We start from the raw sequence: 71,651 nt of genomic DNA on the forward strand, positions 1-71,651 counted from the left end.
TGCGCGCGTCACCGTGTACGCCCAGCTCCGCGCGCACCCGAGCGGCCACCGCCGGTCCCGCCTGACCGGCGCTTATTGGCCAGGACGCCACCTCGGATGCTCGCGCCCCGCCCCGTGCCTCGCCCTCGGTGCGCTCTACAGCCGGGGGAAACGGTCTGGGTTTAAGCGCCTATTTGGCATACCCGCGCACCTGCATGGCGGTTGCGAGACCGACTTCGGTGCCCACTGGTGTCCAGTCGAGGGCATGCCCTTAGAAACCAATTTCCTTCAGACCAGCCCAGAAGGGTTCATTCCTCTAGGAGCAAGTGTGTGAAATATCTTCTATCTCTGGGCCAGGGGATTATAGGGCTGGGTGAGGCTGCAAATAAGCAGTGTCCTGTGCCAGAGAAAATGAAGTATCAAAGAGAATGTAGTTGCCAAATGTCACCCAGCCAAGGAGGTGTTGCAAACTGTAGAAGTGACGTGTACATCAGTTCTTCTCTTTGCCCAGGCACATGCATGAAAACACACATTATCTAGGCCACATACCCGCCCCTCAAGTAGTCCTTCACCTAAAGATGAAGGCTGCACTTAAGAAACAACTGAGTAGCTCAGGATCAAGAGAAGTAAACTTGACATAGTGGGTTCTACAGACAGACCGTTCAAAGGTCAGTGTGGAAGCGGTCTCCTAGAGATGCACTCCAAAGATTTTTCTACCTGCAACAATACCCAGCAGTATTCCACTCTTCTGGAAGTCCATGCACTCACTGTCCGATTATGAAATGACATAATTAAATGATCTACAATTTACATGTTTAAAAGTTTTGAGCCTACGGCTTTAAAAAGCTTTAAAACTTTCAAGGCTGACAACTATTAACTTAAAAATATCAACTGTTACTTATGAGCAAAGACCTTAAAAACAGTAATAGACTTAAATTTACTTTCATAAAGTACTGATCTATTAGAGAAGGCAGGCAGGTAGACTACAGTGAAGTGTGATAAAGGATATCTGTGTTCTGTGTATTAGATTGGAAGGATAAAGGTTTCTGGGAAATAGTACTTGAGCGAATTGATGAAGAAGTAGGAATAGAAGAAACATGGGTGATAGATGTTCCAAACGCAAAATAATACCCCCTATATGAAAATCTAGTGTTTGATTCCAGGACTAAGGAACTGTACTAGACAGTTTTGTGTGTCCACTTAACACAAGCTAGAGTCATCAGAGAGAAAGGAGCCTCAGTTGAGGAAATGCTTCCATGAGATCCAGCTTTAAGGCATTTTCTCAATTGGTGATCAATGGGGGAGGACCCAGCCCATTGCAGATGGTGTCATCCCTGGGCTGGTGGTCCTAGGTTCTATAAGAAGATAGAATAAGGGAGTCATGGGACACAAACCAGTAAGCAGCATTCTTCCATGGCCTCTGCATCAGCTCCTGCTTCCAGGATCCTACCCTCTCTGAGTTCCTATCCTGACTTCTTTCAGTGATGAACAACAATGTGGAAATATAAGCCAAGTAAACCCTTTCCTCCTCCGCAGTTTGCTTTCTGGTCATAGTGTTTTGTTACAGCAGAAACCCTAACTAAGACAGGACCCCACTACTCCAGTTATTAAGTCAAAGCTATTACTCATTCTCAGACTTTTTGTTAGTTTTATTTTTTGTTTTTGGAGTCTGTGTTCTAGTTTGTTTTTCCAATGCTGTGGTAAACACTTTGAAAAAGAACAAAAATTAAAAAAAAAAAAAAAACTTGGATAGGAATTTATTTCATCGTATAGGTTACAGTACATCATTGAAGGAAGTTGAGGTAGAAACTCAAGGCAGGAGACTGAAGCAGGAACCAGAGGACCACTTCTTATTACCATGCTCTCCCTGGCTTGATCAGCTTGCTTTCTTAAAAAACCCAGGCCCACTTGCCTAGGAATAGCACTGCCCATAGTAGGCTGGGGCCAAGACACTTCACCCACAGACATGCCCACAGACCAATCTGATACTACAATTCATCAACTGAGGTTTCCTCTTCCCAGGTGACTCTAGTTTTTGTGGCAATGACAATAAAAAACTAACCAGTATACAGGGCCTCACTATGTAGCCCAAGCTGGCCTTAAACTCACACTACTTCACCTTTTTTAGACTGACTGAGAACTGGGGTTACAAGCATGCACCACCACACCTAGCCTGGACTCATCTTTAAGATACATGATGGTAAGAAGTAAACTCAGAAATTAAACTGCATCTGGGATGTAAGTTTCTTCCTTGCTGACTAGTGTTCATTGTGCCCAAAGGTATAAGATGCTTAGGGAGAAAATTCATCAGTAGTCCCACCCAGTTGTAAAGACTGTGAACTACAAAACTAACCTACCAGGCATTTTCAGCACACGCTTACTGGTACAATAAAGGCATGAATGTTATGGGAGTAATCAACAACTTTCTAATAGGATTTTAGGCCTGCTCCACAAGAGAGAATTCCGCTACTGTAAATCTGGTTAAAAGCCCATGGTTGGGGAGGTCATAGGCCCAAGGAAGGAACCTGCTATGATGAGGTATGTCCTTCTGTATATATGTTTCTCTAATTGGTTGGTGAATAAAACACTGGTTGGCAAATAACCAGGAAGAAGATAGATGGGGCTACCAGACCAGGAGAAGTTGGGGAGAGGAAGGCTTGGAGAGGTGGCCAGGAAGAGACGGCCATGTAGAGACTGGGAAGATAGGCCTCGCCAGGCATTCTCTGATAAGGCCATGGAGAAATACATAGATTAGTAGTTATTGGTTAATAATTAAGAGAGAGCTAGCCAGTAAGAAGCCCTAGCAATCGGCCAACATTTATATAATTAATATAGCATCCATGTGTTTATTTGGGGCTAATCAGCTGTGGGACCAGGCTGGAAAGAAACTCCAGCTACACTGCTACTGCTGTTTGCTAACTGGGCTTCAAGTTAAGCTGGCTTTAAATAACTACATTCATACCCAGCCTTGGTCAAAGAAGCTTTGGTTTGCAGAGAGTGACATTTAAAACAAAGACTCACAACTGGTCAAAATGCAGAGAAGAAGTGACTGTTGAGTGTTCAACCCTAAACAAAATATCTGTATCACCCCCTCCAAGACTAAGGAAGGTTGCTGAAGAGGAGTAGGAAATAATGTAAGAGCCAGAGAATAAGAAGGGATCAAGGTGTGAAACACTGTTTGCTAGACATGGAAGGGGGGTGTTTCATTCAAAACACTGCAAGCAGGTAGGGCCTAATGAGACAGAGTCATCTGGGGCATGTCTTGGAGAAGGTAGGAGACCCTGGCACCTTCCTGTCCCTTTCTGCTTCTCATCCTCCCTCAGGCAAACAGCTTGCTACATTATTACAGATCCAAAGCATCAAGCAGATCAACCTGTTGTGGAATATTAAATTAAGATGTGTTACATTTGTTTAGTTTGTGGAACATTTGTTTAATGATGGAAAGCTGTGTTACATTTTTTCATGTTGCATTTGTTTAACTCTGTAAAGCTGTGTTACTTTGCCTGCCTAAAATGCCTGATTGGTCCAATAAAGAGCTGAATGACTAATAGCTAGGCCGGAGAAAGGATAGGCAGGCCTGTCAGACAGAGAGAAAATTTTGAGAAATCTGGGGAAGAGAGCAAGATGTGAGAAAAGGAGAGAGGACACCAGGGGCCAGCCACCCAGCTACAATGAAAGCCATGGATAAAAAGGAAAGAAAAGATATACAGAAATAGAGAAAGGTAAAAGCCCAAAGGAAAAAGGTAGATAGAATAATTTAAGAAAAGCTAGCTAAAAATGAACCAAGCTAAGGCTGGGCATACATAAGAAAAAATAAGCTGCATGTATTTATTTGAGAGTTGGGTGATGGGTCCCCAATGAGCCAAAAGAGCTAAAGAGTTTTTAAAAAAAAAAAAAAAAAAAAAATCAACCACAGGCTGAAAACTCCAAAATTGTGAATCAAAAAAAAAAAAAAAAAAAAAAACCTTTCCTCTCTTCATATTGACTGTCTCAGGTGTTTGTTTTATCACAGAATCAAAAAACTAATAGTTAATTAACTTCACCATAGATCTTTACAGTTGTGAGGAGCACTGTCAAATTTCTGAGCATTACTGATGTCACTCCGCTCCCAATAAGAATTAGAGGGGAGCTATTTACTGCTGTGCACTGGCCTCACACCGCATCTCCTTCCTTTGTCCCCTAGCCCAGGCCTTCCTCCTCAGTGCTGCAGTGATTCTTCTAAGGCATCCCACAACTTACATTGTCTCCACAGGGTAAGCACACTAATGGCTCCCATCTCTCCCCCAGGTACCTAGGATTGTTACTACTGACAGTAGCATGAGCTCTTTTCCCCTCCCCTGTACTTACATAAAAAACAAGAGAAACTATGCTGTCTTGTGAAGTACCAATGTCTCCCTATTCTTGTTCTTATTGGATTCCTGTTCATCTATGAAGGATCAACCCCACTGTCAAAGGACACAGACCCCAGAAGAGCCCTCCCCTGGCATTCTTGATGCCTACACTGGCACTGTCTACTGAGGGAGTTGTACTTGTTATTAAATGAGCTCCTGCAGAACAAGCTGTGGACTGGTCCATTTATGCCTCTGCCAGTGCCTGAAACAAAGTAGATTCTTGAGGAGGAGCACACCTCAGCAGCCAAAAGTACTTGTTACCAAGCCTGATGATACCATTAATTTGACCTCAGAGACCCACATGCTGGAAGGACAGAATTGACTATCCACTGTACACACACACACACACACACACACACACACTCATAACTATGACAAAAAAAAAAATCAATCAGGCAGTGGTGGCACGCACCTTTAATCCCAGCACTGGAGGCAGAGGCAGGCAGATCTCTGAGTCTGAGGCCAGCCTGCTCTACAGAGCAAGCTCCAGAACAGCCAGGGCTACACAGAGAAATCCTGTCTCAAAAAAAAAATTTTTTTTTTTCTTAAGGGCTGAGCTCTACTTTAATCACAGCACTTGTGCCAGCCTAGTCTACATATAAAGTTCCAGGACAGCCAGAGCTACATAATAGAGAGACCCTGTCTCCAACATAAAATAAATATAAAGGGGTAAAGTGCTCCAAGAGCTAGGTATGGGTCATGTTTGTTTCTTGGTTTTTGTTTTTATGTGGTACAGATGATCAAACTCGGCACTAGGCAAGATCTGTGCCACTGAACCACATTTCTCTAGTCATTCCCCCCCCCCCCAAGACAGGGTTTCTCTGTAACTTTGGAACCTATCCTGAAACTAGCTCTGTAAACCAGGCTGGCCTGGAACTCACAGAGATCCACCTGCCTCTGCCTCCTGAGTGCAGGGATTAAAGGCCTGTGTCACCAATGCCTGGCATCTCTAGTCTTTTTTTTTAACTTGGTTGTTGTGGGTTTCTTTTTGTTTTATGTTTTCATTATTGTCTGATTACATTAAGACTAGTCTCATTAACTTGCCAAATTGGCCTTGAACTTACACTGTTGTCCAGACTGACCCAGAGCTTGAGATATTCCTCCTTCAGTCCCCCAAATAGCTTCGATTACCAGCCTCTCCCAACAGACCCAGCTTCCAAGAATGTTTTAGCAAGAATAGCAATCAAAAAGCAGACACACATTGTTTTATTGCTGTGAAGAGACATCGTGACCATGGCAACTTTTATTTAAAAAAAAAAAAAAAAAAACATGCAATTGAGGGGGCAGCTCACAGTTTCAGAGGTTCAGTCCATTATCTTTATCATCATGATGGGGAGCATGGCAGTGTGCAGGCAGGTGCCAGAACAGCTGAGAGTCAGTCCCATATCTTGCAAGCAACAGGAAGTGGACTGACACACTGGGTAGTATCCTGAGCATAGGAAACCTCAAAGCTCGCCCCTGGAGGAAGTGTGACACACGGCATACCCAGGCCAATGAAGCCACATCTCCTAATGGTGCCACTCCCTACGAGATTACAGGGACCAATTACATTCAAAATAACCACACACATCAACCAGGAATGGTGGCACACACCTGTCACCCAGCACTCAGGAGGCTGACCCGGGAGGATCCCTTTAGCCCAGGGTTGGAGACACAAGCAAAGACTCCATCTCAGAAAAGAAAAGGAGCACAGTTTCACTAAGTCGTTGCTACTAAAAATAAAACTCATTATTCTGACAGTACCTACCACGTTTTGCCCACAGGAAACAATGAAATTCAAGGAAATGAAAATAAGTATGGAGTGTACATTTTTAGATTTTTTTTAATGTGTATGGGTTTTTTGCTTCTGTTTACGTCTGTGTACCACATGTATGACTGGTACCTGCAGAGGACAGAGTGACAACTGGACCTCCTGGAACCAGAGTTACAGCCACCATATAGGTTCTGGGAACCGAACTGAGTCAGTCCTCTGAAAGAACTCGTGCTCTCAACAGCTGAGCCAAGTTCCCATATTTCCCCCAAAACACATATTTTTAATGTATTGTATTATGCTTACACTGAATGTTACAAAGTTACATTTTATAAACAGAAAGGTAGAGACTAGAGAGAGAAGGCTCAGTGACTAAGAGCATTTGTTGCTCTTGCAGAGGACACAGATTTGGTTCCCAGTGCCCACACTCTGAATCACAACTCCAGTTCCAAAACATCAGATGCATTCTTCTGACCCCCTCGGGCACAAGGCACAGGTGTACGTGGTGCCAGGACATACGTGCAGACAAAACACTCGTACACATAAGTAAACAATTTTTTTAAAATACAAACTAAAACTAGAAAATTTTCAGCAAATTGATCCTCTGAACAAAAAAGTTATATCTTTGCAATAGCCATAACTAATTAAGCCAGAAACTATTTCTCATTCTCATGTTCAAGTTCTAGCCTGGAACAGGTTTAGAGATCAGAAGGTATGAAAATCACTTGAGTAGCAAGGAGTTGTTTTCTGAAAGTTCATAATTTTCTGATATCATTTCAGATACTTGATAGAATATTCACTCATCTATACACTAAGAGTTTTATCTTCCCTTCTTTGCCCCCCAGATGGGCTTCTCCTTTCTCACCTCTTGGGTCAGTACTGGACACTTGTGGAAGGGAAGACTTGTCTCTGACCTGAGAAGACTCGGCCCGGGAGATACTTCCCAGAATGCACTGTCCTGAAGAGGGGGTGTTTGGAGATCTTCAGGTCACAGATGGAAAGGCCCCAGGCAGCCCGGATCTCCACCAATCCCCCCACCCCATGATCGCTGTGTGACCTTAACTCACCAGCAAACTGCTCTTGACTTTCACACTCATTACTTCCACAAGACTTGCAAGCAACAGAATATTAAAAACCCCAAGTTCAACCTTTTTTTTTTTTTTTTTTAACTAAACACTTGATTTTATTTAATGGTGATCTCATTCTTAGATTCCTGTCCTCCTGGTTTCAAAGATGGAATCCATCTGAAGGGCGGAAAGGAACAAAGTGCCCAGATCATCTAGGATATTATCAACCCCTCGGTAATGTTAGCATAATCACCTCTTACTGTTACGTCTTCAAAAAAACCAAACAACAAAAAACTTGAGGCCGGGTATGGTGACATGCACCATTGATGGCAGCACTCAGGAGGCAGAGGCAGGTGGATCTCTATGAGTTTGAAACTAGCCTGGTCTACAGAGAGAATTCCAAGACAGCCAAAGTTACCTAATAAGACTATCTCAATTTTTTTTTTAATGCACTTGAATTTCTGATTCTTTTAGAAAGATCTTTCACTGAGCATTTACTGGGCCAGCATTAGACACATGAAGATTATGAGATGAGAAGGCCATTCTGCTTTTGATGTGATTAGACTCTGCCATGCTAAGTCAAAAAAAAAAAAAAAAAAAAAAAAAAAAAAAGGTGAACATGGTACTTCCAGATCACAAACAAAATGGGACAGCTCAGAGGGAGGCAGTCCTTCCAAGCTCTGTGGTAACTGAAGAAGGAAGCAGATCAGGGAAGGCTTCAGGCAAAATGAAGAGGTTACACATGAGCCAGTGTGGGGCCTTTCAGTTTATTCAATGAGCATGAAATAAAACCCGTGATTCGTTTGGCCACAGCCTGAAAGTACATGAGGAGAATGTAGGGAGAATGGGAAGGGAAGTCTGTCAAGTTCAAAACATGGAAGGGTTTGCAGATCAGGGAAGTTAAATGAGAGCTGTGTGAGTCAGAACTAATCGCAATGCAAATCGTGATCTTAGGAAATGGGAAACTGGAGACAGAAAGGCCCCATCGGGAAGTTATTTAAATCATGCGGTGGAGGAATGGCTATTCTAACCAGATAGCATCCATTGAAGTTTCCTCAGTTCGGTCACTCTGTCTATGTTCTCTACATGGATAAAGCCAAAGCTGGAAATTTGGAGCCATATGAGGAACTGGAAACATTAAAACTGAGCTAAGCACTGTGGTTCACACCTTGAATTACAGGCAGAGGTAGTTCAATGCCAGCCAGAGCTAGTGAATCAGTGAGGCACTGCCTGCCCAACTCCACAAAATAGTTACTTTCCTAGAGCAAGGTGAGAATGTTTTAAGAATTATAATCCAAAGGAAAAAAATCCATGTGTGATGTCTCACACCTGTAACCCCAGCACTGGGGAGGCCAGGGCAGGAGGAGAACCAAGAGGTCAGCCTGGGCAACACTACGAGTTCCAGGCCAGTCAGGGTATAGAATGAGACCCTGTCTCAAGAATAAAGGAGAAAAAGAAAAGGAGAAGAAGAGAAGGAAAAGGGAAAGAATTTCAAGTCATGAATAAACAAGATCTCCTAAGCAAAACTAATGTAAGTATCTAGAACATAAAATTGGGGACCACCCCCCAAAAAATAAATAACAAAGTACTAGACAGTGTCTTATCCTAGGTGGGATAAACAGACTGTTTTTGAAACAGGGTCTCACACAGTCAAGGTACCTTGAACTCCTAATCCTCCTGCCTCTACTCCCCAGTGCCGGGATTACAGGAAGCATCACTTCACTTGGAAACAGATTTTTTTTTTTAAAAAAAAAAACTATTCTTTTTTCCATCGTGTGTGTGTGTGTGTGTGTGTGTGTGTGTGTGTGTGTGTGTGTGTCTGGATATAGCCCAGGCTGGGCTTGAACTCTCAGTTCTCCTGTCTGATCTCCTGGTCACCAGCATTACAGACTTGTAGTACCACATTAGCCCTTTGATTTTGATTTTCTATGTCCCTCCTCCTCCTCATTTTTTTTTTTTTTTTTTTTTTTTTTTTTATGATTTCATTGTGTAGTCCAGGCCATCCTGGAACTCACTATGGAGTGTAGATTAGCCTAGAACTGTCAATCCTCCTGCCTTAACCTCTAGAGCTGTGGTTCTCAACCTGTGGATCTTCACCCCGTTGCGAGACAAATGGCCTTTTCACAGGGGTCACTTAAGATATTTATGTTAGGATTCATAATAATAGCAAAATTACACTTATGACGTAGCAACAAAATAACTTTATGGGGGGGTCACCACAACATGAGGAACTGTATTAAAGGGTCACAGCATCCGGAAAGTTGAGAACCACTGTGCTAGAGTATGAGAATACTGGCCTGTATTTCCATGTTCTACCAACCTTGAACTCTTCTAAAGGAAACCAGAGAGCACAAGGGTAGTCAGGAGGCTCTCTCCTTCACACAAATAGATCCTAAGAAAGAACAGAGCCTGATAGAGAAGGAGTTCTAGGAGAATAAAGCACATCTGCAAGAAAATCCAAACTGTATGGGGCACCTGAGGGGCTGGCCCATCCTATGGGTTTCAAAACAACCGAGGGGCTGGAGAAACAGCTAATGGTTAAGAATGCACCACGAGGACCCGAGTTTGAATCCCAGAACCCAGGCAACAATCCAGGTGTTGCCTATTATCCCAGCTTCAAGAAGGGAAGAGGCAGGAAGATAGGCAGAGCCCACTGATCTCCAGCTTGCCCAAGAAAACACAAGCCCTGGATGTGAGACAGCCTAAAAGGGGTAAACTGAGGGTGATGGGTTCTCCCGGTGGCCTCTGCACACTCACACAGACAAATAAATATGTTTAATATCCCTTCCCCCTCAAATTAAATACATATCACTGTAAATTTTCAGAACAACACCAGGCAGTGATGGCACACACCTTTAATCCCAGCACCCAAGAGGCAGAGGCAGGTGGATCTCTGTGAGCTTGAGGCCACCCTGGTCTACACAGCAAGTGCCAGGACAGCCAAGGCTACACTGAGAAACCCTATCTCAAAAAAAAAAAAAAAAAAAATCAAATCACAAAATAACAACAATAATAATTTAATGACAAGAAGAATAAACAAGCGGTTCTGTCTTAGGTGAGTGGCTTCCAGATGCATTTTCAGGGTCTAGGATTTCCCAGTTTCTTGGGGGAAGAATGTTAGTTTCTTTTACTGTTTATTCTTTTCTTCTGTGGTAAGATATCTTATAGACGAAACTTAAGAAAATAAGTGCTTATTTTCTCTCAGTGTAAGCATATCACTGCAAGGAAGGCTTGTGGTGGGAGCGCTCACCATAGTCAGAAAGGGGAGAGAAATGTTGGTGTGCAGCTCACTCCTCTATCCCTGGTCTGGAATTCCAGCATAAGAGAGCACAAACTAAATACAAAATGGGTCTTCCTTCCTCAGTTAAACCTTTCTAGAAATTCTTTCTCTCTTTTCAAGCCTATAGTACGTGGTATTCCCAAGGAGTCTCCCATCCAAATACTAACCAGGCCTGATCCTGCTTAGCTTCCTAGAACAGATGTGATCAGCTACATTTAGGGTGGTATGACATAGACTAGAAACACTTTCCTAGATATACCCAGAGATGTGTTTCCATGGTGATTCTAAGTCCAGTCATGATTACAATAAAGATGAACTGTCACAGTTCTACCTCCTGTCAACTTGACTCCAGTATATCACTTTTTATTGTTCCTCATTTAGGCTGAGGAGATGGCTCAGAGGGCAAGAGTGTTTGCTGTGAAAGCAAGAGGCCCTGCTTTCAAAACCCCATCAACCACATTTATTTATTTATTTATAGATTTATTCATTCTATGAGTGTATTGGCTACATGTATGTATGTATGTGCACCACAGGCATGTGTGCTACCCTGCAGAGTTCATAAGAGGTCACTGGATTCCCTGGAACTGGAGTTAGAGATGGTTATTATATTAGGGTTCTCTGGAGAAGCAAACAGAACTGATTATAAGTGTGTGTGTGTGTGTGTGTGTGTGTGTGTGTGTGTGTGTGCGCGCGCGCACGCATGTGTAAAACTTATTAGCATGGCTTGTAGGTATAGGTTATGGTCTGACTATTCCAACAATAGCTGCCTCCTGACAGAGAGTTCAAGAATCCAGTCGTTCTGTCCACGAGGCTGGGTGTCTCAGCTGGCCTTCTTTATATGCTAGAATCCTAAAGAAGCAGGTTCTTGTAAGAGTGAAGAAATGAACTTGCCAGTGAGAGGGAGGGCAAGCAGCAAAGAGCAAAAGCTTCCTTCTTCTATGTCCTTTACATAGGCTGCCACCAGAAGGTGTGGCCAGATTAAAGGTGAGTCTTCCCACCCCAGAAGATCTGGATTTAGGGTGGCTCTTCCCATGTCAAATAATTCAAGAAAGAAAATCCCCTCACAGGTGTACCCAGCTGCTTGGGTGTTGATTAATTCTAGTGTAGTCAAGTTGACAAGAATAGCCACCACAGTTATGAACCACCACATGGGTACTAGGAACTGAATCCAGGTACTCTTAACCAGAGCCATCTCTCCATCCTCCCAGTCCCCAAACCAGATTAAAACAAAGACTACACGCACATGCCTGTAACCTGGCACTGGGGAGTGGAGACAGTATGGAGACAGGCGCATCCCAAGGGCTTACTGGCTCACCAGCCTAGCTCAAACTGTCTGTTTCCAGTTCAGTTAAAGACCCGGTGGTAGATAGACCGTGGCTCACTCACTTAATCCCGGCAGAGACAAATGGGTGTCTGTGAGTTCAGGTAAGCTTGGTCTACATAGTGTGAACTAAACTCCTGATAAGAAGCTGTCTGCAAAAACCAAGTGATTCAAACATCAGTACTGTGGAGAGACTGGAACAGTTGCAGGTCCAGGGACTACTTACCTTACCTTATCTTGGGCTAGTTCTAGCCCTGTGCAACAGCCATTTCTTACCCATCTCTGTGCCAGAACTAACATCTTGTGACTAATAGAAAAACCTTTGGGATCTAGTAACTTAGCAGACCAATACCAACCCAAAAGCTTCCCCCATCTCCTGCACCTGCCTCTCTGATGCACACACCAATGTATTTTAAACTTGATTTATGATGACTTTCTTTGTTCTGTAAAACTATAAAAACTTCTTGAAACTGCTTCCATTGGAACGTAAAATCTGGGGTAACCAAAATGTGTGTTCCTGGGCCATGGTCACTCAAAATGGCTCCAAAATAAACTCTTATTCCAAGAGGAGAGCTAAATTTTTTGATTTGACAATAGTGAGTTAAAAGCCAGCTAAGGCTTCATAGTGAGACCCTGCCTCAAATAAAGAAATAAAATAATAAGCAATAGAGGAAGACTATCATACTCTTCCATCCTCCATGTGTGCACAGATACATACACACACACACACACACACACACACACACAATAAACTTTTAAAAATCAACTGCACTGAATCCAAGTTTTTAGGACACAGGCAGAACTGCAGCTCGTTTCTTCACAAGACTGTAATACAAACACCCTCTAACACAGCCCCTGATATAGTACATCTTCCTCCCTGAAACTCATGACCTGCGCCTCCACTGTTCTGGTTTTTGGTGTTGGTTTTGTTTTGTTTTTCTGGTTTCTATTTTGGTTTTTTGAGACAGCATTTATTTATGTATCGCTGGCTGTCCTAGAACTCTATAGATCAGGCTGCCTCTGCCTCCTGAGTGCTGGTAGTAAAGGCCCGTGCCACCGCCACCCAGCTCATTCTGTTTTTCTAAAGTCCCACCAGAATGGCCCTTTAAACTCTGCTTACAGCATTCTAGGGCTTCTCTAGCCTGCAGCTTCCAACTCTTCCCCATTTCTCCTGCAAACTAGTTCTAAAGGCCTAAGAACCACATAGGTCTATCACAGAAAAGCCCTACTCTCTGTATTAATTATTTTTCTTGTAACAAAGTATCTGATAAAAAACAACTTAAGGAAGGGAGGAAGGGAAGGAGGGAGGGAGGGAGGGAGGGAGGGAGGGAGGGAGGGAGGGAGGGAGGGAGGGAGGGAGGGAAAGAAGGCAGGCTTGTTTTGGCTCAGAGTCTGAGGACACAACCCGTAAGGGCAGGGAAGGTATGGTGGCAGATGTGTAAGATGGCTGACATGTTGTGTCTACAATCAGATATTGAGAGGTGAGCACCACTGTTTAACTTGCTGTCTCCTTTTTCAGTTTTTTGTTTGTTTGCTTTTCCCAAGGTTTTTTGGTTTTTCTAGGCAGGGTTTCCCTGGAGCCTGTCCTGTAACTCACTCTGTAGACCAGGCTGGCCTCAAACTCACAGAGATCCGCCTGCCTCTCTGCCTCCGCCTCCTGAGTGCTGGGACTAAAAGCATGCACCACCAATGCCCAGCTGTCTCCTTTTTCTTCATCCCCTATGGGATGGTGCCCCTACATTCAGGCTAGGTCCTCCCTCCTCATTTAAATCTTCCTGGAAGCACATTCACACACACACACACACACACACACACACACACACACACACACACACACACACAGGTGTTTCCATGGCAATTCTAAATTCAGCCATGTTGACAATGAAGAGCAACTATTACAGTAGCTGAACCCAAAGAAATAGTAATAGAGAAACAGCAAAACATGGAAGGAAATGCTGACCTGACATGAGACACTATGATCACAAAGGAAGTTTTCCCAAGGCAAGTCTCATCTGTTCCGTTATATCATGCTGAGTGTACTCTACCAACTGAGCTACACCCCAAATATCCCTCACCAATTTAAAATTCCTTAATTAAGGTCTGGGGACATGGCTCAAAGGGTAAGAGTATTTACTGCTCTTCCGCAAGACCAGTGTTTGGTTTACAGCACCTACGTGCAGCATTGTTCCTAACTCTGGCTCTAAAGAATCCAGGGCTTCTTCTGGACTCCTAAATTACCTGCACACACATGACATTATATAGACACAGACACACACACTAAATCTTGCTTATGTGTATGAACATTTGTCTGCATCTATGTATGTGTACCACCTTCATGCCTGGTGTCTGTGAAGAAAAAAAGAGGGCATGGGATCCCCTGGAACTGGAGTTACAGATAGTTGTAGTACAGCCCCAAAAGTTTTGGGTTTTTGTTTGTTTATTTTGTTTTTTGTTTTTCTTTCTCTGTGTAGCTTTGGAGGCTCTTGTAGACCAGGCTGGTCTTGAAATCACAGAGATCCACCTGCCTCTGCCTCCCAAGTTCTGGGACTAAAGTCATGCATCACTACTGCCCAGCCCCCAAAAGTAAATCTTAAAGAAAAGTTGGGGAGTAGGGAGCTGGAAAGATGGCTAAGCAGTTCACAGTATGTACTGCTTTTCCAGGGAACCAAAGTTCAGAAAGTTCACAACAGCCTGTAACTCCAGCTCCAGGACCATTCAATGCCTTTGGCTTCCTCAGGCACCTACATATACATGCACACACCCAGCCACAGATACATACACATGATTACAAACAATAAAATCAGGCTGGGTGTGGGGATTCACACCTTTGATCCCAACACTCTGGAAGCAAAGGCAAATAAATCTCTGTGAGTTCAAGGCCAGTCTGGACTATGAAGCAAGTTCCAGGACAACCAAGGCTGTCTCAAAAAAAAAAAAAAAAACACCCAAAGGAACAAATACAAATGAACACACAAAAAACAGAAAGATTCTGAATAAGCCAGGTTCCTAGACCTAAGTATACAGATGGACCTGTTAGACTGGTGCAGCTTCTCTTCCCCTTGAATCCCTACACCCAGCCTGATTTTATTGAGGACTTCAGTCCTGTAGCTATAAAGATGTACATTCTGCCAACAGCCTGAGACACTTGGAACAGATACTTGTTTGGCCAAGTCTCCAAGTTCCCAAGAGGAAACATTACCTAATCAGGTTCCTTATCATCTTGCTGAATGCACTGCTTAACCGTGGCCAGGCTCCTGACACAAAAAAAGTTATGACAATGAATATGTGTTATTCTGTATGTCTGTGGCCACACTGCACAGCAATAGGGCATGATACAATAAACGAAGCTGACCAAGGAACAGTTAGCTTCAACGGGATCTGTTTAAACCCCTTAAACAAATATTTTATGCTCCATTTAAAATGGGTTTAGAGTAGACATGCTAGTGAACACATAATCACAGCAACAGGGAGGTAGGAGCAGGAGTAAGGCCACATAGAGAGTTTCAGGGAAGCCTTGGCTACATGAGACCCTGTGGAGGGTAGGAGAGAGCTGAGGCAAAAGAAGCTGTAAGTGATCCTTCAAAGGATTATGCGCAGCTGCCTGACATAAAGAGAAAAATATGTACAATGATAAAATATGAGAAGACTATGCTGAAAAACACTGTCATCTAAGATGCAATCACTTATAGGTCAGTTATAGAAATCATCCTAATAAAAGAACAGAAAGATATTCAAAGCTATGCATGGAAATCAGAAGGGAACACTGTAGCACAGGTCTCTGAGTCCAACCCAAATAGCCTTAGGAAATGTCTGATATCTCAAGACTCTTCTAAGTGAAAGGACATGAACAATAGTTCTTAATAGTATTTTATTTCATGTTGCATTTAGTCAGCATACAAAACAGGTTTCATTATGGAAGTTTCATATGCACACCTCTGAACTTTGCCCCTACTTACTGCCCCAATTTTGTCACCCCACAAAATGGTCAACATGCCCCCACTTTTCAGGTCCTCTGTGTGAGTGTGTGTGCACCTGCATGCATGTTTAAGTCAGTCATAGGAAAACTTGAGTTATCCTGTCCTCCCACTGAGGGTTCCAGGGCTTAAACAATCCCAGGTTGTCAGGCTTGCATGTCAAGTGCAGAGCCATCTTGCCAACCCCCAAACTTATTTCTTTATAAAGCACCAACCTCTAGTACTTTGTTACAGCAATAGAAAATGGGCCAAACAATAAGAAACAAATACTAATTCCAAAACTATTTAATTCTAGGAAGCTAATTTAATAAATAAGAAGTCCCAAAGTCTCCAAAGATGCACCAAAAATGAAATGAATGAATGGGAAAATTAAAAATAAAAAAGGGAAGAGATAGAGGTTGATAGCCATTTTCATAAAGATGAAATACTGCTTTAATAACTCAGTGTCACTGAATGACAGAGAAAGTAAAAGTCCATATTTGCTTTATACAATGCTGGGAAGCAGATTACCTGTGAGTGACACTGTTCAAGAATGGCTTGCTAAAACATTGAAGAAATGAAAGACTTCATCCTTGTCATAGACTGCCACTTCGGTCGAACACTCTGTGCACATGACAGGGTGATAGATCTCTTCCGCTTCTGTCTCCACAGGACCTTCAGGGTTAGACCTCATCTTCTTAGCACCCCGCTTTTTCTTCCTGTTTTCTGGATTCTTATATCTTAGAACCTCCTCTCTGTTGACAGAACAATTCATCACAAACATTGCTCTGTACTGAGTCTTGTAGGATTCATGCCTAGAGGGAGAATGAAATGCAGAGTTAGGATTTAATAGTAGTCATTTTCAGTTCAACTCTGAGAACACCTACATGAACTCACCAAAATAATGAATGTAATGTAATGAAATGTAAATTTAAGGACATTTGAAAGAATTATTTATTTACCTTTTTTTTTTTTTTTTTTTTTTTTGGAGACAGAGATGCAAGAGCTAACCTGGAACTCAAAATCCTCCTGTCTCAACCTCTCAAGTAATGAGAATTCAGGCATGCACCATTCCTCCATGGAGAGATATATTTCTTAAATGGAATGTAAGGCACATATCTTAGATTCCAGCACTCAAGGAGACAGAAGAAGGGGAGTTCATGGCCAGCCAGATCAGAATTAAATAGTGAGTTCTAGGACAACCAGGGCTACATAGAGACACTGCCTCAAAAATAAATAGATACATAAATAGACAAATGGGAATGTGGCACTGGGTTGGGAATATAGTTCAATGGTACAGCATGTGAAAAGTGTTGAGGTTTAATCTCCAGCACTGACAAAAACTTGGATTTTTACACAGGGTCTCACTATGTAACCCTGACTGGCCTGGAACCATATGTAAACTAGGGTGGCCTCCTACTCACAGAGATCTGCCTGCTTCTGCCTCCTGATTATCAGGCTCAAAGGCATGTGTCACCATGAGGCTTTTTGATTTTTTTTTTTTTTTTTTTCTCCTTTTGAGACAGGTTCTCACTATGTGTCTGTCCCTGCCTGGCCTGGAACTCTCAGGTCATCTGACCTCCTCCTATACCTTAGCATGCATGAAAACACATGTACACTAAATAAATGAACAAACAAAGAGGGGCTACAGAGATGGCTCATGTGCTCTTTCAGAGGACCCTGGTTTGGTTCCTAGCACCAACATGGCAGCTCACGACTGTCTGTTAATTCTAGTTCTAGGTGAGCCAACCCATCTTCCATCCTCTAAGGGGCATACACGGTACACATACATGCACACAGGCAAATACTCATATAAATCTACAGCAATAAAATTAGCTGTTGCTAAGACCCATTAAGCTCCAGCTCACTGAAGGGAAAGCCTGTGATCCCAGTACTCACAGGTTGAGGCAGGAGGATCTGAGTTACACAGTGAGGCCATATCTCAAAAACAAAAACAAACACAAACATACAAACAGCACTTAGGAAGCAAGTGGATCTCTGTGTGTTTAAGGCCAGCCTGGGCTAAAAGGACAGTTCCAGACCAGTCAGGATAGTGAGAGTCCATCTCAAAAAAACAGACTGCTAGTCAGCACTACATTGAGCAAACAGTTCTATCAGCAAAGGCAACAAAAGGGTCTCTCCAGCAACAAAACAGTGACAGAAAAAGAAATTGGATCAGCTCATCTCCATTGTCCAGGGAATGGAAAATGAAACTTTACTCTGCCAGGATTTGAATTCCTTCTGGAATGACACTAATAAGGACCAAGAAACTCCTGCTTGAACTATATATGGAGTATTGTGCAATCAGCTTTGTTGTAGTTTTCCTTTCTCAGTTAACATCTCAGACTGAAACATCCCACGTACCCTGGTGATGTGGGCCAACTCAAGCTTTCCATCCCAGCCAAAAAAAATCACCTGCTTCTAACTTATCTAAACTCTGCCCTCACTTCTGTTTCTTTGTTTGATTGGCTAGTTTGTTTGGTTTTTTTGTTTGTTTGTTTTGTTTTGTTTTGTTTTTTGAGGGGGGGAATTGTTTTGTTTGTTTCTCAAAACAGGGTTTCTCTGTTTAACAGCTCTCCTGGAACTCACTCTGTAGACCATGATGGCCTTGAACTCACTGAAATCTGCCTGCCTCTGCCTCCCAAGTGCTGGGACTGAGGGGTGTGCACCACTGCCCAGTTCTCACTCCTGTTTTTAAGCATCACACTACCACAGAGGTGACCTTTTAGCAAACATACTCTGTTCTTTAGATTTTTGCAACTGTATCGTATGTTCTAGTTACTACTCTTCCAGATTTTGGTCAAATAAATGTTTACATAAACAACAAAAATAGTCTACTTCTGACTTAAGCAAAGGCCCACTGAACTGTTTGGTTCTGGGGAAGGTTTGTTCTGGGATGGGGCACACTCACTAGGGTGCATGTAATATGTTTACCTTTGTCTCTTACCTTTGGCAATCAAGGCACAGTGTAGTCATACAGGCAGGGCAATTCAAAACAGCATCACTGTTTGGAACAGGCTGTTGTTTTTGATGGGGTCTCTGCAATCCAAAAGCATGGTAACTGAAACAGAAAATAAATTTGAGAAGGAAAAATGTATTAATCAGTCCAGAAAAATGAATCAGTAATCAGAGAAATTACTAATTATTATTATTTATAATTTACATTTTTTATTTATTTTATGTATGAATGTCTTGTCTAAATCTAAGTGTACTGCATGCATGCCTGGTGCCCTGGGAGGTCAGAAGAAAGTGTGGAATGTCGAGGAACTGGAGTTATAGATTGTGGTAAGCCACCATGTAGGTGCTAGAAACCAAACTCAGGTCCTTTGCAAGAGCAGCAAGTGCTCTTAACTGATGAGCCATCTCTCCAGCACCAGAAATGAATAATTCTAAGGATACGGTTTATAAGATCCACCTAAAGCATCTTGGAGAGGCAGAAAGTTTAAAAAAAAAGTGCTCAGAAATAAAAAATAAAATCATATTTCAAGGTGGCAGAACCTAATTCACTTCTTAAGTCTGGACTGCACACAGTAATTTTCTTTGAAAATAGATAGTTTGGTGGTATGGTAGTACTCCCTGGCTGAAATCCCAGCACTCCAGAGACAGAAGCAGGAGGATCCAGAGTTCAAAGCCAGTACGAGCTAAAATGAGACATGTCTCATAAAAACCAAACCTAACAACACACAAAAAACGCATAATATCAGTGTGATTGTGAAGAAAATCTCAGGTGAATTCTAATAGAAAACTAACTTTTTCTTAGACCTCACCATGGTTCTTCAAGATATTTAAGATGCCACAAACAAGGAAAGTCTAAGAAACTATTTTATGTTTGTAGTCACAAACTTAAGCCAGGTGGCAGTGGCAGACACCTTTAATCCCAGTACTGGGGAGGTGGATCTCTGAGTTAGAGGCCAACCTGGTCTACAGAGTAAGTGACAGGACAGCCATGGCTACACAGAGAAGAATCAAAGAACTTAAGTTGGTCAGACAAGGAGCCCCACACCTGTAATCCTGGCACTAGGGAGACAACGGCAAGAAGACTACAAATTCGGCCTGGACTATCCAGTGAACTCCAGACCAGCCTGAGAAGTGGGGCAGGAGGCACAGAGGGAGCTCTTAGTCAGCAAAGTGCCTGCTGTGCAAGTGTGACCACCTGAGCTGAAAGCCCAATGCCCACATAAAGAGTAGACACAGAGGCATGAACCTGTGACCACAGTGCTCTCAGGGACAGCAGGATGGAGACAGACAGATCCCTGGGGCTCACTGGCAGCCAACTGAGCAGAGCTTTAGGTTCAGTAGACTCTGGTTCAAAAACTGACGGTAGAGGAGTTGGTAAGATGTGTTACCAGGTAAAGATCTGACAACCTGAGTTCCATCTGAAGAACTTACATGATTGAAGCAGAGACCTGATTCCTAGAAGTTGTCCTCTGACCTCCACAAGCACTCCTTACCACATATGCACATGGCAGTAATAAATTTTAAAATAAATAAATGTAAAGTAAAATAAATTCAGAAAGCTAAGGCAGGAAGAACAAAAGCTCCCAATGCCAGCCTGGACTACACAGCAAATTCCAGGCCAAACTATGCCTCTAAAAACAAAATAAAGGAAGCTTGAGTAAGTGGACACCAGAGGGCGCTGGAGGAAGCAGCACAGAAGTAAATCAGGACCAGGAAAAGGACAGTGAGAACTGGAGCTAAATGGTGTGTATAGAGATCCTGAAGCAACATCAACCCTCCAGACTTGAAAAACAGAGGTAACAGATGGATCTCTGTGTATTCAAGGCCAGCCTGGTCTGCATAGTGGATTCCAGAGTACCCAAAAATAAAATTAACAATTTAGATGCTAAAACTCTAATCTCAGAATAATTTGAAGTTATAAGATAAGCATGGTGGTACATACTCATCTCAGCATTTGGGAGGCCAAGACAGGAGTAGCCCTGGGACTTCAAGGCCAGTCTAGGAGAAACTTTATCTCAACAAATAAACAAACAAACAACAAAAAACTTTTTAAAAAACATTTTAACATGTCTATTGGAAAGGGTAGTTTGAAAAGACCAAAATACAAACCAACCAACCACTGAAAAGTTAGTTTTATAATCAGGCCTATTGGTACAGTCCCATGATCCCTGCTTCTGATGAGGCTGAGGCAGGAGCATTGCAAATTACAGGCCCACTGGGCTACAGAGTAACTTCAAGGCCAACCTGAACAACTTCTAAAAAGCAAAAAAAGGGGAGAGGGGGACTGGAGAGATGGCTCAGAACAGAATTAAGAGCACTGGCTGTTTTTTCAGAGGTAGTGAGTTCAATTCCCAACAATCACATGGTGGCTCACAACCATTGATGGTGGGATCTGATGCCCTCTTCTGGCATAAAGGCATATAAGCAGATAGAGCATTCATTTACATAAAATAAATTTTAAAATCTTTAAAAACAACAAAAACAGGGGGTTAAGGATACAGATCAGTGCTACAACACTTGCCCAACATGCTAGAGCCTAGATTCAAACGATTCCTAGTACCATGGAGGTAGGGGAAAGATGGAAGGTATGTGCACAGTGGCACACACCTATAATCGCAGCACTAGGAGACTGAGGCAGAATTGATGTAAATCAGCCAGGGCAACATACATAATGAGTACCAGGCCAGCCAGGGCTACATGGCAAGACCCTGTCTCACAATAACAATAGAAAGTTCTTTTTTTTTTTTCCCCCTGAGATAGGGTTTCTCTGTGTAATAGCCTTGGCTGTCCTGGAACTCACAGAGATCTACCTTCCTCTGCCTCCCAAATGCTAGGACTAAAGGCAGGTGCCACCGATACTTGGCTAACAAGTTCTGTTTCTTAATGAAGAGACTGCCTGTGACAGTTTAGCTCAATCAATAACTTAACAATGAATTGTGGTGACACAAGCCTGTAATTCCAGAGAGCATTTGGAAGGTAGAGGCAGAATCAGGCCCAACTACATATTAAGTTTTAAAGCCAGCCTGGGCTACATGAGAATCTGTTTTAAAATAAACAAAAATTTAGCAAGGTAGTGATTGCACAGACCTTTAATCCCAGACAGAAGCAGGTGGATCTGAGTTCAAAGCCAGTCTGATCTCAGAGCAAGTTCCAGGATAATAAGGCTACACAGAGAAAACCTGTCTTGAAAAATAAATAAGTAAATAAGCAAACATTCAACTGTCTGACTAAAATCTGCTGGTTATTTTCAAATAAACTATTAAAGTTTTTCTCCTCAAATTGTTTTTGATGTGTTTGTGTGAAAATAAAGACACATATAATAAAATATGAAAGCAGCGAAACATCATTCTTCCTATAAAGATTATAAATATAGATTTAAATTCTTACCCCCGTCTCTGTGCATCAACCCAGGCTTGGTCTCTGTTATCTTTCTCTGGATCATATAGCAACTCATCATTTGTTGGAATCCTTCGTTGTTTCTTCTTCTTTTTCTTGGTCACATGTGCTAATTTTTAAAAGGTTACCAATATGGATCAGAGTTATGTCTAAGGTTTACAATTCTTTAATATAAAATGTTCCTGTTTCCCATACTATGTATTTATTCTATTTATATTACCTTTTAAAAACATACCTAAAGCCTTTCTTTAGCCAGAAATCCCAACACTTAGGAGGCTATGGCAGGAGAAGTGCCATGCCTGGGCTACACTGTGAATCCCAGGCCACCCTGGCAACAATAAAATCCTACCCACCCAAAAAGTACATAAAGAGTTTTGTTCAATTAAGACACTAAAGATAAAGGAGGCCAAAGGGCTAAATTCAAATAATGACAATTCACAGTCTCAAAATACCCATTTAAAACTGTGAATTGTCATTATTTGACACATCTGTAACCCCATGCCTGGGAGATAGAGGAAGTAGAATCATGAGTTCAAGGTCATCGTGGCTACACAGCAAGTTTGAGACTAGCCTCCCCTATATGAGGCAGGGTTTCTCTGTGTAGCCCTGACTATATTTTCATTGTTACAAAATGAACATAGTTAAAGCATAGTGATTAATCACAAAAACAATATGTAATTATATATTGTGGACTATTTACCTCTAATTACACATAAATTTTGTCTTGAAACATGATGTAGCATTTTTCAACAGTATACACAAAAAACCAACCTCAGTGCAAAGGTTGCGACTGCTTCTTTCTCACCATATCAGAAATTCTCAGGCAGTCTTTTCAAGTACACCGTCTACTATTTAGACCTTATAACCAACAAGATGGAAAATCCTGTTTCACAAAGATAAGTCACTGGAAATGGGAGACAGCACAGGGTATGGCTACAAACACTTGATCTAGAACTGTGTAACTGGCAGTATAGAGAAATCAGTTCTTGCTGAATAGCTCTAAGTTCAGTGAACTCCGCCCATCCATGCTGCCTCAGGACATCTTCACTTTGATTGTGAATGGGCTCCTGGCAGGGTTAGGGGTGTCAGGTAGATTTGGAAAATATAATGAAATTTCATGTGCAAGCATGTGCAAGTGTTCTTTCACAGAAATATCACCATAATCCATTTTTCTGGCTCAATGTCATGTTCCTCAAAGAAAACAGATTAGGTAAGCAACATGTGAATTCTATTATCATCTTTTTCTTTCTTTTCTTTTCTTTTTTTTTTTTTTTTTTAACCAAAGCTGAAGTTTCATTTGGAATGATCAGGTCTTTTCGGACAAATACGGGCATGCTTCATTTGGTCCTTGCAGTGATAAATTTAACTCATTCAAGATGGCAAAGATGTCCACCAAGTATGCTGTTTTCTGCAGCTCACGTTCATCACTGAAAAATGCTTCCATCAGCTTTCTGTGGCTCAGAGGTTAAGGGCATTTGTTGCTCTTCCAGAGGTCCTGTGTTCAATTCCCAGCACCCACATAGTGGCTCACAATCATCTGTAACAGGATCTGATGCCCTCTTTCTATATGCATGGAGACAGAACATTCATGTACACAGGGAGGCGCAGCCACTCTTTCCAGAAGGATCTCAGAGATGCCCTCGGGTGCAGTTCAAGCTCATCCTGGTGAGTGACAGCGGCACTGGGAAGTTGGTGAAGCATCACTTGACCAGCAAGTTCGAGAAGTATGTGGCAGCCACCCTGGGCATGGAGGTGCACTCACTCATCTTCCATACCAACAGAGGACCCATCAAGTTCAACGTGTGGGACACTGACAGCCAGGAGAAGTTCGGGGGCCTGCGCGATGGCGACTATATCCAAGCCCAGTGAGCCATTAATGTTTGATGTAACATTAAGAGTCATAAGAATGTACCTAACAGGCATAGAAATCTGGAACAGGCATGTGAAAACATCCCCCATTGTATTGTGTGGCAACAAAGTGGATGATGATAATGACAGAAAAGTGAAGGCAAAACCTATTGTCTTCCACAGAAAGAAGAATCTGCAGTATTTTGACATGTCTGCCAAAAGTAACTAGAACTTTGAAAAGCCTTTCCTCTGGCTTGCCAGAAAGCTCATTGGAGACCCTAACTTGGAGTTTGTTGCCATGTCTGCTCTTGCCCGGCCTGAGGTGGTCATGGACCCAGCTTTGGCAGCACAGGACGAGCATGACTTAGAGGTTGCCCTCCCGGTTGAGGATGATGACCTGTGAGAAAGTAAAGCTGGAGCCCCGCGTCAGATAAGGGAAATGCATTAATTATGAAACAAGTTCATTTCCAATCATAACTTGAGCACTGTCTTTGGCCACTGGCAAGAGTAAATCCTCAGCAACAGTGTGAATTTTCATAGCTCTGGTAATTCTGAGTGCCATCAAATACGAAGCTTCAATGGCTGCTATATTTTATTTGTGGTACTTGCCACCAGTGTCAAGTTTGGCTTTCTTTTTATTGGATGTGGGGAGAGTTCAAGATAGGGTTTCTCCGTATAGCCCTGGCTGTCCTGGAATTCACTCTGTAGACCAGGCTGACCTCAAACTCACAGAGATCCACCTGCCTCTGCCTCCCAAGTGCTGGGATAAAGGGTGCATGCCACCACCACCCGGCAGTCTATAGTTTCTTAAAAATAAATTTAAAAACTAGAAAGACTGCTCAGCACTGGCTGCTCTTCCAGAGGACCCAGGTTGGATTTCCAGCACCCATATGGTGGCTCACAAACATCTGTAACTCTGGTTCCAGGGAATTCAATACCATCTCCAGGACACCAAGGGTACTAGAAATGCACATGGTACACAGACAGATATATATGCAGACCAAACACCCATTAACATAAAAAAAATCAGATGGAAAATCTAATATCAAATAATTGTTAAGGCAGATATTATTCATAAAATATACTGCTAAACAAAAAGGTACTCACCTGCTTTGTCTTCATCCTCAGAATCGGAATCAAAATAAATATCATCATAGTACTTTGTTGTAACTCCTCCAACATTCCCAACTCCTGCGGAAGACACTACAGAACCAGAAGTGACACTCAGAAACTAATCCTCAAGAAAACAAAAAGCCTCTGTGCATACTCCTATCACACAAATAGTGTTAATTTAGTCACAATCTCATTTGTATAGTAAAATTTTCTTATGCCAGTGACTTACTTGATATCTGTGCCTTATGTACCTCTAAGGAATCACTCCTTGAAGAGTTTTCCAAATTAGGAGAAAATCCTTCTCCCTTCCCACAAATCTAATTAAAATTTAAATGCTGGTTTCCAGGTTCTCAGCATATAAATTTCTACTTTTTAATGCATATTACAAATACTCCAAGGAGAACAGGAAAGGGTTATCTTGCTTTAAGGAGCATTAGATAGGGATAAGGGCAAGAACACACTTCCTCTCTCCAGCTTGTTTTCACATCCCTGATTCTTCCTTTACTTCAATTATATCTTTCAGTTCCTCAAGTAATAGCACACACCAATATGAAAACAAGTTCTGACCAGTCACTTCCACAAACCAGTTTCTGGGTCAAGTAACTTAAACATAAAGATCTAAAAATGAACTATGTTTATTACTCACTACAAACAGGAATCTGCAGTGACAAACTATTAAATCTGCCATAAAACCTTAAAATTTTTTTGTATGCCTTGTTTTTCTTTTGGTTTTTTGAGACAGGGTTTCTCTGTGTAGCCCTCACTGTTCTAGAACTCACTCTGTAGACAGGCTGGCCTCAAACTCTGAGATTCACCTGCCTCTGCCTCCCAAATGCTGGGAGTAAAAGTATGTGCCGCTATGCCCAGCATTAAAAATTATAAAAACTTGTTATTAAATAATATCTTTAATAATATCTTTCCAATAACATATGGCACGTGTTAGTCAATGGAAAACTCTGGCACAGATTGTCAAGCACATTCTTCACCATTTAATAAGGATTTAATAAGTATTAACCAGACCTGTTCATGCAGATCTGTCAAGAGGCAACGCAGAAGGATCACATAGGCTACAGTGAGTTCAGGGCCAGACTGAGTAACTTAGTCATGCCCTGTCTCAAAATTTTAAAAGAGGTGGGACTATAACTCTGTGGTAGAACATTTGCCTAACAAACACAAGACCCAGATTTACAAACCCCCATCACCACCCATCATTCATAGAAACACACACACACACACACACAGTGATTTAGCACCTACACAAAGAGACAGAAAAGAACACAATCCCCTACAGGATATCTGTGAGAACTGAGCCCGAAGTTTACCTGTCCCCATAGAGGATAACTTATCCTCCATTGTTTTTATGGTAGAGTTCAATTCAGCTTCCATTTCTTTTTCAAATTCATCTTCACTAGATGACTCGCTTTCTCCAGTAAGACATTCCCGGATGAGCTTTCGTTTTTGATCAGGAGTTCCATGTAACAGCACATCCACTTCATCTTCAGAACTAGCATACATTTAAAGACAGGGAATATGAATATTAAAATATTTTTCTTTGTTTTAATTAATTTATTTATTATATATATATGAGTGCTGTATCTGCATGTACGCCATTATACTAGAAGAAGGCATCAGATGCCACTATAGATCATTGTGAGCATCCTTAAAAGACACTACAGAAAACTGTGCAAAAAGAAAACTATGCACAACAATGATTTTTTTTCCTGGTGCTGGTAACAGAATCAAGCCTTCATGCACACTACACACCTGTTCTGCCGCTGAGCCATATGGAACAGCACTTGCCCTAAGAAACTCACATTACATTCCAGGTTCTCCTAACCAATTTCTGTTCATTTTATATTGCCTTCTATGATAATTTTCCTATCAACAGAATTGTAGTAAAACAAAATCAGTAATTAGGCGGAATAAAATAACAAAAGTGAATTTAGTTGGGGCCAGCAGGACAGTTCATCAGCAGGTAAGGTACTTGCCACCAAAGCTGATGGCCTGAATCAATCCTGTGGACACACATGGAAGAAGAATTGTCCTCTGACCTCTATAATGTGCCATGGCACCCACATGTCCACATACACAAATTTAAGAAAATAAATGTTATTTACATTTTAAAATGAATTAAGCCAGACATGGTGGTGCACGCCTGTAATCCCAGCACTTAGGAGGCCAGAAGGTGAAGAGTTCAAGAGAACCATATGCTACACAGTGGAGTCAAAGCCAGCCCTGGGCTAATTGAGACTCTGCCTCAAACAAGAAAGAATTAAATGTCTAAGACCTTTCTAATACAATATGAAGAATATACATATTAACAAGGCTGAGGCTGTAACTGAGTTGGTAGGATGCTTGCCTGGCAGGCACAAGGCTGGATTGAGCACCAACATTACATAAAACACATGTGGTGGTAGCTCCACTCCAGTTAACTGTGCAGATGACTAAGGGTGGGTTGCTTGTCTGTCAGTCTGCCTGTTTGAGACAAGGTTGCCACTGTGTAGCCTGACTGGCTTGAACTTGCAGAGCCTCCCAAATGCCAGTATAGAAAGCAAGTGCCACCATGCCTGGCAATGGCTAAGGTTTTAACCAGAATGGACACCCAAGAAAATGCCTTACATGACATGTAAATTGGCCAGCTATACTCCTGTTAATAACACCATCACAACTATTTTCACTCCAACTTCTTCACTTTGCCTCCAACAGTGTAGGGCAAGGATCCCCTGACCTCAAAACTCTCTTGTCCCATTCCTCCCTCTTATTCCTCTGTCATTCATCCTACTAGCAGAACGTCACTCCTAAAGGACTCTCGTCTCAGGAGCTTTCTATGGCCAGTTCTCTGAGCACGGCATTCAAAATAGCCTTCTACAAGGTAGCTCCAATATATCTTTCCCACCCTACTGTCCACTACTAACTATCCTCTCGGTCCTCATCCAAAAAGGTCAGTACTGCTCAGGCCGGAAGACTGTTCCCATACTCTAGTCTTAACAAAGTATGAAGGGCATATTATTTTCCAGGTGGTGGTGGCACACACCTTTAATCCCAACACAAGAAGGTGGACGCGGGCAGATCTCTGTGAATTTGAGGCCAGCCTGGTCTATAGAGCTAGTTCTAGTTCAACCGGCTCTACAAAGAGAAACCCTGTCTCAAAAAAAAAAAAAAAAAAAACAAAAAAACATCAAGAGGGGAACTAGATATGATAGTGCACACCTGTAATCCCAATACTTAGGAGGCAGGAAAGAAAAAAGAGCTAATGTAGTGGCACACACCTATAAGGCAGGAAGACTGCAGCAAGTCTGAGGCCAACACCAAGAGCAAAGAGAAAGGAGAATAGCATCCTTGCAGACAGTAAAAGGGATCCTTGTAATGATACAATGTTCTGTATCTTCACTGTTTTTGTGTTCATGTCACATCTGTTTTTATGTGTCCAAGTGCATTTGGAAGTCAGAAGACAACTTTGAGAAACTGCTTCTTGCCTTTTGCCTTGTTGAGAAAGGGTCTTTCTTGTATCTGGCAGTATACCACAGGCTAGTTGTCCTCAAGCATCTACTGTCCCCACCTCCCATCTCATCATAGAAGTGCTGGGATTAAAGACAAGTACTAACACATCCACCTTTTTTCCATGAGTTCAGGAGATAGACTCAGGTCCTCAGGCTTGCACAAGCTAAACCATCTTCCCAGCGCACACACGCACACACCTTTTCTCAATCCTCTTGTGAGTCACTTATCAGATATCCTGCATATAGATATCTACAGTATGATTCACAAAGGTAGCAAAATTATAGTTATAAAGTAGCAATATGGCAAGAAAAATTAGTCGAGTCATTGTATCTAGGGTAAACATTAGAATGAAACAGTTACTTTTCCACTGTATCTGAGGTAAACTTCAGAATAAATAGTGGTTTTCTAGAAGTACTTAGAGCTCGAAGAAATCACTGTGGAAAACAGTGATTGTTTGCTGTTATCTATAGAGTTGTTTTTCTGAAAGAGCTTTACAGCCTTTCCATGACTTTGGTCACAAGACAATCCTGGAACACCTGGATACCTTGGATTATTGGGTACTGCAATACCCAATAATACAGTGCACAATAAGGACTAAAGTGGCACTTATGATGCTTTTCTTCAGAAGGACATGGACATATGATTAGATCAGGGACTTTGGTGTGATGACCTTGTTTTAACAAAACAAAAATCAAAACACAAAACAAAAATAAAAAACTTTTGTGTAACAATCAAATACAACTTTGCACAGATGTTTGGAGTTCAGTTCACAGAAACTGTTCCTCCCTGCTGCAGAAAGCTTAAAATTTACCTTGGAGTGACTCTCTTCCTTTAATCAGCCCACAAAACACAGAACACCTGGACAAGCCATGAGACAATTTTATGGTTGAGGTCAGCACAATATGAAGAACTGTATTAAAGGGTCCTAGCACTAGGGAGGTTGAGAACCACTGCTCTAGAATCTAGGTTAATAAAGGATTAAACAAGCCAGTCATAGGGGTGCACTACTTTAACCCCAGCACTGGGTAGCAGAGACAAGTGGATCTCTGGTTTACAGAGCAAGTTCCAGGCCAAGCAGAGCTACAAACTGAGACCCTGTCTCAAAACTAAAATTAACACACACACACACACACACACACACACACACACACACACATCCCTGGGTTTAATATCCAGCAAGGTTTATTAAATGGAATAAGTAAAGACATTCCAAGTTCCCTCAAGTAGGATAAATACTCCCTTTCCAAAAGTACCACAGACCTTCATTTATGCCTATTGGAGGTCATCTACACATTTCATTTCCCCTATTATAAGGTAAACCAATGGAAGACAAGAATTTTGTATTTTGTATCTCTATCATAACCCCCCCAAAAAAATTCCCGTTACTGTTCCGTTATTTCTATTTGACAGTCTTCCAGATGAGTACTTCATGCTAAGGCCTGTGTGTGGTCCTCACTAGTCAGTCCCACACTTGTATTTCCATTTACAGATGCGACGCTGAAGAGAACCGACTTGCCTTCAGTCACAGTGCTAGCAAACGGTAAGGAGCAGGGTTCCATCTGAGGATTTACGCTTGGGGCCCCCGGGATTCTGGAATATCCCTCTTCCCGCACTGCTGTCCATCCTGGTTCCCCAGAGACGGAGCAGCCCCACCAGGCACCCCGAGGCTCCTACAATGCGCCCAGGCTCGGCAAGCGCGGCGAGCAAGACGGCTTCGGCCAGGGCGGACACCGCGGGGCAGCGGCCCACCTGCTCAGAGCCGGCTCCTCGTCGCTCGGCTCTTCCACCGCGTAGGGATCGTAATCATCCTGGAGCCGGTTCATGGCGGCTAGGGAGGCCTAGGCGGCCCACAGACGGTCGGGGTGTCTGTGTACTCCGCGGGTACCTTCCCTAAAGCGTCCGGACTCACCACTTCCGCTCGTCACACGAGCCCTTCCTGTGTGCGCCTGCGCAGGGCGTCCCAGGTAGAAACGGGCTGCCAAGGAGGGTCGGGCATCAACTCGGCTCTGCGTCTTCGTTTCCGCTGAAAACAGCAGTTGCATTTTTGTGGGGTTTTGTTGATGCTGTTGCTTTATTCAGTGTTTGAGATGGTCTCACTGGCCCGGTCTGACCTACAAGTCGCTATACAGCCCAGGCTGACTTCGCTCCGCCTACCTTGACCTGCGGAGCTGAGATTACAAATTGTATGCCACCATCCAGTCTGATTTCTTCCTTCCAAGTTGTTATTTTGGCCTTTCTCCCCAGGTTTTTATTAGGCTTAGTGATTGTGTGCAAGGAAATAATGTATGATAGACCTACTCAGAAAAATACTATGCAATAAAAACAAACCCGATTTTGTATTAGTAGTTAAACATTAAAGGGGTGATTCTCCCAGAACCGAATCCTATGAGGACGAGTTGCCTCAGCTGGCGGAAACAATGAGCTAGAGTTTCTTTTCTGCCCAAAGCCTGTGAGGTGTACCCTAGGGGGTTGTACCTCGATGATAGGTTTTCACCTCCCTTTTGGTTTCCAGACTTGACCCTCAATCAGTAACAAGCCTCGCCCCTCCGGCCCCTCCACCCTTAGTGGGCGGAGCCTTATTTAGAGGTCTATGCATTCCTGCGACGTCACCCCAGAGGCGTAGTGTATGTAAATGAATACGCAGAGGATGCCGGTTCCCGCACATAGATTTTTCCCATGCTGTTAACAGATAATGTCCACATAAGCACAAGGTAGTTTAGGGTTCACTACTGAACCAAGGGGCTGTGAGAGAGAGAAAGCGCAGTAAATAAAAAGAAAAGACCGTAACTGAAGAGTAAGCCTATACTGATGGCAAGCCTGCGCGTGGCGATAGCAACTCATACTTACCTGGCAGGGGAGATACCATGATCACGAAGGTGGTTTTCCCAGGGCGAGGCTTATCCATTGCACTCCGGATGTGCTGACCCCTGCGATTTCCCCAAATGCGGGAAACTCGACTGCATAATTTGTGGTAGTGGGGGACTGCGTTCGCGCTCTCCCCTGGTCTCATTGTCTAAGATTAGAGTTTGAAATACTATGTTGGTGCCGGCATGTCTAACTTGAGTTTGGGTGTATTTCAAACGTGAATGTAGTAAGTAAAGCAACAGGCAAATACTGTCTCAGCTGTTAATGTTTTTGTTGTTCGAGATAGTTTTTGTTACTTTTTCTTTCGAGATAGTTTCTGTGTTACTTTTTCTTAATTCTACAATTGCCTTTTGAGGGTGCTACTCATGAGTGAATTTTGTAAGAAAGGAGGTTTGCCAAGCAAGTTAGCCATTAACATGTTTGTGACTTAAGTTTCTGCTTTGATTTCCTGCTTTGATTCTTTAGTGATAAAGTGGTGAAGAACTGAAAATTCTAAAATAACACATTTTCTTCCCCAAATTGCTTTTGGCCGTGGACTTTTGTCACAACAATAAAAAGAAACTGTATGATAGACACCATTTGAGTTTAAAAACTAACCTAACAGTTGTTAAAAAAAAAAAAAAAGTAAATAAATAATTAAGCACACAAAGTCTGTAGTCAATACTCTAAAACAAGTGAAAACTACTATTAAGAGTGTTATCAGTGCATACCTCACTGTCATGCAGAGAGGTTCCTTCAGTAAGAACAAAGGCTTTCTAGAAGTTTCCAATTTCACACTCACTGTTCCTGTGTTAGAAATCCTCATTGAGGCACACACTTTTGATTCCAGCACTCAGGAAGCAGAGAAAGGCAGATGTCTGTGAGTTCAAGGACAAGAGCTGCAATAGTGAGACCTGTCTTCAGAAGGAGGGAAGTCCTCACTGAGAGGAGGACACTAAGGCACAGATGTAAAGGAAACAGCATGAGGAGGTCAGACTTCAGGACACACACAGGAAGGGCAAGAAATCCACCCTCTCCTCCTGAATTGCTGCCCAAGGATCATTCTATATCAACTGAAGCTGCAGTCTTCTTCATTCTAGTGACTGGGACTTGATGCCTGTGACCGGGCCCACAGCCTGGCACACAGGATTCTCCGAAGCGAAGGGCCCAACAGCCTCTTGCCTCTACCACATCTCCTTACTCGCATGCCCAGCCCTTCCGATGGAAAACTAGCTGCACAGCTTCATTCACATCGAGGACAACGTGGGATGCCTCTAGGAGCTCTGCACTGAAGCGGAAGTCTCGGTGCCCGTGGAATGGAAGCTCTGCTTCCTCCAGAAGTCCCTTCACAGGCCTGGGTCCTGACAATTGTGTATGCCAATGCATACCAGGATGGAGGCACAGCTCTGGGTTGTTGAAGGCCGCTGCTTCTGATATCTACCAGTCCCATGTCCCTTCTCTCCACACTTTGCCATTTGCAGGTACTGGTTGAATAGGTTGGCACCACAGACGTCAGACACAGGGTTATCTCTCTATATAGCATAGAGCTTCCTGATAAGGATGCTGGGTTTGTCCATCAAGCCCTCGTATTTCATCTCCTTGCCTGTTACTTTCTGGTAGATGGTTTCCAGGCACAGCAGAAATGTGCCATGACCAAACCTGGGCATCTTGGCTTCAGCCATCCACAGGAGATCCATGCTGCTAAGCCAGGACAGGGAGGTGGGGATATGGAACTGTCACCAGGCCAGTCCCAGGGTTTCCAATGCTAAGGAGGACATCCATAATCAGCTGTAGGCTTGTCTCCCAGCGGACTGGCTCCCCAAGAAGAAGAACCCCTTCAATGGCAGAGAAGTAATTCCTCAGATGCATGGTCTTCGGCCGCCGCTCAAGGTCTACAATGTCCAGCTCTGGGAAGGTGAGTCGTAGCTCATCTACTGTCACCACGTTCTGGAAGCCTAGTGCTCTGGCGTTTTCCACCAGGGGTCCCTGCCCAGACACTAGCATCTGCTTGTTGTGGTACTGTAAGAAGAGTTTCATGGAGCTGTGAGAGAGAATGACTTGGTCTGGATCCACTTTGCATCCCAGCAGGCCTGACAGCTCCTGGGCTTTGCTATGTTGTAAGATGTTCCCAGCATTTGTGACAGAAACCACAGGTACCCTCAGCTGTCCCTGGGAGTTTAACAGCGTGCCGAATGCTTCCAGAGCAGCTGGGCTCACTCTGTGGCCTCGAACCAGCATTCCATCAAAGTCAAATAGTAAGCCAAAGGTGGGAGGACCCTTTTGGGAAATAAGAATCCTCGGGCTCCTCGAAAAGGAGAAACGAATTAACTGCTAAGAAACTTTTCTGGCGCGGGAAGGAGCTGCGAACCCACCCGAGGCTGACCTGGGGTTGGGATGGGTCGTTTGCCCCGGACATAGACATTTCCAGCGGACGGAAGGCGCTCCGGGAAGGACGAAGGGTTCAACGGCTCTACGGTCTCCAGGGCAGCGTCCCCGAGGGCGGGATGCTCAGTGACCTGCATGGCCCTCCCGCCCGCCAGCCCTGCGCTCTGGGTCGAACCCGATCGTCCTCACCTCAGCACGGCCCACGATGTAGCCCCTCCGGAGCCAGCATCCTGGGAACTCCGCACACAGTCGCAGGAAGCCTCCATAGACAGCGCCCGGTACGGAGAGCCTCCAGCCCGCTGAGCGCAGCCATCGCGTCCGCCGCGCACACCCATTTGAGTTTCTTTAGGCCTGTCTGTATGTGTGCCGGGGATGGGGGTGGGGTGGGGGGTGTAATGTTCCTAGGAGTTCTATAGTGTTCGATGGTCAGTCATGCTGTCAAACTGCCTTCTAAATATTTATATTTATGCCCCGGGATGCGTGTATTTCTCAAGTGTCTTGTCATAAGTGCTTTTCTGCAGCACGTTGATGTAGGGGGTCACTGCAAGGATCCACAACCGGTCAAAAGGCTGAAAATGAGTAACCGTGAACTCTCAACTGCAGATGAATGGTCTGTACCACCTCATCCTCACCCAACCAAGGTTCAGGGAACTCAGAAGAGGACCAGAAGAATATAAGAACCGGCAGCGTGGAAGGGGGAGAGGAGCTGTGGAATGCTGTCTGCTGGAGGCGATGCACCCATCACCTCACACACATCACCTCACAGAAGCTGTGTTTACATGCACGCACAAAACCTGCACAAGGGGGTTGAAGAGCTAGCTCAGTGAGGGAGCACTCACTGCTCTTGAAGAGGACCAGGTTTCCATTTCCAGCACTGAGTGGGGGCAGCTCATCCGCTTGTAACTCCAGTTCCAGAGGCAGAAAAAGGAACATCCCAGACAAGCTGTCTATAGACTAACTCTGGTTCATAGCAAGATACCCTGCCCCAGTTTAAAAAAAAAAAAAAAAAAAAAAAAAAAAAAAAAAAGGAGAAATCAAGGGAGATATTCTATTACAACCTCTAACTTCTGCCCACACTACACACGTGTATGTGTAAGTACACACATGTGTCCACACTTGTAAACATGGTGCACACCACAAATACGTCCATAATTTTTTGATATGCATGATGAAGCACACATTCAGGAGGCAAAAGCAAGGTAGATTTCTCTAAGTTTGAGGCCAGCCTACCCTATATAATGACTTCCAGGCTATCCAGGGCTACACAACGAGAGCCAGTCTCAAAAAAAAAAAAATTAATATACATTTGAAATGTCCTCCTGGGGAAGAGAGCACCTGTTGCACAGGACAGTTGGCTCCTACCCTATGAGTTCTGGGATGGGACTTAATTAATCAGCTTCAGTGGCAAGGGCTCTCACCTGCTGAGCCATCTTTTTCTTTCTTTTTTTCTTTTCCATCTTTTCTTCCTCTCCTGGAACTCACTATTGTAAACCAGGCCAACCTTAAACTCACAGAGATCTGCCTGTCTCTGCCTCTCAAGTGATAGTGATTAAAGGCGTGCAACACCATGATGCCCAGCCCTAAGAATGTATCGATTTTTTTCCTATTTTTAACATATTATTTTTTATGTTCATTGGTGTTTTGCCTGCACATATATCTGTGTAAGGGTGTCACAAGCCCTGGAACTGGAGTTACAGACAGGTGTGAACTGCAATGTGGGTGCTGGGACATGCACCTAGGTCCTCTGGAAGAATAGCCAGTACTCTTAACTATAAACAGATGCTTCTCTCCCATCCACCAATTCCCAAATAAGTACTCAGAGGCTTAATATTACTTATAAATGCTCCATCAATAGCTCAGGCTTGTTACTAGCTCACTCTTACACTTAAGTTAACCCATAATTCTTATCTCTGTTTAGCCACGTGGCTTGGCACCTTTTCTTAGTATGGCATTCTCATCTTGTGTCTTTTTTGTTTGCCCATGACTCTCTGACTCCGCTCTTCTCTTCCCAGAATCCTTAGCTTGGTCACCCTGCCTGTACTTCCTGCCTGGCTACTGACCAATCAGCATTTTATTAAGCCAATCCCAATGACAAATCTTTACAGTGTACAAGAGGATTATTCCATAGCACTTAGCCAATGAAACATCTCTCCAGTCTCAATGTTTAAAATTTTAAATTCATGAATGTATGTATATGTGTATGTATGTATGTCCCACATGGGAATGGGTACCTGCAGAGGCCAGAGGAGTATGTCAGATTCCCTGAAGCTGTACTTATAGGCGGCTGTGAAACACCTAAATTGGGTGCTGGAAATAAAAGTTGGGTCCTCTATATGAACAGCAAGTTCTTTTAAACAATGAATGATCTATTTCTCCGGTCCCCAAAATAAGACTTAAAAAAAAAATAGTTAAATCTTCATAGGTGGTATTGGCACATGCCTTTATTCCCAGCACTCAAGAGGCAGGCAGATCTCTGAGTCTGAGGCCAGCCTGGTTGATGGGAGATGCCATTATGTATGTATGTTTCTCATACTGGTTAATAATAAAGCACTGTTGGCCAATAGGAAAGGAAGATAGGAGGGACTAGGAGACAAGGAGGAAATAGGAAGTAGGAAGCAGGAGCCAAGATGGAGAGTCTGGAGAAAGCAGTATGCCGCCGGCTCCCCGGTAAGAGAAATATATAGATCAGCAGAAATGGGTTAATAATTAAAGGCAGAGCTAGCCGATAAGTAACAAGTAACCGGGCCAACAGTATTGTATCAAATACAGAGTCTCTGTGTGTTATTTGGGGCTGGTGGCATGGTAGCAGGACAAGACCGGGCAGCAGGCGGAAAAACCGTACTCGTTACAGATGGCGCCCAACGTGGCTAGTAAGAACTTACTTACACTTAAAATTTAACAAAAGCTTAAGAAAGGGTTTTACAAACAAAAGAACAGAGACAAGCAAGGTTTCTTGGTAACAGCATTTTTCTCAGTTGAACTCTGCTTTGCTAGAGACAAGCAGATATTCGCTTGGCTCCTTAAGGGAAGATTCCTGACTCAGCATATGCGGCAAAAAACCGCAAGGCTTTCAAGAAACTCTGCTAACAATTTATTGGTGTGTATGAGAGATGGCAATGGCAGTGACCACATCTCCAAGCCGGCAGCATGCTTTCTGGGTGGCAGCGCAGACCAAGGTGGTGAGCACAGCTCTCAGTGCTGGCGGTAAAAGTACCCGCCACCATCTTTGGTAAACCACGGCAGAAACAAAGACTTTCATTTTAACAATGTTGTTGTTTAACAGATAAAGTTTCATGGCCAGAAAAAGATAAAGATTTACAGTAGAGACAGATTCACATTAAGAAAAGGTGCTAAAAGTTTACAGTGTGTTTAAAAAAAAAAAATACATAGGCTTGGGAGAGAAAAATAAAATGGTTTTAAATAGACAAAGAGGAACTGGGTGTTGTAGCACACGCCTTTAATCCCTGCACTCAGGAGACAGAGGCAAGCAGATCTCTGTGATTTCAAAGTAAACCTGGTATGCAGAGTGAATTCCAGGACAGATAAGAGTTACACAGAGAAACCCTGTCTCAAAAAATAAAAAGTAAAAGAAACAGAGTAATAATAAAGCCACGTAAAGATGAAAAGCTCAGAGAGAATCTGGTTACTGTATGCTATTGTGTTGTCTCTACATTGTTTGTCTGCTGAGAAAATAACAACTGATAAAGGAAATGCTGCTGGATTAATTCAATTTATATATTTTAAAAATGCTTTGACTCCAACATTTAAGTTCAAGGACAAGTTACTGGGGAAAAGGATTTCTATTTTTGTTTCCACAGAAAATGAAAAGCTGTGGATTCCTTCAAGACAAAGGTGGTTTGATCAAGCCAGACCCCCTGAAACAGTGTTCCTGGTGATCCAACATTCAAAACAGCTTGAACAAGGCAGCCTTGCAGACTACAGCCAGGATTTCTGCATCCTCTTAGGATCCCCATGACAGCGCCCCCTATCAGCAGGAAGTAGTTTGGAAAGAACGACGCCCAAATTCCCAAATATCGTTTATAAATGTTTGTTTTCATTTAAATGGACTTGGTTATAAATGGGTAATGATCACAGCCAATTCTTTTTAAAGGTTAAAAGGGGATTATAGTATAGATATGAATACTTGTTTTTGGAATGGATTTTCATTTATTGATACAATTTAAGGTCAATTTTGTGATTAAGTATATTTGTCCTCTTGTTTAGATGTTGTGTTTATATAGCTCATTTAAAAATGTAATGTATAATTTACTACAGATTTTAGATAGTAACCTATGATAGTCAAAGATTAGAGTTAAGTTAGTTAGGTTTTTCAAGATACACAGAGATGTATTTGAGATAGATAGGCATTCTTCAAACCTTTCAAAGACCTACAGAATATGGCATTTAAAATGGTTTAGGGTTTTTCTTGACAGTGAGACATAAATGTTCCTGGCAACACCACCTGCGTCAGAAAGGAAGATGAAGATGGACATTGAAGAAACTCATTATGGAGTTTACTTTCAATATGGCAAGACTAGCCATGTGGACAAGATACTCCCCTTGTCTGGACTGTTTGACTTTGTGATGTATAAACTGGACATGCAGGACCCACAGGAAAGTGACTTCTGATTCAAGATGGACATTGCTACAGAGATCCTGCTTCATGGAAGAGTCTTCGAGACAGTATGCAGGACACGGAGAAAAGTGACTGACAAACTGCCAATACAAGAAGACAGTTTAAAGTTTCCTGCGTTGCTAAAGAGTCTGCTAGACACACTATGGCCTATGGGCTGAAGATGGAAGATTGCAAAAGAACTTTGGGTGACCAGGCAGTGAGTTGTCTCTGTCATTTCTAGAGTTTAAATATTATCCTTCTGTGGTCTTTGAGGGAGTTGAAGACAGATAGTTAAGGTTATAGTTTTCTTAGTATTAAAGATAAGTTAGACTTTAGACACAAAGATGGGATAGATGATGGAATGTTTTCTTAAATCTTGCTAAATGTTAATGGACTAAATAATGTTAACTGTGATTCTTATTTGATAACTGTTGTGTTATATATTTTGCTATGTTAAGGTTAAAACCCTTCATTTATTTAAACAGAAAAGAGGAGATGATGGGAGATGCCATTATGTATGTATGTTTCTCATACTGGTTAATAATAAAGCACTGTTGGCCAATAGGAAAGGAAGATAGGAGGGACTAGGAGACAAGGAGGAAATAGGAAGTAGGAAGCAGGAGCCAAGATGGAGAGTCTGGAGAAAGCAGTATGCCGCCGGCTCCCCGGTAAGAGAAATATATAGATCAGCAGAAATGGGTTAATAATTAAAGGCAGAGCTAGCCGATAAGTAACAAGTAACCGGGCCAACAGTATTGTATCAAATACAGAGTCTCTGTGTGTTATTTGGGGCTGGTGGCATGGTAGCAGGACAAGACCGGGCAGCAGGCGGAAAAACCGTACTCGTTACACCTGGTCTACCAGGCAAGTTCCAGGACAGCCAGGGATACACAGAGAAACCATGTATCAAAGTAAGTAAACAACTTTAGCAGGTCCGGAGTGGTAGTACATACCTTTGATACTGGCACTTAGGAGATGCCTCTGTACTACGCTAAGGAAAATTTTTAAGCCCAGTTTAATGACTTACATCTACAAAGACATGTGTCACCACACCATGCTGAACCCTGCAATTTTAAACATAAAGTGTAAGGAGTAGGAGACAGGGAAGTTTAGTGATATATTGTGTATGATCTAATAAAGTCACTGAAGATCAGAAAAGCAAAACGGCCAGCTGTTTCACCTGGTCCTGCCAGTTCCTGCCACTTCAACTCCAAATGAACACACGGGGGTGGGGGGAGGGCTATATTAATATTAAATTGTTGCCCGATGGCTAGGGCTAGCTCTGTCTTAATTACTAACCCATAACTACTAATCTATATATTTCTATATGGCATTCTCTTACCAGAGAATACCTGACACATCTTATCCTTCCAGTCTCTATATGGCATCTCTCTTGGTCTCTCCCTCCCTACCTTTCCCAGAATTCAGAATTCTCCTCATCTCCTAAACCCACCTATCTTCCTGCCTCTATTGGCCAAACAGTGTTTTATTCATCAACCAATAAAAGAAACAAATATTCACAGCATACAGAAGAACATCCATCCTCTCTTTTCTGTCTAAATAAAGGAAAAGTTTTAACTTTAACATTCTAAAATTATATATGTAACAAAACCACTATCAAGCAAGAACTACAGTTAACAATATTTAGTCCATTAACATTGGAAAAATTTTTAAAGAAATCATTCTATCATCTATCCTATCTTTGTGAGTCTAAAGTCTTACATGTAACTTATCATTTCTCATAATTAAGGAAAACCATAACTATAGCTATCTGTCTTCAATTCTGCCAAAGAGAATTGACAGAGACATCTCACTGCCTGGTCAGTGACACAAAGTTCCTCTGTAATGTTGGAGCATCCATCTTTAGCCCATAGGGCATAGTATGTCTGGCAGACTTCTCAGTGAAGCAGGAAATGTTAAACTGTCTGCCATATTGGCAGTTTGTCAGCCATTTTTTCTGTGTCCTGCAGAATGTCTGACAGAGACTTTTATGAAGTAGGAACCCTGAAGATTGTCCCATCTTGTTTGTTCAAGTTCAGCAGTCAGTTTCCCGTGGGTACTGCATGTCCAGTGTATATAGCATGCAGTCCAGGCAAGAGTAGTTTCTTGCCCAAATGACTAGTCTGGCCATGTCAAAGACAAACTCCAGCAACCACATACTTGGTGGCTCACAGCCATCCGTAGTGGGATCTGATGCTTCTGGCCTGTGTAGTGAGATATTCACTTGGACTCCTTCTGAGGCACTGGCCACGCCCATTAGGGGGTGGAGCCATGGGCAGAAGTGACCTGTGGAAGGAGGTCAGAGGAAGAGCCAGGGCACGCTCTCTTGCTGGTTGGACTCCCACAGGAGAGCATCCCATGGAACTTGCTGGTGTTCATCTGTCTAGGTTGTAAGTTATTTCTCTCTGAATAAACATCTATTTGGCCTATTTGTTTATCCTGATCCTTATTTAACCGCAATAGGCCTGCAAAGCACACATGCAGATAGATCACTCAGAACATAAAATGAATAAATCTTGGGGGTGGAGGTGGAAGCAGGTAGCTGGGCATTGTGTGTGGCATGTGCCTGTAATCTCAGGGTGTGGGGCGTAGGAGTGGGAGGCAGGGGAGGACCGCTGCTGTGAGGTTAAGGTCAGCCAAGACCACCAGGGGTGGTGGTGTACACCTTCAACGCCAGCTGCAACAGGACCCGTCTCGGAATTTGAGGCCAGCCTACTCCACACAGCAACTTCCTCCCGGCCAACCAAGGGCTACACAGATGCTGCCACCCTGGCCCCCGCCCCGAACTCCTCCCCCGAACGGTATGGGGTCAGCAAAGTGGCTCACCACCGCCAAGTCAGACAACCCGAGTTTGATCCCATGGGGGTGGAAGGAGACCACTTGACCTGGACACGCTCGCTCGCTGTAGCACCCACACATACCCCCGGATTCGCTTTAACGAATGAAACCCAAAGGAAAAACACGCGGGGCACACTTAGGAGAACCGCTTTGTGCCTGTGAAACACAGCCGCTCTGGGGGGAGTACACTGACCGTGTACCTATCACCCTGGAAGTCTAGGGAGGTGACACTAGGGGTTGCCACAGGCACGAGGAGTTCCCAGCCCAGAAGCCGACTTGGCCTACCTGGAAAAGACCAGCAGTCAATGCGGTGTTTGGCAGCGGTTGTGAAGAAGGGCCGAGCTGGAACCCAAAGAAGCCGATTGACTCCAGGACGTCTGTGGCCTGTGAGGCTGGAAGGCTGAGTGAAGTGAATGGATGGAGCGCAGTGTAGGGAAGGGGTGGAGAGATGGAGAGAACCTCGGGTACTCGGGCTTTAAAACCCTGCTCCGGTCGGCCAGGTGGCAGACTCATCTACCGAGAGCGGGAGTGAGAGGCTGGAGAGACGGTACATCTACCAAGAGCCTGTCCTGCTGTTGCACAAGACCAGAGTGGGGTTCTCAGCACCCCACTTGGGCAGTTCACGACCGCCTGTGACTCCAGTCGCAGGCACCCGTCTGTCGGACTCTGTGAGTGCCTGCACACAACACACACGCGCGTGCACCGACGTTGTTATGTAACATTTTCCCAGGAGATTGAAACTTCTTAAAGCGGGGAGGTACACAACTCGACACAGCTTCAGGAAGTTCCTGAAACGGATCAGACCCCACTAGGAGCTGGCCGCCCGTGGGAGCAGAGCCCAGCCTGAAGAAGCAGACACCAGCAGAGCTCCCTGGACAAGGTGTGTACCAACCCAGACACTGGAGGGGGCGGACACTCTGCAACCTGCTCCAGCTGCCCTCAGACGGTGCTCTAGGCTCGCAGCTTTTGTGCATTTCCCGGAGCTGGGGAGGGCTCCGGAGATGCAGCTGTGTTTGAGTCGTCTGTGCTCCTGTAGGTGACCCCTCACCCACCTCCAAGAAGACTCGTTGGTTCACCAGGTCGGACACGGACGGGGCCCCCACTTTCGTCTGCTGTGTGCTCCCCCGCTGCAGTCAGTGGACGTGTGTGTTGCATGTCCTTGGAGAAAGTCTTATCACAACACAACACATAACTTAAAAAAGAGGGGGGGGGGGGGGCTTTTGAACGGAAGTGAGACGAGACCCTCCTTGAACCAACCATTCCGTTGTGTGATGGAGCATGCCCTCCCGCGTTCATTGTTTTTCCCCCTCTGAAAGAGCAAGCAAAACTTAAAGAGGCGGTGAAGAGGTCTCTGTTGGGATTCATCCTTGACTGAGGGTAACTAGAACTGAGCGCCTCAGCCAGGAAGGCCTTTTCTCCTCTCACCCAGAAAGTGAGAGGAGTCTTTAGAGAGAGGGAGCTGTGTTCTCTGCACTGTGTCCTCGGGGTGTCCGAGCCGGCTGCCCTAGCTGCAGGCCTCAGCCTGAGTTCCAAGTAGAAGAGTGGAGTGGGGAGGAGGAGGAGGAGGACTTGGAGCAGGGAGGGGCTTTGATTTTTATTTCCTGGCAGAGGCAGTTTTAGCTGGGGAAAATAGGTGCGACTCCGCAGACCCCACAAGATGACTCAGAAGCTGAGAGAGAGCCAGTCTAGCCTGGGACGGAATACTGAAGGGAACGAAGGGAGTAAGAATGGAAAAGGAAGGGAAACCGGGAGGGAAGGAAGGAAACCACTGTCTGGCGCGAGTTAGAGGGGGTGAGAGGGCGAGCAGGACGACGTGAGAGGGGGGAAAGGAGAAATCGACTCCCGCCAGTCGCCCTGTCCTCCATCCCCCTTCGCAGCCCCCATAAATGTTAGAATCAGGTCCGGCCAGTTCTCTCGCATCTAATTTGCAAGTGTTAGGATTACAGGCCCGAGCCACCCTAGTCAGTACGTAATGGTTTCCGCTTGAGAGCGTGTAGCGAGTTTATATGCGAAAGGAGAGTGGTTGGCTGGGCAGAGGGTGCAGCTCGACCGGTGAGATAGGCTTGCTAGCCTGGCACACACAAAGCCCCGAGTGTGTGATCCCCAGGTGGACGACGGCACGGAGCCAGGAGCGGAGGTTGAGGGTCACCCTAGGCTCCGCAGCGCGGCTGGGGACCGGTCGCCAGCGGGAGGCGCGCGGGGCGGGGCGGGGCGGGGCGTATGCAGATGAGGCGGCGCGCGATGGCTGCCGGTCCCGCGGGTCTCGGAGGACCGCGTCGCGCGTGGTGAATACGCCGTGCTTGGAGCGTGCTGCGGGTGAGGGGCGAGGAGCGCGCCCGCGGTACCGAGGTGTGTCGCGGCGAGGCGGTGTCGCGGGTGCGGCGACCGTGCGTTGTAAGGGCGGTGCGTGTGAGGGAGAGCGTGCGCGGGTGGGCGGCAACTCATACTTACCTGGCAGGGGAGATACCATGATCACGAAGGTGGTTTTCCCAGGGCGAGGCTTATCCATTGCACTCCGGATGTGCTGACCCCTGCGATTTCCCCAAATGCGGGAAACTCGACTGCATAATTTGTGGTAGTGGGGGACTGCGTTCGCGCTCTCCCCTGGTATTTCTGTGCACAAAAGGAAGAATGGTAGGCGGTAATGAGTCTGAGTGGCGTCGACCCATGTTACTAATACTCTAACAGCCTGCGGGTTTGGGCTGTTGTTGAACCAAGTTTTACGTTTTTGTCTGCCGCAATTCTCTTCCTGACTACGCTACAAAGTTTTTGTCTGACACCCGGTACGTTGAGACGGACAGAGTCCACTGCAGGACGATGGGGGCGGACCACGAGGAAGAGAGGCTTTTTCGTTTCCGTAGTGGAAATCTAGTGGAGTCATTGCTGTTTCTTGAACATCATTGTTTAAAACAGTGGTTGTTTTCCCGTGATCTACAGAGGTTTGTCTGTTTTCACAAGGAGTGTTAAAGGCTTTGCATGACTTTATTCACAACATGGTCCTGGCAAACCCAGAAAACGTCTTGCTAACAGTGCGGCACAGGCACTAAATTTGCAGGCGTATTTCTTCAAGAAACATTCAGATTAGGCCAGGGGCACTACACTGGTAAGAACAACTCGTTTTTTACTCTAAAACACACACACCCCCTTTCTTTGATCTTCCCAAATTCCTCAGAACGCCAACACGCTTCATTCTCAGCTGTTGTAATTTGCAAGTGCGTCTGTCTGTCCAAGCAAGGCCTTTCTAATAACTTAAAATCTAGCACCTCAAGTTGGATGACTGCCACCCAGCCTTGCAATTCCGGCGCCGAAAACTGGCCTCTCCACACACGTGAGTATGCAAACACATAAATGTTAAACCAGTGTGAGGGGATGGTTCGATCGGTAGAACACTTAAGTGGTTCGCATAATGCTTCAGAACCTCCCAGCCAGGAGTGGTCGCCGAGAGTGAGTTCTAGGCCAGCTTGGGTTCCGGAGTGACAAGACACCCCGTCTCAAATTCCCTCTCCAAACCTGGTAGAAACGATGCTAGGAAAAGGGAGCAAGTACTCTCCCGCCGTGGCAGTCACTCCTTCAAAGATGCAGTGGAGCATGGCGACCCAGGGGGGACACTGGCCGAACACCATCGAACCCGTCCACACTCGCTCTTGTTCTTTGCGGCCGCTGCACTTTTGTTCTTGGGGCGCTCCGGCCTCTGGGTCAGAGATCTCTTTGGTTCAAGTTTTCTAGTGTCTGTTTTCCCCAGAATAAAAACGGTTCTAGGGTCTGAACGTCTATGTGCCAGCATGGTCTTCTCTGTGAGGACCCTCACTACTTGGTATCCTCACCTGGCAAAAGGTACACAGCTTTATCCCTCCGTCAACTCACAGTTGGAGCGGAGCCTTGCATTTTCGGCTCCAGACCATGCCTCTCTCCTGGGAGTGAGAATGTATTGAGAATAGTATGGAGGTCCTTATCGCCAGCACAGACCAGGTTTTCCTCTCTGTCTCTCTCTGTCTCTGTTTCTCTGTCTCTTCCAGTGTGGCAACTCACAATTGTGTGTAACTCCAGCTCTGTGGGATCTGTGGGATCTGATGCCCTCTTCTGTCCTCCTCTGGGCACTGTACACACGTGACACACCGACATACACACAGGCAAAACGCTTCTACACATAAAATTAAAACCACTCTCTCCCCATCCTTCTCCCTTTTGTTTGTTTTTCCAGACAAGGTTTCTCATGTGTTGCCCTGACTGTCCTGGAATTTGCTCTGTAGACCTGGCTGGCCTCAAACTCACAGAGCTCCACCTGCCTCTGAAACCAAAGGCTTGCACCACCGCCTGCTGGGTGGGAGTGGTTGCTGGGAATCGAACCCGGTTTCTCTGGAGAAATGTCTATAGCATGCTTTGTTGTCAGCCACCAGCTCAGAAATAATGGTGTGGAGACTTCTTATTTACGAAAGCTCGGCCTTAGCTTATGCTTGTCCCACTAGCTCTTGTAACTTGAACTAATCCATTTAGCTTTGTACCCTTCTTTCATTCTGTATGACTCACTCCAGGTCTTCTTGTCATCTGAGGCATGCCTAGATTTATCCCCTGCTTCCTTTCTCTCTCTCTGCCTGGAAGTCCCACCTACACCTCCTGCCATTCGGCTCTTTATTAAACCTATCATGGTGATGTATCTTTACCCAGTGTACAAATATCCCACAAAATTCCCCCCTTTTGTCTAAATAAAAATGGACGGTCTTTAATTCTAACACGGTAGAACTATATACAATAAGAACAGTTATCAGTAAGAATTGCATTTACAGTGTCCAGCCTATCTGTATTTGGCAATTTCAGAAGAAAACACTCCATTATCTATTCTATCTCGGTGAGTCAAAAGCGATGTTCACTCTCTATCTAGCGTAGCTCGAATTACCGACTTAAAGTTGTCTTTTTAGAACTTAAAACATTTTCTTAGATTAAAACCTAAGCTTTTGTGTCTCTCAACCTTAGACACTTCATACCTCTTATGTGAGGCTTTATTTTTTCTGAACTCCGTACCAAGGAAAACCATAATCATAACTATCTCTCCTACAGACCCCAGAAGATTATAATATCCCTGATTTAGCATGAAGTGCCCAGCAAACAACTTCCAAAACTATAGAAATAACAGAAGCCCCTGGCTGCCTTGACAGTCACCCAGGGTTCCTCTGAAATGTTGGGACCTCCATCTTTAGCCTACAGGCCTAGACTATCTCGTGGCGTCGGTCCACCGATCTGTTCCACCAATCTGGCAAAGGCCTAGAGATTGAAGTAAAGAGATAAGACAGCTGGTCATCCGTTCAACGGCAATGTCGGAACGCCTAATGCTGAATGCCCTGAATGCCATTTATCGAGGGGATGGAACGGGCTTGACTACTGACTTACAGCACAGTGGGAAATAACAGGATTTTTAGGCTTAGCTCCCCCCCTCCCCACACACACACACACGAGGTGTGTGTTATCAAAACGGGAAGAGTACCAATAACAGTTCTGGGGCAAGGAGATTCCGGCCAACAGCTTCAGACTTGCTCAAGTTGCCACGGGGGTGGGAGGAGTGGGGTGGGAGGGGAGGGTCCATGCAGGGCCCTACATACCTGACAGACTTTTCTGTGAAGCAGGAATTTTGAAAGACTATCTTGCCTTATCTTGGCAAAGTTCAAGAGTCTTCTTCCTTTATGTCCTGCTTGCCCAGTCAGTGTAGGAAAAAAAAAAAAAAAAAAAAAAAAAAAAAAGTGCCAGCAAAAGAAACCAACCAACTCCTGAGCATGAAATCTAGCACACTGGCCCTGAACCCAGAGCCAGTGAAAGAACCACTTTATCCCTGAACCTAGAACCTAACAAACATACCCTGACTCTGAAACCAGAGCCAAGGAAACACACTTTGGCCCTGGAACCAGAGCCCGTGAAAGAAACACCAGTGCCCGACTAGGAAAACTAACCAAAGTCTGAGCAGAACAACTTCTCCCTGGGAACTCTCCATCTGTGAGAAGCCCTATATACGTCCCCTCCCCTCCAACTGCTGTTGTGGGGCTGTCCTTTCTCACCCTGGCAGAGTCAGACACTCTCTGGGACTCCTCCTTCCCAAATAAATCTCTTCCTCAAAAGAGTCTTGGGTGAAGAACTTCATTAGACGGTGCAGAATAGAAGGACCTTTCTGAACCATCCCTTAGGGGTACTGAGCGCGGGGGGGGGGGGGACCTTGCTGAGACGTTTCCTTGGGAAGTGGGTGGGGGACTAAGTTGAACAAGGCTAAGCAGAAAAAAGTAACTTTTCTGCCAGAGCCGGAGGAGGTTGCTACATTTCTGCGGGGTGGGGGGGTGGGGGGGTGTTCCTGCCCCGGGCCAGAGAGAAGCAGCAGCGGAATTCTGTTGGGAAAGCCCGCTTAAAGGGGAAGGGGTCTTAAAGCTCAGCTGTAACAGCTCTCTCTAGGAGAGGAGCAGGATTGCTATATCCTGCAGGGAGGCCCTCCCCCCCCAACACACTGCACCCCAGCTTCAGCTGTTGCTGGACTTCCGAACAAGTCAGGATACCTCTCCCTCCATGGCTGAGCTGTTCAGTTGTGGCTCCAGCCTACCCTCCAGAGCTACCCTATTGCGACTCTAGGTATAGCCTAGCTTCCGGATGGGTTAAGTCAGGATACCTGTCCAGCTCCAGAGCTGTAAGACTCACACTCTTGCAGTCAACAGTCAAGACGAGAGCGGTTTCTTGCCCGATGGCTAGTTTTGCCAAATTCAAAGCAAACTCCAAATGGGGTGACCTTGATGCCCATCCTCTTCCCCGAAGTAAAGGGTGCTGCCGGGAGCAGACGTGTCTCATTGTCACGAAAAGTCCTATGTTAACAAAACATTTTAAATGCCTATTCTATAGGTCTTTGAAGTGTTTGAAGACCATCTCTATCTATCTAAAACATATCTCGACGGGCGGCGGTGGTGGTGGTGGTGGTGGTGCACACCTTTAATCCCAGCACTTGGAAGGCACAGGCAGGCTGATCTGTAGGAGTTCCAGGCCAGTTTGATCTACAAAGCGAGTTCCAGGATAGGCTCCAAAGGTACAGAGAAATCCCGTTTCGAGAAAATAAAATATACCTCTGTTTGACCTTGAAAACATACCCAAGATGACTGAAAGTTTGTTTATTATCCTAAATACTTTGTAGCAATAACTTTCAAGGACTAGAAATTTACATTACATCCCTATATGAACTGCATAGGTACAACACCTTAAACGAGAGTAGAAATGTATGTACAGCATGTTCTAACAAAAATAACCTTAAGTCAGTATCCATATACCAAAAAAAAAAAAAAAAAACTTCAACGAGTGTAGAAACATGTATGCAGTTATAACAAAAATAACCTTAAATTTGTATCAATATACAAAAAGCCATACCCATGTAATATGTAAGACAAGTAGTTGCTGTTTCAGTTTGAAAGTGGATTCGATAATCTACCCTTTTATCCTATCATTTCTTCATCCCCTCTTTTTCTTTTCAGAACAAGAACCAGTCTCCTTTGTTCAGCTTTTTCCCCCCCTGACCATTACCAATAACAACTTGTAAACAACCGCCCTAAACTATGACGAATATCCCCAACCCACTGGATGACCAAAAACCACCCACCCCACATCTTGGGAATGTGGGCCTCATGTTCTGTACATTGCTTCCTGTTGTCCTGGGGGCGTGGGAGGGGGCGATGCCATCTCCAGGGGCCCCTGGGAAAATTGAGATAATGGTCAAGACGTGGGAGAGCTAGCTGTGTCCTTTGTTGCCGGTCTCTGTGTAATGGGAAAGTCCGGGCTGGAGTAGTAGTGCATGAGAGGCCCGACCGCCTTGAAATTGTCCTGTGCAGTTTGTAGTCTAAAAATGATCTGTGGTCGGCGGCCTTAGCACAATCCAGGTGGAACCGTTGTTGTCAATCCCCATCAAAGGTCGCTGTTAGGAACGGTTATGGTTTACTGCAGAAAACTGAAAGCGTTTTAAATGGCATATGCAGTAAATCTCGGAGAGGTTGAAGGACCACAATTTGTTAAGTACATCTGGGGTATACAAACTTAATTCCAAGTTACCTGACAGAGACTCGCGACTCAAGCCTCATGGACAGGAAGCTAGTGAAGCCTTTTTCTAGAACTAGTTAGTACTCTATTTGACCATTGTTTTCATGACAGGAAATTTAAATGTGTGTGCGTGCGTGCGTGCGTGCGTGTGTGCGTGCGGGGTGTGTGTGTGTGTGTGTGTGTGTTGCGGCGGCCTCAGGGTACTTTCAAAAGTTGAGTTCAGCTCTAATGTCAACTATTCTGGGATGTTGAAGTTTCAAGTCTTACGTGGAAAACCACAGTCCAGTTCTCCTGGTATGCTGCCTTCAAGTTTGAAGCATAGGTCCAATGTTTTCGTTTTTCACTGTGGTGTTCCACACAGCGCTCCGGGGCTGGGGAAATATGCTGCAGGTGGATATATTTCAAGCCTGGTCCCAGGTTTTTTTGATTTAGCATTTTTATTCAAGTCGTTGATACTGAGGATTGATCTTACATGCTAGGCATGCCCTCTCTCAGCAGATGTGTCTATCTATGTCTATGTCCCTGCCAAAGCCGTAGAACTCACAGAGCTCACCACACACCGAGCCCTCAAAGCATTTTAGTGTTTCATCTCTGTTTTTGTTTTGTTTGAGAGAGGGTCTCCTTATGTAGCTCTGACTGTCCGGGGGAACTCACTATGCGAACCAGCCCAGCCTCCAACACACACAGATCCCTACCTGCCTCTGCCTCCGGAGCAATGGGGCACTGGGATTAAAGGCGTGAGTCACCATGTCCCTCACAAGTCCTAGTTCGTTTATAACTAAAATCCCAAGAGCAGGCTGCACTCTTGTTTCTGCCCCCTCACAACTGGCCACGAGTTCGTGTCATCGGAGAGGAGGAGCCCTCAGTAGAGAACCTGCCTCCAAAAGATCAGGCTGGAGGCTGGGAAGCCCGAAGGGCATTTTCTTGATCCCACTGTGGGCCGTGCCACCCCGGGCTGCTGGTCCTGGGTACCATGAGAAAGCCTGTCACGCACAAAGCTCGAGTGTGTGATCCCCAGGTGGACGACGGCACGGAGCCAGGAGCGGGGGTTGAGGGTCACCCTAGGCTCAGCAGCGCGGCCGGGGACCGGTCGCCAGCGGGAGGCGCGCGGGGCGGGACGGGGCGGGGCGTATGCAGATGAGGCTGCGCGATGGCTGCCGGTCCCGCGGGTCTCGGAGGACCGCGTCGCGCGTGGTGAATACGCCGTGCTTGGAGCGTGCTGCGGGTGAGGGGCGGGGAGGGCGCCCGCGGTGCCGAGGTGTGTCGCGGCGAGGCGGTGTCGCGGGTGCGGCGACCGTGCGTTGTAAGGGCGGTGCGTGTGAGGGAGAGCGTGCGCGGGTGGGCGGCAACTCATACTTACCTGGCAGGGGAGATACCATGATCACGAAGGTGGTTTTCCCAGGGCGAGGCTTATCCATTGCACTCCGGATGTGCTGACCCCTGCGATTTCCCCAAATGCGGGAAACTCGACTGCATAATTTGTGGTAGTGGGGGACTGCGTTCGCGCTCTCCCCTGGTTTCGCTGGTCCTAGTAGTAGTATTCTTACAGCCGAAGGCCAAGCCCAGATGTGCTTTCTCGTTTCCCTGGCCTGTGTTTTATTCACCACTACTACTGTGCACGCTGACTTTCTGTTCCTGCTGTCACACAGTCTGCTCTGATCAGCTCACCCTGATCAGCGATTCTAAGAACTGAGGCATATACACACGTACGTCGTCGCTCTTCGGTTAGTCTTTTTGACGGCTTGTGGTCCCTGCACTAGACGGCTTGTGGTCCCTGCACTATCATTTAGTGTCCAGGCTGCATGAACTTTTTGAAAAGCCTTTTTTCACTGACCAAAATCTATGGGCATGAATGAATGAAAATTAAATAAAACAAGGTAATGTAGTCATGGGGGGGGGGGAGGGTAGTCGTTTTCCTTCCACACGACCTGGACAAATATAAATGCTGAAGATGATGCCGGTCTGTTTTTATTGCTGTAACAGAAAAACTCCGCCTCGGGTTCTTGGAGAACCTCCAGAACAGCCAGCCAGCCAGTTATTACAGCCAGAAGGGCCACACAGAGCAGTCTCAAGAATAGAAAAAGAAAGAAGCCAGACCTCAACTGAAGTCCCCCTTCTAGCTTGTGTCAAACTTGACACAAATCTAGCCAGCAGCTAGATTCAGGCCAGCCGTGAACTCAGTGATCCTGCACCGACCGCTTACGAGTGCGTGTTGCTGGCTAACTTCCTGTCTACGATCAGCGCTCAGTGTGAAAATCTGGATGGTCATCCACCCCTGGGGCTTTGTACAATGAATGGTTCTGACTGGTGCTATGAGAAAGTTGACTGAGCAATTAAGTTGCGAGCAAGGAAGCACCCTCCCAGGGCTTTCAGGCCGACAGACTTGTTGTACCCTGACTTCCCTCAAGTTGCAAACTTGCGGTCTCAAACCAAGTAGTGCATGCAGGAATTTTGTTTGCATGCACCCACAACCACGCACCTTTAACTTCTATTCAGTGATCCTTGCAACCCATGAGTGATTTAAATCTAACTGAGCGTTCTTACATACCAGTAACTAAATAGCTAGGGATAAGTAATCTGCCTCTCAGAATGTCTAGTTAACGGCGGAAACAAGCAGTCGCAGAAAGCTCTACTTTTATGACCAGCAAAACCAGGGGAGAGCGCGAACGCAGTCCCCCACTACCACAAATTATGCAGTCGAGTTTCCCGCATTTGGGGAAATCGCAGGGGTCAGCACATCCGGAGTGCAATGGATAAGCCTCGCCCTGGGAAAACCACCTTCGTGATCATGGTATCTCCCCTGCCAGGTAAGTATGAGTTGCGGCCCACCCGCGCACGCTCTCCCTCACACGCACCGCCCTTACAACGCACGGTCGCCGCACCCGCGACACCGCCTCGCCGCGACACACCTCGGCACCGCGGGCGCCCTCCCCGCCCCTCTCACCCGCAGCACGCTCCAAGCACGGCGTATTCACCACGCGCCACGCGGTCCTCCGAGACCCGCGGGACCGGCAGCCATCGCGCGCCGCCTCATCTGCATACGCCCCGCCCTCGACCTGCTGTCACAGCCCCGCCCCGCCCCGCCCCGCCCCCTCTGAGCCTCAGCCCAGGGTGTGCCCGACCGAGGCTAGGACGCGCCGCACCCCTAACGGGCCCTGGCCCAGGGCCCCGGCCTGAAGGGGGACTCCGCGGACGGCCAGCCCTCCGGACCCAATGGTCACTCTTTATTTTGATTCAGTGGCTGCTGGGTGTGGTGGTTGCGCCCCTTTAACCTCCGCATTGCACAGGCAGAGGCAGGGGCCAGGAGGCAAGGCAGAGAGGGAGGGGAGGGCAGAGACGCAGAGAGAGGAGCTCTTTGAAATCGAGGCCCTACTCGTCTATGTCTCGAGGTCTAGGCCAGCCAGGACCACATAATGAGATCCTGTTTACAAAGGAAAACGAAAAGAAGTCCAGTTGCTTATCTCCTATCAACCACCGTCCTGACTTTGAGGCTGTGGGCTTACAACCTGAGAGGAGCCGCGACCCTCCCAGCTCAGCAGAAGGTCAAGAACACCTGTCCGTCAAGAGACCCAACGTTCGGCCTTGGCACTCCGGAGAAAACACATCCACTTAGGGTAAAGTAGAAAAAGTCAGTTAAGTAGATACTGATTTACTTCCTGACTGACTTCAAGCACGGCTTGTACTGCCCATTGGCCAGGCATGACTTCACTTGCTATCTGAAACAGAGTGACCTGGAGAAATAGCTGCTAAGGTCGTTGCCCTTAACAACCTGCTGATTGCCGGTATGCTTTTGTTAACTCTTGCCTCCTTGCCTGCTCCACCTTGTGGTGGTGGTAGAGTATAAAATGAGAATGCAAACTGGACCCGCCCAGCACTGAAGCCCTTTTCTGATGACGTCTCTCTTCCACTCTCACTGGTGTTGGGGTGCTCATTCTAGAGAGATCCCCTCAACGCACCGATGAAGCTTTCCTTCCCCAAAGTCCCCCTTTTCTGCCCCACGCCCAGTGCACCTTGATGTACAGTCTCCACTCCCAAGGAGAGACCGGTGTCCTTCAGTTGTTCTGATTAAAGGACAATCCTGGCGGCGGGTGGGGGTGGGGGGAGATGAGCTGTGGCGCACGAACTTAATCCCAGCACTCAAGAGGCAGAGTCAGGATGATCTCTGTGAATTCAAGCCCAGCCTGGTCTACACAGTGAGTTCCAGGACAGCCACGACTACACAGACAGACCCCACCTCAAAAAGAAAGGAAGGAAGGAAGGAACGGGCAAGATGGACAATTTTGCTCCTGTAGAGCTCCTTCTCTCATTTTCCTGTTGCCTTGATCAACCTTCATCTAATAGAGGCCTAATGGACTGGTGTCAATCCCACCGATCAAGAATAAGACCACGATCCAGAGTCTGCGGACATAGCAGTCTTAGCCAGCATACACCCACCAGGAGAGGAGAGCAGAGCAGAGCAGAGGAGAGGAGAGGCCGCACCTGCACCCACTGGGAGAAGGGACGGGAAGACGACAGTATAAGAACACATTCAACAACAGAAAGACCCATATGACACCATAGTCTAGGGACTCTACACCAGCGAGACCTGAACATCCCAACGCAGATGAAGCAGAAGAGAATGACCTTAAAAACAGCTTCATGAAGATGATAGAGACCCTCAAAGAGGAAATGAGGGGAAAAAAATCCCTTAAAGAAATGGAAGAAAAAGCAAACAAGAAATGGAGGGAAAGACAAGCCAAAAAATTCAAGAAATAAACAAATCTCTTAAAGGAAGCAAGGAAAGCCAAGGGGGGGGAACAAAAACAAAAACAAAACAACAACAACAAAAAAAAAAAACAAACAAGTGAACGAAATAATCCAAACAGTTCAAGGCTTGAAACCTGAAATAGAAACAATAAAACACACACACACACACACACACACACACACACACAGAATGAGGGAATGCCAGAAAAAGAAAAGCTGGTTAACCAATCAGGAACTACAGATGCAGATGCAAGCATAACCAACAGAATACAAGGCATGGAAGAGAGAATCTCAGGTGTTGAAGATTCACTAGGGGAAATAGATTCATCGACCAAAGAGAATCTTAGGTCCAATAAATCCCTAACACAAAATATCCAGGAAATATGGGACACCATGAAAAGACCAAAACTAAGAATAATAGGTAATAATAGAAACCCAGTCAAGGGTACAGAAAACATATTCAAAAAATCAAAGAAGAAAACTTTCCCAACCTAAAGAAAGACATGCCAATGAAAGTACAAGAAGCTTACAGAACACAAAAATAGACTGGACCACAAGGAAAACTCCCCTCACCTTTGATAATAATCAAAGCATCAACATCAAACATAAAGAATATTAAGAGCAGCAAAGGAAAAAGGCCAAGTGACATATCAAGGCAGACCTATCAGAATTACACCTTACTTCTCCATAGAAACTCTGAAAGCCAGAAAGAAGGTCCTGGATAGATGTTCTCCAAACACTAAGGGACCACGGATGCCAGCCCAGACTACTCTTCCCAGCAAAGCTTTCCAACACTATAGATGAGAAAACAAGATATTCCATGACAAAACCAGATCTGAACAATACATATCCACATATCCAGTCCTACAGAAAGTGTTTGAAGGAAAACTCCAACCCACGGAAGTTAACAACACTCCCAAAAACATAGGCAAAGATAATCCCATTTTACCAAAAACCAAAAGACAAAAAAAAAAGGTGGGGGGGGGATCCACACACAATACCACCACCATCACCAAACCACCAAATCTAAAACAAACAAGAATTAACAACCAATGGTCATTACTATCCTTCGACATCAATAGTCTTAACTCGCCTATAAAAAGACACAGGCTAACAGAATGGATATACAAAGATGGAAACCATCCTTCTGCTGCATACAAGAAACACACCTCAACTTCAAAGACAGATGTTACCTCGGAGTAAAGGGTTGGGAAAAGATTTTCCAATCAAATGGACCTAAGAATCAAACTGGACTAGCTATCCTGATACCTAACAAATTAGACCTCAAACTAAAATTAATCAAAAGAGATGAATGAAGAAGGGCATTTCATATTCATCGCATGAAAAGTCCATCAAGATGAAGTCTCAATTCTGAACATCCGTGCACCAAATACAAAGGCACCCCACATTTGTAAAAGAAACATTACTAAAACTCAAATCACATAAAACCCCACACACTTACAGTGGGAGACTTCAACAACCCACTCTCCATATCTCTTCAATATTGTATTTGAAGTTCTAGCTAAAGCAATAAGACTGTAACAAAAGGAGATCAAGGGGATACAGATTGCAAAGGAAGAAGTCAAACTTTCAGTATTTGTATATGTTATGACAGTTTACATAAGTGACCAGAAAAATTCTATCAGGGAACTCCTACAGCTGATAAACATTTCAGCAAACTACCAGGATACAAGATAAACTCAAAAGAATCAGTAGCCCTACTATATGCAGACAACAAAGGGACTGAGAAAGAAATCAGAGAAACATCATTTACAATAGCCACAGAGAACATAAAATGTCTTGGGGTAACACTTACAAAACAAGTGAAAGACCTATATAGCAAGAACTTTGTTGTTATGAATAGATTTTTCTCCCATCCTGGTCCCACCGCCACACCAGCCCCACATAACACACAGAGACAGTGTATTAGATATAAAGTTGTTGTCCTATTACTAGTATTCCATATTGGCTAGCTCTGTCTTAAATATTAACCCAGTTATATCAATCTAAGTATTTCGACATGGGCTTATCTTACTGGAGAGAAGGCCCAGCATAATACCCCGTTGGTCCTACATCTTGAAACTCCTCCCTACTATTTCCCAAATCCCCCTTGTCTCCTAGTCCTGCTTATCTTGCTTTCCTGTTGGCCAACAGTGCTTTATTCATTAACCAATAAGAGAAACATATTTACAGAATCTCCCATCACTTTGTGTCTTTAAAGAAAGAAATTAAAGAAGATACCAGAAAATGTAAAGATCTCCCATGCTCTTGGATAGGTAGGATAAACATAGTAAAAATGGCAATCTTGTCAAAAAGCAATCTATAGATCCAATGCAATCTCCATCAAAATCCCAGTATAATTCTTCACTGACCTTGAAAGGATAACAATCAACTTTATATAGAAAAACAAAAGACCCAGGATAGCCAAAACAATTCTGTACAATAAAGGAGACATCACTATCCCCAACTTTAAGCGCTATCACAGAGCTATAGTCCTGAAAACAGCCTGGTATTGGCACAAAAATAGACAATTAGACCAATGGAATTGAATCAAAAATCCTGATATTAACCCACATGCCTACGATCACCTGATTTTTGACAAAACAGCTACAAGTGTACAATGGGAGGAGGAAAACATCTTCAACAAATGGTGCTGGCACAACTGGATGATGGTGTGTAGAAGACTGCAGATAGACAGACCCATGTATTGCGGTAAATAAGGATCAGGATAAACAAATAGGCTGAATAGATGTTTATTCAGGGAGAAATAACTTACAACCTAGACAGATGAACACCAGGAAATTCAACCCGATCCTCTCCTGTCCGAGTCACGCCAGAAAGAGAGCGCCTTCCTGGCCCCCTCCGACCTCCTTCCTCAGGTCACCTCCGCCCATAGCTCCACCCCCCCAATGGGCGTGGTCAGTGCTACAGAAGGACTACCTCACTACAATTCCCCTTTTAGTCTAAAGAAAAGATTTAGGCTTAATACAAAACTATATACAAAACAGTGAATAACAAGTGTGCTCTAAGAAAAGGAAAATCGAGAACAAAATGACCTACATATCTAGTCCTAGGGTGAGGGCATAATGGAGTTTACAATAGAGTTGTCCTAAGCTGGAAAACGTAAGTCTAGTACCTAATATATCTAACTAGGAAGAGAGAATAATAGTTGTGATAGTTTAATCTTCAACCTCATCAAGACCTGAGAAGGAAAATAACAATACTAGAGTAGACAGGAAATGCATTGTAGTGAGGTAGTCCTTCTGTAGCACTGACCACGCCCATTGGGGGGTGGAGCTATGGGCGGAGGTGACCTGAGGAAGGAGGTCGGAGGGGGCCAGGAAGGCGCTCTCTTTCTGGCGTGACTCGGACAGGAGAGGATCGGGTTGAATTTCCTGGTGTTCATCTGTCTAGGTTGTAAGTTATTTCTCCCTGAATAAACATCTATTCAGCCTATTTGTTTATCCTGATCCTTATTTACCGCAATATCTGGTGTCAGAAGCGGAATTTACCTGGGTTTTGCCCCCAGGCGGCAGAAGCCGCCCCCCTCCCCCACCTTCCCCAACGGGCAGGGTTTAACCAGGTGGACTCACCACAGCTTTGGGACATTTGCCTCTTCCTTACTGCAAAGGAGATCTTTGCCGCTAAAGCAGACCTGAGAAGGCACTTACCGCTTAACATTTTTTGCCCATTTCCGCACGGGACTTTGCATTCCGCGCAGAGCCTCTCGGCGGCACCCGCCCGGCGGCACCCACCCGGCGGCACCCGCCCGGCTTGCACGCGTTTCGTCTTGTGTTACAAGTAACTCCAAAAGTCCCCTTTTAACAAAATTCTGCTTGCCATAGTTTGTTAAGAACTTTTTACAGGAACCGGGATCAGACGAGCCTGGGCGGCTAGGCGCTATTTGATGACACACCTCCAGGCGTAGCTACCACAAGCGGAGATATACAACTAAAAGCATCAAAGTTCCAGGACAGCAGAATTACACCTAAGGTAATTGTAACATCCTTTGCAATTTAAGCTGATATAAAATCTGAGATAAATTGTTCTATAACTATGGCAGATAATTTTACTATGCAGAACTTTAGGAATTATTTTACTTCATATGTAGAAGGGATTTTAGCAGAAGAAACTTATGACTGGACCAATATATACTTTTATTTTGTAATAGCAATGGGTTTCATCATTAACATGATATTCTTAAAGAAATGGTTTGAGATTACAGCAAACAATAAGGAACTTGTACAAACCATGGGAGACTTAGTAACAAAGATTCGAAACATTGAAAATGATAGAATTCAAAGCATAGAGACAAGGATTCAAAACATTGAAAATGATGGAATTCAAAACATAGAGACAAAGATTCGAAACATTGAAAATGATAGAATTCAAAGCATAGAGACAAGGATTCAAAACATTGAAAATGATGGAATTCAAAGCATAGAGACAAAGATTCGAAACATTGAAAATGATAGAATTCAAAGCATAGAGACAAGGATTCAAAACATTGAAAATGATGGAATCCAAAACATAGAGACAAAGATTCAAAACATTGAAAATGATAGAATTCAAAGCATAGAAAATATAGAAAGAAAGATTCAGAATATTGAAGATGGCGTTGGCGAGCTGAAAGGTATAATTTGTTTAATGTCAGATACTTCAATAACCAGAACAGAAACAATGCAATGCATTAACAAACTAGCAGAAACAGCCCACTCCTGGTCGGAGGAAGCTACTAATAAGTTTAAAAAACTGGAACATCAGATAGAAAGACTAGATGACAGAATCTCTTCCATGTCTGAGGATAATGGCAAGCTAGCAGATAGAACATTGTTTCTGGAAGGCAGTTTACACGCCATTCAGATAATATCTAAGGATGATAAGATTAAAAACATGGAATCATTTGTAGTTGGAGAAAGTAAGAAACTGACTGATACAATGAAGTCTCTAGAAAGTTATTTGATTCAAGAAGTTCAGACACTCAAAGAAACAATGGTGAATAGATTTCAGGCTTTAGAAGACCTTCAGTCTGATACATCAGAAGAAGAACTACAGGTAACAGGGCATGAAAAAGATTTAAAATTTTCCACACCATTTAGGGTCAGGGGAGCTTTCCCTGTATCTATTCATGAAAAGCCAGCAACGAAGAAACATCCAAAAGGTGTCGTTGCATATCAGTGGGAACCAATACGTATGAAAGATTTAAAAGGTATAAAGGAAGCAGTAGTCTCTTATGGCATGCATTCACCTTATGTGAAGCAATTAGTAGAATCATGGGCATGGAATAACAAGGTAACCCCTAAGGATTGGGATCAATTAATATCAGCTGTCCTTGAAAGCGCCTCTCAAATAGAATGGAGGGCTTTATGGAGAGAGGATCGGGTTGAATTTCCTGGTGTTCATCTGTCTAGGTTGTAAGTTATTTCTCCCTGAATAAACATCTATTCAGCCTATTTGTTTATCCTGATCCTTATTTACCGCAATACCCATGTCTATTAACATGCCAAAACTCAAGTCCAAATGGATCAAAGACCTGAACATAAATCCAGCCAATGAACCTTGTAGAAGAGAAAGTGGTAGGTACCCTTGAACAAATTGGTACAGGAGACCGTTTCCTGAACATAACTCCAGTAGCACAGACACTAAGATCAACAATTAATAAATGGGACCTTCTCAAACAGTTAACAAGACCAAATGGCAGCCCACAGACTGGGAAAAGATCTTCACTAGCCCTATATCTGACAGAGGGCTGATCTCCAAAATATACAAAGAACTCAAGAAATTAGTCAACAAAACACCAAATAACCCTATTAAAAAATGGGATACAGAACTGAAGAGAGAATTCTCAATAGAGTAAATCAAAAAGGCTGAAAGACACTTACGAATGTGTTCAACATCCTTAGCTATCAGGGAAGTGCAAATCAAAACAACTCTAAGATACCATCTTACTCCTGCCAGAATGGCTAAAATTAGAAACACCATTGACAACTTATGCTGGAGAGAATGTGGAGAAAGGGAAACACTTTTTCACTGCTGGTGGAAGCGCAAACTTGTACAGCCATTTTGAAGATCAATATGGCAGTTCCTCAGGAAAATTGGAATCAGTCTACTATAGGACCCAGCAATCCCACTCTTAGGCATATACCCAAATTACCCACATCCATGCAACAAAGACATGTGTTCAACTACGTTCGTAGCAGCATTATTTGTAATAGCAAGAACCTGGAAGCAACCTAGATGCCCTCAACTAAAGAATGGATAAAGAAAATGTGGCACATTTACACAATAGAATACTATCTGCAGAAAAAAAAAAAACAATGGAAATTTGAAATTCTCAGGCAAATGGATGGAACTTGAAGAAACTATCCCGAATGAGGTAACCCAGTCACAAAAAGAAGAACATGGTATGTACTTGCTCATATACACAGAGCAAAGGATTATCAGCCTATAATTCACACCACCAGAGAAACTAGGATACACAGAGGAATCTAAGAGATTCATACAAGGTCCCTCACAGCAGGGTAAAGGAACAAGATCTCCTGAGCATATTGGGAGTGGGGAGGGGCAGTGAGTGGAGAGGGAGCTAGCAGAAAAAGAAGGGGAAGAGAGGAAAGCATGTGAGACTAGGAAGATTGAGTCAGGGGAGGAATAGATGAGAGAAAAAAGAGAGACCATAAAAGAGGGGGCCATTATAGGTTTGAAGAGAACACTGACTCTAGAGAAATGTCCAGAGACCTACAAGACTGACCCCAACTAACAATTTGAGCAACAGTGGAAAGGCTACCATAAATGTCCTTCTCTGGTAATGAGATTGATGACTAACTTATCTACCATCATAGAGCCCTCATCTAGTAGCTGATGGAAACAGAAGCAGACACCCACAGCTAAACACTGAACCGAACTGGAATCCAGATGCAAAGAGGGAGGAGTGATAAGAAAATGTGGACAACACCAGGCTACAGAAACCCACAGAGACAGCTGACCTGAACAAGGAGGAGCCAATGGGCCCCCAGATTGATAGTTGGGAAACCAGCATCAGACTGATTCAGACCCCCTGAACATGGGTCTCAGCTAGAAGGCCTGGGCAGTCTAAGGGACCTCTGACAGTGGAACCAGGATGTATCCCTGGTGCATAAAAGGAGCACATTCTCTATAGAGGGATACTCCCTTAACCTAGAGGCAGGAGGGAGGGCCTAGTCCCTACTCCAAATGACTTGACAGATTTTGTTGACCCCTCCTGGAAGGCATTACCCTACATGTGGACTGGGGGTGTGTGAATGGGACAAGAGGGTGGTCGGGGCATGGGAAGTAAGGAGGGAGGGAGAGGGAACTGGGATCAATATGTAAAATAAGAAAAAGAAATAATAATAAAAAGAAAAACCATGTGATCATCTCATTAGATGCTGAAAAACACTGACAAAATCCAACACCCCTTCACAATAAAGGAATAACAGGAACATACCTAAACATGATAAAGGCAATATGCAGTACGCCAACAGCCAACATCAAACTAAATGGAGCTGGGGAGTTGGATGGGGAGGTTTATGGAGGACATGGGCAATGGGAGGGAGTGGTAACTGGTATTGATATGTAAAATAAGAGTGTTTCTAAATTAAATAAATTTTCTGAAAGAAAGAATAAGCCCACTACCACGGTTGAAAGCCACATTTGAAGCAAGCTTGCTTTCTTGCTTTCTTTCTTTCTTTACTTATTTATATTTGGTTTTTGACAGGGTTTCTCCAGGAGCCTGTCCTGGAACTTGCTCTGTAGACCCAGCTGGACTTGAACACACTGAGATCCGCCTGTCTCTGCCTCAAGATTACTGGGATTAAAGGCGTTCACCACCATTGCCTGTGGAAGTAAGGTTTAAATATTGGCCAGGTTGATGGGCTCTGGCCAGGTGCACAGCCACGTTCCTGAGAAATGTCCCCAAATCACAGTTTGCAGTGTCTTAAGACGGAAAACCCATAATTCATTGCATTTCCCATCAGGCCCAACAAACATCCTGACAGTTTTCTGTCTGTGAACCTCCCACCACCCACGTGATCAAGCACATCAATTGCAGAAGGGTCCAAAAAGTTTGTTGGGGCCAGCAATGAAAAATATGTGTCTTGCTGTCTCCCATAAACAATGTCTGTCCTTGAGCAAGGGACCTGAAGACCAGAGGCATTTATTTTCATGGATGTCTTAGGCACAGTCATTAAAAGTTAAATTGTAACTTTGGTTCTCTGTCGGGAGTGGTCTTTGTGGGACTGCTGAAAGACCCGCAGAGCATGGACCCTCACGCTCCCACTCAGGAAAGGCAAACCCCAAATCACTCACGAGAAATGGTCTTGATGTAAAAGCATGAGGTCCTTTATTCCAAGTGCACTGGGGTCATGCACCACGCAGGGGTAGAGGACTGAGGATCCTGAGTACAGAATTGAGACAGTTTTTATAGGGTTACAACAAAGCCTGCTCATCGTAAACCAATCATCTCATAGCATCCAAAGCCCTTGAGGTGCAGACCAATCAATTTAAACCATCCAAACCCACACTTTATAGACCAATCAGTTTCCTATAGCCCTGGAGGTCTGCATTTGTGTGGGCTCCTAGGTGGGGTGACAAATGGCAGTTAGGTTAGATCACTGGGACAGGGGTAAGCAGCAAGGAGTGTGACCTTTCACCTATTTATTGGCTGAGGACAGGGTCTGGAATTTAAGGTATTTAGTATTTTTAAACTTCTAGCTTCCTGGGGTCATTGGAGAGTGAGGTTATATTTTTCCATCCTTACACAGCAATCGGAGCCAGCCCAGCGGCCCCAAGTCCATACCTGAGTGGGAGAGTGTGGATGAGGGAAAGGCTAGCTATAGATAATGAAGAAAAGACGGAAAGACAGAATAAAGGTCAGGAGGGCAGATCAGTCAATACTGAAATGCCACTTTGAGTTTATTGTTCACCACTCTTATACACCTTAATCAAAAAGGGGAACAGAGTATCATATATATGGAAAAAATAGACTTTTATTCCTCACTTATTCTAAGGGTTCAGTAACCACACCTTAGCTCCAACTTTTTGTTCCCTAGCCTTGAGGTCAGGAGTAGCCACACCTCAGATTCAGGCGTGTTGTTATTTAGAATAAGACAGCCAAACATCCTACTGTAGCCACACATTTGATCGTTAGGTCTTATAACTTGCTGAGGACAGCTTTGAGCTCTCTGTCTTGTGCCAAGATAGAGTGCAGCCATCTTTATGGGCACCCACAGTTCTCACACTGTGTAACAGGGCCCCAGACCTTAGTACAACTGACTCCATGATGAACCTATTATTCAGGCCACGAACCTCAACACATAGACAACACCACCTGACAAGGTGAAAACTTTTTTTGTAACTTAAGAATCACCAAGATAGTATTGGTTTTAAAGACACAAAAGGGTCATGGACCCCATTAGGATCTGGAAGGCAGAAAGGGTGGGTCCACACAGGTGACCCAAGCCCCTTGGAAAAGCCCCAGAGGAATCTCAGCTGTTCATTGAATTGTTTGCGCTGCTTGGAGCTTGGTTTTGCCTTGTGTATATGGTTTTCCCTGTATCTTCACTCTCAAAATGAAAAAGGTGCTTTATTTTGGTATTGCAGGAACACACAGTTTAGAAATTTTAAACTTCTTCAAAAGAAAATTTTGGAATTTTACAGAAAATTTAAATGTAAAGGCCATGAAACAATTATATTTATATTTTATTATAATGTTTTTATTAATGGGCGATCTTTATAAATAAAATTGGGTTCACAGCTATCAGTACTGTTCTGAGCTGTGCAGCCTGGTTTCAGGCCAGTACATGAGCACTTTTCCAACCAGTCTCCAGATGAAACAGAAGCCCAAGGGGACAGTCTCACTGGCAAGGGCCACTGGACTTCTGGATAGTGCAGAATACTGCTGGGACCCTGCAACTTGCAAGCTCTTTCTCTCTCTCTCTCTCTCTCTCTCTCTCTCTCTCTCTCTCTCTCTCTCTCTCTCTCCCACCCTCTGCCTCTCAGTATTGAGAGAGAGATTCTCTTTGTCATTCCTGGAAACCCCAGTTTAAAAAATATCTTCCCCTAAAATCTTTTGGGAGCTGATGCTTCCCAGGTTTTTTGTCTGGAGATGCCAGCTGTCACTCCAGACCCAGGAGCTGTTCTGATTCAGTGATAACAGGATGGGAGGCAGGTCACCCCTGTTTTCTTTTTCTTTCTATCTTTCTTCTCCTTTTTCTTCTTCATGTTTTTTCAAGACATGGTTTGTTTTGTGTAACAGTCCTAGCTGTCCTGGAACTCACTTTGTAGACCAGGCTGGCCTTGAACTCACTGAGATCTGCCTGCCTCTGCCTCCCAAGTGCTGGGATTAAAGATGTGTGCCACCACCACCCAGCACACCACCACTACCCTGTGCAATAAATACTGGTTTTGAATGGTGTTGTTGTTCTGGTAAATGTGTGCCTATGTCAATCAATTTTAGTTTTATAAAGACAGGATATACCTGACTGGATATTTGGCCAAGCTAGCAAAACAATAAGTGCTGTTTTAAAGATGTTTTGATGTAAAAATTGGGAGAGAATATACTTCACATATTTGTTTTTGTCAAAGTTTAACATGGGAGGATGGAAAAAATGTGTTAGTATGGAAAAACATGCTGACTTTTGATGCATAAATGAAGATGGAGGACAGAGGAGCGGCAGGTTTGATCCCCACCGCCTTTAACCTTGAGGATTATACAATTCTACTGGGACTCTCTTTTGTAGACAGGGTTTTTCTGTGGAACAGTCCTGGCTATCCTAGAACTCACTCAGTAAACCATGCAGGCCTCAAACTCAAATGTTGAACATTTTAAGTCCTTCACAGCCATTTGGGATTTCTCCTTTTATATATAAAGTTTTATTTAAATTAGAAAAAAATCTTGATTTACTTATCAATCCTTGTTCCCTCTCCTTCCCATCCTCCCATGACCCCCACTAACTCCCCCATCACACCCCCTGTCCATTCCCCAGGGAGGGTGAGGCCTTTCATGGGCAATCATCAGAATCTGTCACATCATTTGGGGGAGGGTCTAGGCCCTCCTCCGTGTATCTGGGATGAGGGAGTATCCCTCCATGAGGAATGGGCTCCCAAAGTCCATTTGTGCACTAGAGATAAATACTGGTTCCATTGCCAGAAACCCCATAGACTGCCCAGGCCTCCTAACTGGCACCCACATTCATAGGGTTTGGTTCAGTCCAATGCTGGTTCCCCAGCTTTACAACTGAGGCCCGTGTGCTCTTGTAAGACCTGCAGAGCATGGACCTTCACGCTCCCACTCAGGAAAGGCGACTCCCCAAATCACTCATGAGAAGCAGTCTTGATGCAAATAGCATGAGGAGTTTTTATTCCAAGTGCACTGGGGTCCACAGTCATACGCCACGCAGGAGTAGAGGACTGAGGACCTTGAGGGCAGAATTGAGATAGCTTTTATAAGACTTACATCAAGGCTAACAAGGCCAGTTTTAAAGCTAGCCTGTTATTTTCATTAGGCCTAAAAGCAAGGTCATGGGATAGTTCGAAACTTAGAATGGTTAATAAGGTTTCCTAGGTTACAGAGATTTAGCACACCTGCAAGGTTAGGGGAGTTTCTTTCTCAAGAACCAGTGGGCTCAGTGGCCTTACCCTTCAGTGGCTGGGAGAATGTACTTTCCAGTCAGGGAGTTATCTATATCTATTGGCAGAGGCTCTTGTTTTCTCTGTCTTTCCCTTTTTGCTATGAGTCCCATCTTTTAGTTATTAATTTTCTTTGTGGACAGGATGACCCACAACAGTTCCCAGACTGTTGTTGTGGATAACAATATTCTTCAGAAACTAGGTGATTATGAATAATAATAATAATATCCAGAAACCAGTCATCGTGATCAAGCTATTTTATGTGTTTTTCATTTTTCCTGAGCTTTGCATGCAGATAGGGTGGTTTTTAAATCCATGATGATGGACTTTTTCTAAATTTCTAACTTTTAGTGGTCATTAGAGACTTAGGCTGTATTTTCACCCTTTCACTCTCACTGTCTCTGTGGGTTTCTACAGTCTTGACCCCTTTGCTCATCACTCCTCCCTCTCCACAACTGGATTCCAGGAGTTCTGCTTAGTGTTTAGCTGTGGGTGTCTGCTTCTGCTTCCATCAGCAACTGGATGAGGCTCTGGAATGGCACATAAAGTAGTCATCAATCTCATTATTTAAAGTAATTAATTTAAAGTAAAGCATTTAAAGTAGCATCTCCACTATTGCTTAGATTCTTAGATTCTATTATGGTATCTCTTTTCTTGCTGTCCTCTATTCCTCCCTTGAATCAGTCTCCCTGACCCCTCATGACCACCTCTCCCCTTCTCCCCTTCTCTGTTTCCTACCTCCCTCCCCCTCCCCCATGTATGTGTCTCTTAGAGTCCTCCTTGCTTCCTAGCTTCTCTGAAGATATGGATTGTAGCCTGGTAGCCTTTGCTCTATGTCTAATATTTTTTTTCTGATGAGTAATACTCCATTGTATAAATGTACCACATTTTCTCCAACCATTCTTTGGTTGAGGGGCATCTAAGTTGCTTCCTGGTTCTGGCTATTACAAATAATGCTGCTATGAACATAGTTGAACAGATGTGCTTGTTGTACATCCTTTGGACATATACCCAAGAGTGGAATTGCTGGATGATGGAGATGTCATTCTGTAAATATGTTTCTCATACTGATTAATGAATAAGGCACTGTTGTCCAATAGGAAAGCAAGATAGGTGGGACTAGGAGACAAGGAGGATTCTAGGAAGTAGTAAGGAGGAATCAACATGGAGAGACTGGGCAGAGCAGAAGCCGGCCCCTCTCTCAGATGAGACCACGTGGAAATACTTAGATTAATAGAAATTGGTTAATACTTAAGACAGAGCTAGCCAATGAGAAACAAGTAACTGGCCAACAGCGTTATATTAAATACAGAGTCTCAGTGTGTTATTTGGGGCTGGCATGGCGGTGGGAACAGACCGGCGGAAAAACCTTACTCGTTACAGCTGGATCTTGAGGTAGACTGATTCCTGTTTTCCTAAGAAACCGCCATCCTGATTTCCAAAGTAGCTGTACACGTTTGCACTCCTACCTACCTCTTTCTCCACATCCTCTCCACCATAAACTGTCATTGGTGTTTCTGATTTTAGACATTCTAGCAGGAGTAAGATGGTATCTCAGAGTTGTTTTGATTTACATTTCCCTGATGGCTAAGGTGGGGTCTGTCTGTGTAGTCGTGGCTGTCCTGGAACTCACTGTGTAGACCAGGCTGGGCTTGAATTCACAGAGATCATCCTGACTCTGCCTCTTGAGTGCTGGGATTAAGTTCGTGCGCCACAGCTCATCTCCCCCCACCCCCACCCGCCGCCAGGATTGTCCTTTAATCAGAACAACTGAAGGACACCGGTCTCTCCTTGGGAGTGGAGACTGTACATCAAGGTGCACTGGGCGTGGGGCAGAAAAGGGGGACTTTGGGGAAGGAAAGCTTCATCGGTGCGTTGAGGGGATCTCTCTAGAATGAGCACCCCAACACCAGTGAGAGTGGAAGAGAGACGTCATCAGAAAAGGGCTTCAGTGCTGGGCGGGTCCAGTTTGCATTCTCATTTTATACTCTACCACCACCACAAGGTGGAGCAGGCAAGGAGGCAAGAGTTAACAAAAGCATACCGGCAATCAGCAGGTTGTTAAGGGCAACGACCTTAGCAGCTATTTCTCCAGGTCACTCTGTTTCAGATAGCAAGTGAAGTCATGCCTGGCCAATGGGCAGTACAAGCCGTGCTTGAAGTCAGTCAGGAAGTAAATCAGTATCTACTTAACTGACTTTTTCTACTTTACCCTAAGTGGATGTGTTTTCTCCGGAGTGCCAAGGCCGAACGTTGGGTCTCTTGACGGACAGGTGTTCTTGACCTTCTGCTGAGCTGGGAGGGTCGCGGCTCCTCTCAGGTTGTAAGCCCACAGCCTCAAAGTCAGGACGGTGGTTGATAGGAGATAAGCAACTGGACTTCTTTTCGTTTTCCTTTGTAAACAGGATCTCATTATGTGGTCCTGGCTGGCCTAGACCTCGAGACATAGACGAGTAGGGCCTCGATTTCAAAGAGCTCCTCTCTCTGCGTCTCTGCCCTCCCCTCCCTCTCTGCCTTGCCTCCTGGCCCCTGCCTCTGCCTGTGCAATGCGGAGGTTAAAGGGGCGCAACCACCACACCCAGCAGCCACTGAATCAAAATAAAGAGTGACCATTGGGTCCGGAGGGCTGGCCGTCCGCGGAGTCCCCCTTCAGGCCGGGGCCCTGGGCCAGGGCCCGTTAGGGGTGCGGCGCGTCCTAGCCTCGGTCGGGCACACCCTGGGCTGAGGCTCAGAGGGGGCGGGGGGGGGGGGGGGCGGGGCTGTGACAGCAGGTCGAGGGCGGGGCGTATGCAGATGAGGCGGCGCGCGATGGCTGCCGGTCCCGCGGGTCTCGGAGGACCGCGTGGCGCGTGGTGAATACGCCGTGCTTGGAGCGTGCTGCGGGTGAGAGGGGCGGGGAGGGCGCCCGCGGTGCCGAGGTGTGTCGCGGCGAGGCGGTGTCGCGGGTGCGGCGACCGTGCGTTGTAAGGGCGGTGCGTGTGAGGGAGAGCGTGCGCGGGTGGGCCGCAACTCATACTTACCTGGCAGGGGAGATACCATGATCACGAAGGTGGTTTTCCCAGGGCGAGGCTTATCCATTGCACTCCGGATGTGCTGACCCCTGCGATTTCCCCAAATGCGGGAAACTCGACTGCATAATTTGTGGTAGTGGGGGACTGCGTTCGCGCTCTCCCCTGGTTTTGCTGGTCATAAAAGTAGAGCTTTCTGCGACTGCTTGTTTCCGCCGTTAACTAGACATTCTGAGAGGCAGATTACTTATCCCTAGCTATTTAGTTACTGGTATGTAAGAACGCTCAGTTAGATTTAAATCACTCATGGGTTGCAAGGATCACTGAATAGAAGTTAAAGGTGCGTGGTTGTGGGTGCATGCAAACAAAATTCCTGCATGCACTACTTGGTTTGAGACCGCAAGTTTGCAACTTGAGGGAAGTCAGGGTACAACAAGTCTGTCGGCCTGAAAGCCCTGGGAGGGTGCTTCCTTGCTCGCAACTTAATTGCTCAGTCAACTTTCTCATAGCACCAGTCAGAACCATTCATTGTACAAAGCCCCAGGGGTGGATGACCATCCAGATTTTCACACTGAGCGCTGATCGTAGACAGGAAGTTAGCCAGCAACACGCACTCGTAAGCGGTCGGTGCAGGATCACTGAGTTCACGGCTGGCCTGAATCTAGCTGCTGGCTAGATTTGTGTCAAGTTTGACACAAGCTAGAAGGGGGACTTCAGTTGAGGTCTGGCTTCTTTCTTTTTCTATTCTTGAGACTGCTCTGTGTGGCCCTTCTGGCTGTAATAACTGGCTGGCTGGCTGTTCTGGAGGTTCTCCAAGAACCCGAGGCGGAGTTTTTCTGTTACAGCAATAAAAACAGACCGGCATCATCTTCTGTGGCCCAGGGAACCACTTCAGCATTTATATTTGTCCAGGTCGTGTGGAAGGAAAACGACTACCCTCCCCCCCCCCCATGACTACATTACCTTGTTTTATTTAATTTTCATTCATTCATGCCCATAGATTTTGGTCAGTGAAAAAAGGCTTTTCAAAAAGTTCATGCAGCCTGGACACTAAATGATAGTGCAGGGACCACAAGCCGTCAAAAAGACTAACTGAAGAGCGACGACGTACGTGTATATGCCTCAGTTCTTAGAATCGCTCGCTGATCAGGGTGAGCTTATCAGAGCAGACTGTGTGACAGCAGGAACAGAAAGTCAGCGTGCACAGTAGTAGTAGTGAATAAAACACAGGCCAGGGAAACGAGAAAGCACATCTGGGCTTGGCCTTCGGCTGTAAGAATACTACTACTAGGACCAGCGAAACCAGGGGAGAGCGCGAACGCAGTCCCCCACTACCACAAATTATGCAGTCGAGTTTCCCGCATTTGGGGAAATCGCAGGGGTCAGCACATCCGGAGTGCAATGGATAAGCCTCGCCCTGGGAAAACCACCTTCGTGATCATGGTATCTCCCCTGCCAGGTAAGTATGAGTTGCGGCCCACCCGCGCACGCTCTCCCTCACACGCACCGCCCTTACAACGCACGGTCGCCGCACCCGCGACACCGCCTCGCCGCGACACACCTCGGCACCGCGGGCGCGCTCCTCGCCCCTCACCGCAGCACGCTCCAAGGTCCTCCGAGACCCGCGGGACCGGCAGCCATCGCGCGCCGCCTCATCTGCATACGCCCCGCCCCGCCCCGCGCGCCTCCCGCTGGCGACCGGTCCCCAGCCGCGCTGCTGAGCCTAGGGTGACCCTCAACCTCCGCTCCTGGCTCCGTGCCGTCGTCCACCTGGGAATCACACACTCGAGCTTTGTGCGTGACAGGCTTTCTCATGGTACCCAGGACCAGCAGCCCGGGGTGGCACGGCCCACAGTGGGATCAAGAAAATGCCCTTCGGGCTTCCCAGCCTCCAGCCTGATCTTTTGGAGGCAGGTTCTCTACTGAGGGCTCCTCCTCTCCGATGACACGAACTCGTGGCCAGTTGTGAGGGGGCAGAAACAAGAGTGCAGCCTGCTCTTGGGATTTTAGTTATAAACAAACTAGGACTTGTGAGGGACATGGTGACTCACGCCTTTAATCCCAGTGCCCCATTGCTCCGGAGGCAGAGGCAGGTAGGGATCTGTGTGTGTTGGAGGCTGGGCTGGTTCGCATAGTGAGTTCCCCCGGACAGTCAGAGCTACATAAGGAGACCCTCTCTCAAACAAAACAAAAACAGAGATGAAACACTAAAATGCTTTGAGGGCTCGGTGTGTGGTGAGCTCTGTGAGTTCTACGGCTTTGGCAGGGACATAGACATAGATAGACACATCTGCTGAGAGAGGGCATGCCTAGCATGTAAGATCAATCCTCAGTATCAACGACTTGAATAAAAATGCTAAATCAAAAAAACCTGGGACCAGGCTTGAAATATATCCACCTGCAGCATATTTCCCCAGCCCCGGAGCGCTGTGTGGAACACCACAGTGAAAAATGAAAACATTGGACCTATGCTTCAAACTTGAAGGCAGCATACCAGGAGAACTGGACTGTGGTTTTCCACGTAAGACTTGAAACTTCAACATCCCAGAATAGTTGACATTAGAGCTGAACTCAACTTTTGAAAGTACCCTGAGGCCGCCGCAACACACACACACACACACACACACACACACACCCCGCACGCACACACGCACGCACGCACGCACACACATTTAAATTTCCTGTCATGAAAACAATGGTCAAATAGAGTACTAACTAGTTCTAGAAAAAGGCTTCACTAGCTTCCTGTCCATGAGGCTTGAGTCGCGAGTCTCTGTCAGGTAACTTGGAATTAAGTTTGTATACCCCAGATGTACTTAACAAATTGTGGTCCTTCAACCTCTCCGAGATTTACTGCATATGCCATTTAAAACGCTTTCAGTTTTCTGCAGTAAACCATAACCGTTCCTAACAGCGACCTTTGATGGGGATTGACAACAACGGTTCCACCTGGATTGTGCTAAGGCCGC

The 71,651-nt window shown here is 45.0% G+C and overlaps 1 protein-coding gene, 6 non-coding genes and 1 pseudogene across 7 annotated transcripts; 4 read left to right on the forward strand and 4 right to left on the reverse strand.

Annotated features, from left to right (window-relative positions):
* Positions 1-15,639: 15,639 nt before the first annotated feature.
* Eapp (E2F associated phosphoprotein) lies at positions 15,640-30,474 on the reverse strand. The gene is made up of 6 exons (XM_051195860.1): positions 30,307-30,474; positions 26,379-26,560; positions 25,051-25,146; positions 22,087-22,204; positions 18,689-18,802; positions 15,640-16,556 (listed from the first exon to the last, which is right to left on the reverse strand). The coding sequence occupies exons 1-6, from the start codon at positions 30,378-30,380 to the stop codon at positions 16,289-16,291; spliced, it is 852 nt and encodes a 283-aa protein (XP_051051817.1). The 5' UTR covers positions 30,381-30,474; the 3' UTR covers positions 15,640-16,288.
* A 922-nt stretch (positions 30,475-31,396) lies between these two features.
* On the forward strand, positions 31,397-31,560 carry LOC127230820 (U1 spliceosomal RNA). Its single transcript, XR_007835220.1, has one exon. It is a non-coding gene; the product is annotated as a U1 spliceosomal RNA (small nuclear RNA).
* Positions 31,561-32,598: 1,038 nt separating this feature from the next.
* LOC127230728 (haloacid dehalogenase-like hydrolase domain-containing 5) lies at positions 32,599-34,099 on the reverse strand (annotated as a pseudogene).
* A 9,583-nt stretch (positions 34,100-43,682) lies between these two features.
* On the forward strand, positions 43,683-43,846 carry LOC127230825 (U1 spliceosomal RNA). The gene has a single exon (XR_007835224.1). It is a non-coding gene; the product is annotated as a U1 spliceosomal RNA (small nuclear RNA).
* Positions 43,847-50,637: 6,791 nt separating this feature from the next.
* Positions 50,638-50,801, forward strand: LOC127230826 (U1 spliceosomal RNA). The gene has a single exon (XR_007835225.1). It is a non-coding gene; the product is annotated as a U1 spliceosomal RNA (small nuclear RNA).
* Positions 50,802-51,936: 1,135 nt separating this feature from the next.
* Positions 51,937-52,100, reverse strand: LOC127230798 (U1 spliceosomal RNA). The gene has a single exon (XR_007835200.1). It is a non-coding gene; the product is annotated as a U1 spliceosomal RNA (small nuclear RNA).
* Positions 52,101-68,686: 16,586 nt separating this feature from the next.
* Positions 68,687-68,850, forward strand: LOC127230799 (U1 spliceosomal RNA). Its single transcript, XR_007835201.1, has one exon. It is a non-coding gene; the product is annotated as a U1 spliceosomal RNA (small nuclear RNA).
* Positions 68,851-69,985: 1,135 nt separating this feature from the next.
* LOC127230800 (U1 spliceosomal RNA) lies at positions 69,986-70,149 on the reverse strand. Its single transcript, XR_007835202.1, has one exon. It is a non-coding gene; the product is annotated as a U1 spliceosomal RNA (small nuclear RNA).
* Positions 70,150-71,651: the final 1,502 nt, after the last annotated feature.

The sequence above is a fragment of the Phodopus roborovskii genome, unplaced genomic scaffold (genome assembly GCF_943737965.1).
Source record: "Phodopus roborovskii unplaced genomic scaffold, PHOROB, whole genome shotgun sequence".
NCBI classification, from domain to species: Eukaryota; Metazoa; Chordata; class Mammalia; order Rodentia; family Cricetidae; genus Phodopus; species Phodopus roborovskii.

Excerpts from the sequence above, each read along its gene's own strand:
- Eapp (XM_051195860.1), bottom strand. The coding sequence starts at position 30,380 with ATGAACCGGCTCCAGGATGATTACGATCCCTACGCGGTGGAAGAGCCG. Across the intron at positions 22,205-25,050 it reads TGAGGATGAAGACAAAGCAG|CACATGTGACCAAGAAAAAG; the intron begins GTGAGTACCTTT and ends TTTAAAAATTAG. Across the intron at positions 16,557-18,688 it reads CTGTGCCTTGATTGCCAAAG|GCATGAATCCTACAAGACTC; the intron begins GTAAGAGACAAA and ends TTCTCCCTCTAG.